The 72,089-nt window shown below is 46.6% G+C and overlaps 1 protein-coding gene and 2 long non-coding RNA genes across 3 annotated transcripts; 1 reads left to right on the forward strand and 2 right to left on the reverse strand.

Annotated features, from left to right (window-relative positions):
* Nucleotides 1-4,917: 4,917 nt before the first annotated feature.
* LOC116984924 lies at nucleotides 4,918-9,762 on the forward strand. The gene is made up of 3 exons (XR_004415168.1): nucleotides 4,918-5,011; nucleotides 6,447-6,548; nucleotides 9,635-9,762. It is a non-coding gene; the product is annotated as an uncharacterized LOC116984924 (long non-coding RNA).
* Nucleotides 9,763-18,846: 9,084 nt separating this feature from the next.
* LOC116985047 lies at nucleotides 18,847-44,993 on the reverse strand. Its single transcript, XR_004415198.1, has 3 exons — nucleotides 44,369-44,993; nucleotides 32,234-32,238; nucleotides 18,847-18,936 (listed from the first exon to the last, which is right to left on the reverse strand). It is a non-coding gene; the product is annotated as an uncharacterized LOC116985047 (long non-coding RNA).
* Nucleotides 44,994-44,995: 2 nt separating this feature from the next.
* LOC116985046 (death domain-containing protein CRADD-like) lies at nucleotides 44,996-60,278 on the reverse strand. The gene is made up of 2 exons (XM_033039414.1): nucleotides 59,735-60,278; nucleotides 44,996-46,222 (listed from the first exon to the last, which is right to left on the reverse strand). The coding sequence occupies exons 1-2, from the start codon at nucleotides 60,036-60,038 to the stop codon at nucleotides 45,921-45,923; spliced, it is 606 nt and encodes a 201-aa protein (XP_032895305.1). The 5' UTR covers nucleotides 60,039-60,278; the 3' UTR covers nucleotides 44,996-45,920.
* Nucleotides 60,279-72,089: the final 11,811 nt, after the last annotated feature.

Raw genomic sequence — 72,089 nt, forward strand, 5'->3', positions numbered from 1 at the left:
AAGTCTCGGAATATGGCTGGAGTTGTCGCTTTAGGCAGGCTCGTTATTATGACAGATGAGGCCTGTTCATTATCAACAAGCTCAACTCGCATGTGTAGTATAGACATTGAAACTTCGTGACTATTAATTCCCATGGGGTCAGCTTCATTCACAGGGCACCGGAAATATCTGAAATTCAACTGGATGGGGCAATGATACAGTTTAAAACATTGCAAAATAGGCTAACCAGCTCCCAGGTTATTTACTAATTTAGTGCTTCGGCTGCTCAGAGCTAAAAAATATTGTTAAGAACTATCTGGATGAGATTTAAACGCTGTATTTCGCAAAGTTAGCTGTATCAGCCACAAAACCCATTTGAGAAATTGGGTTCTCATCTGTCCAGATAAATTTAAGTTGATACCAACTGAAATTATTGATTATTGGGATTACCTTTAACTCTATTAATCATCTGGGACTTCGCCCTGAGGTAAGGGGTTGGAATTAATTGAAGCCCGTAACAAACCTTTTCAAACAGCCTTCCGTTCATCAAGTATAATTGACTATTTATATTGGCTTACAGCTGTGCTATTTGGGCCTTTGCACAATCAGAACTATATAGCATGCAAAAGAAGTAAGCACTCAAGTACCATGTGGTCATTGTTACCAGCTCTATGCTATTCCACTAAATCAGTAAATCTTCAGTTAAATTACAAACTGATGCTATTGTTCACAATGAGAAATTGCTCATGCTCATAGTTACAGATGTGGATGGGAGAGTTACCAATTCTTCAGTTACATGGTATCAACTACCTATAGACACTGGGTGCATTCTGTGGATTAAAGGTTTATGCGAATATGCCTAATCTGCATGCTCTAGTCCAAGTTGATACACTTCGGTGGTGGTAAATGTTATTTACATGGGTGCAAACAAGTCAAAATATCCGGTGATAGTTTACCCAAAGCTCATTACGGTACACAATATGGGTGTTGGATCACAAAGTATTAAAATACATTGTGAACATTAAAGACCAAGATGCTTGCATCCAGGCTCAATCACCAGTGGGAAAAAAAATGTGGCATATCAGTAGCGATGGTTACATTCTAGCTACACTAAGGAGGAATGTTCTTTTATGTCTTCCTCCATTTCTGCCTCATCAGACGGGTTTGCAAAATTCAGCAAGTTCCCGCCTCAGGCATTTTCATAGTGCCTGCCGGGCTTAGCCAGCCATGGTTCCCACTGATGTGGGGAATAATAGAACCTTATATGGTTATTTCTAGGCACAAGTATTGGTCTAGCCGTGACGCGGGAAACCATCCTCAGCATGATATAATCAATTCATTGACTTACAGAGACTGAGAAGACCGTTCCTGCGACTCGGGTTGTTAAACCAACCATGAACGTGCTCGCTGCAGATCGCAGGGATAGCACCAAAAAATAACATTATTTCCTCATAAAGAGATGGGAGGTATTTGTTTTATGATTATATTACATAATTCGGCACGGATGACTGACGTCTTGTAGTTCAGGCTCATATGAGGGCTTGACAATCATTATGTTTAAAGTGCCATCTACTATACCTAAAGTGCTTTCATCATACTGGCTGGGAGGAGAAGAATCCACTCTGGGGGGTCACGCTCTGAGTTCTAGATTATGAAGGATATCTGCAACTCGAAAACTCCCAGGCCTAGGGAGCGCAGAGATATGGGGTGTTAACATTGTGCTACGTCGCTTCGCTGAAGGGCTCCAACTACATCCCTGTCCTTGGGCTAACTCACTTATAAGTGGTTATGCTCATAGTGCTGCATGCAGCACAACGGGTCCAGTCATTACATAAACGTTGACTGGATAGGATGATTATATCTGCAGGCTAAATAACACTTATGTTATGACTTAGTCAAGCAGTATGGACCGGGGGCACCAGATCTCAAACTAGATGTTCACATATCCCATGAACCTTTGATTGTGTATGGTCACACATCTACACCAGAATGTTAGATCACTAGAGCCTAGAGACTCTGAACTAGCAATATTGTTAGTTACATCTAGCCTCAAAAGAAGGTATCACTACAGACCATCTTCAGGTGGTTATGGGTCTGGCTTATACAGGAGTAAATACTGACATTTCAAGTTACTATACCAAGGCTGCAACAACCTCAGTAGCAGGGTTATGGAAGTTAGCGGGACTACATCCTAGCGGTTGCAGGATGGTCAATCTAGCAATTTTCCACACATTTAGTACTAACCCATTACCAGATCGGGGGTATTTACGAACTCTATGATAAGTTCTGTTCATAGTTCCTCCCAGGTGAGGGAGGTTACTATTGTCATTATTCATGTCTGAATACGATAACATACTTCCTCCCCTGGTCAACTAAGGCAGTGAGTGAAGCATGGACTCGTTCCACGGCATGAAATCACAGATCTTTAAAATCTTCACGTAGTCACTCACGTGACTCCGAAGTAAAATAGTAAGATTAAACGAAAACTTACCAGTTTGAAGTTTGATCTTTATTTCATGAGGAGTTAAGTCGAGGGATTACGTGCCCTCCGCGCCCACCCTCAATCATAAAGGTCAACTGGTATTCTAGTTCTTTTTATCTTACTATGTTTATTTCATCTACCGTTGTCTGTGATTTCACACCGCTGCTTTGAAGAAACACGCATGCGTGCTGGCGGGGTCTTCACGTAATCCCTCGACGTAACTCCTCATAAAATAAAGATCAAACTTCAAACTGGTAAGTTCTCGTTTAATCTTACTATTTTATACACCTCTATAAGATCTCCCCTCATCCTCATAAGGTTGAAAGCCCTTGAAGAGGATATTTACTCGAATATAACCATGACTGGCGTTAGAGAACTAAATTTATACGGATGTTCATAATTACATGAAGTTTTACAGAATAGATTTAAATAAACTGCTTCCAATGCCACAAAGTTCAGTATGCAAAGGATACAGAATTAAGGTAACTGCAAACAGAACCAAGGCTTGGGGTGGCATGGTAGTGTAACGGTAGAGTTCCTGCCTTACAGCGCCAGAGATCTGGGTTCGATCCTGACAATGGGCGCTGTCTGTACAGAGTTTATATATTCTCCCCTTGACCTGTGTGAGTTTTCTCTGGGATCTCCAGTTTCTTGCCACTCTCCAAAGAAGTGCGGGTTTGTAGGTTAATTTGCTTGGTAAAATGGTGAAAAGAAATTGTCCCTAGTGTGTGCAGGATAGTGTTAGTATTGGTGGTCGACATGGACTCGGCGGGCCGAAGGGTCTGTTTCTCTAAACTAAACTAAACTTGTCAGGGGTTGAGAATGTTTTAATACAATGAGTTCTGGTTGCAATGGTAGAAGAATGGATGTTAACTTACATAAGGAATTTGAAAAAAAGAGGTTCTCAAGGCATTAAAGAAAGATTACACAGCTCTACAAAGAGGCTACACGATAGAATACAACACAATACACGATAGAATTTGACATGAACATCCCCCCACAGAGGAATCAACGTTCCCCACTGTGAGGGAAGGCAATAAAGTTCAGTCGTCTTCCTCTTTGTTCACCTGTGGTCGGGGCCTTTGAACCCTCCGCAGTCGCCGCTATGGGCAGCCCGATGTACAGGCTCTCGACGGGATGATCGGAGCTCCGGCGTCGGAACGGAAGAACGCTCTCAGCGGCTTGGAGGTTCCGAATCGGCCACTTCCGACCGGAGACCGCGGCTCCCTAAGTCCACTGGCCGAACTGGATTGATATTCATCGCTGGCGACCCTCGGCAAAGTCAGCTAGAAGCTCCGCAAACCACAGATCCGCGGTGTTCAACTCAGCGGGCCCAACACTCCAGAGCTCCAACACGGCGATCCCCGGTAAGGCATCGTCCCGCACTGAAGCTCTGGCAGGAAAGGCCGCGCCAATCCGGATGGTAGGCAACGAGGGAGGGGCGAAGTTGCGCCTCGGCGAAAAGATGTATCTCCAACCAGGAAGTGACTGGGAAACGGATTCCCCCTATTCCCCATATAAAAAATACCTTTAAAAACATACTTTTAGACACTTAAAATAACAAAAAGGGTGAAGGGATGGACAGCTGCTGGCAAGGTTGCCACATTCGATGGCGCCACCCGATGGTTTAGTTTAGTTTAGAGATACAACACAGAAACAGGCTCTTCAGCCCACTGAGTCCACGCTGACCAGCGATCCCCGTACATTAATACTATCATACACACACTAGGAACAATTTACAATTTTTACCGAAGCCAATTAACCTGTAAACTTGTACGTCTTTGGAGTGTGGGAGGAAACCAGAGCACCCGGAGAGAACGCATGCAGGTCACAGGGAGAATGTACAAACTCTGTACAGACAGCAGACCTGGTCAGGATCGAACATGAGTCTCTGGAGCTGTAAGTCTGCAACTTTACCGCTGCGTCACCATGCCATCCTGGAGGACTTTTATGACGTTTGCGTTAGGATTGCTTTTATTAGAGGGAAAACAAGAATTGAGAACTAATGGATGAATACGTTATGTCATTCTAGACCTTGGTAAATATTATGAATTCATACAAGTTCTGGAGTAGAATCTTGCAATTCCCAATCCTGAGAATGCATTATACACCATCAACACTATTTCAACCCTTGGTTTAAGATGTGGGAATGAGTTTTTCAGCATTCACATTTCAGAATAAATCCCTGCAACTCCAAATCCCTTAAAATCCTGCAACATGAAAAACATACTGCACCATTCTGAACTGAGAAGGCCAGAGATCAGGCACCATATCTGGAGAAAAGGAATAGGTGACGTTTCGGGTCGAGACTCTTCTTCAGTCCCTATCATTCAAAGTGGAATATTGAAATTGTTGATTTAAAATCTTGATCATTTACAGTTATTAACTCCTAGTGACTTAGATCTTGTTGCTTTAAAAGTGTTAAAGTTATGTTTTCTACTTAGGTGAGAATTGGTCAATGCATTAGGAATCTAATGGTTCCATCTACCAACAAATCCAATTTAATTCGATTACTTGTGAGCCTTGTTATTCTGGTGATTTTGATTGTCAGTAAGTATTTAATATACAATGTTAAATATTCGTTAAAATATCTGATCTCTGTTCGTGCTCTCCCAGTCTTGTCTTGCCTGCCACTTGCTTTGGCCAGAGTTGGAATAATGGGAATGAGGGAGGGATGTGGGGTGGATCCACATAAAGATGTATGGATAGCAGAAATGGAATGATGGAACAAATCTGAACTGATGGATTCATAGTTTAATAGATGAAGATTGAGTGAACAGGGAGAAATGGATGGATGGATGAATAGAGGATAAGCACTGTTCCTAAACTCACAGTGGTTGTGTAATTAAGGCATCAAGAATTAATTACAGGCTAAATGTGTGTTATTGCAGTTGGTCAAAATTGGATTAAACTTAGAATAACTGTGGGTGACCTAATCATCTGTGCATCTTCAGCAGCTTACAACCCAGCAGTATGAAATATTGATTTCTCTAACTTCAAGTAACCCTTGCTTTCCCTCTCTCCGTCCCTCCCCCACCCACGGCATTTTACTAGTTTCAGTTGTCTTGTAGAGTCTCATTGTCTATAATGTCTTCACCTAGCCCACAGCTAACAATGGCCTGGCTCCTTTATCATTGTTACTTTTTTGCATATCTTTCATTCACTTGTTCTATATCTTTCTATATCATTATGTCTATATTTCTCATTTCTCTTTCCCCTGACTCTCAGTCTGAAGAAAGGTCTCGACACGAAACGTCACCCATTCACTGCTGTCTGACCCGCTAAGTTACTCCAGCTTTTTGTGTCTAGCTGTAGCAAGATTCAGTATATGGGGAAACAGAAAACCTAAATGCTGAAAGAACTCAGCCAGTCAAGCAGTATCTACGGGAAGAAAAACTGTTAATGTTTCTGGTCTGATGAATAATTTTCAACCTGACAACAAGGTTGCCTTCTCTTTCCAGAGGTGCTGCTTGACTGGCTGAATTAATAAGGTCATAAGTGATAGGAGCAGTAGTCAAGTGTACTCCGCCATTCAATCTCTGGCTGGTCTATCTCTCCCTCCTAACCCCATTCTTCTGCATTCTCCCCATAACCCCTGACACCTGTATAAATCAATAATCTATCTATCTCTGCCATAAAGAATTCATCCAGCATTTGGTTTTGTTTGAAAGTTTAACAATCTGCAGTTTTCTTTTTCCATATATGGGAAATCATCAAAAAGTCAGCAGTATTAAAAATATTTAAGGAAATGCTTTTAAAGATATTGGAGCATTTTAATTTGAAGATGCAGTGTGGTTTTCACAAGCTTAATTCTGCATTATTATTTAGTATATATTATTTTTTGGGTCACATTTCACAAACTTTGACTAGAAATCTGTTTGAGACTTCTGGTTTTGGAAATGTTGTCCCTGCAGTGGTTAATGTTATTTACTTGGAACTTAGTTTCCTTTGATTCACAGTTGATCAAATTATTCCCTTTCTCTAGTATGTTGTTGGGAATTGAGTCCGAAAGACAAGCAATTCTCTAAAAAACTGGATCCCCAAATGGAGCTCTTGGAAAGTAAATTCCGGACACAAATTTGATAAGGTAACTAGTAAATGTTTAATGCTGAAAGTTTAACTATTGCATTTAGCAATGCATCATCTATGGTAGTAAAGGGAATCCTAGTGGTTCAGCCACTCTTGCTATGCAAATCCTCGGCAGCCATGGGAAGGAGTCATGGGATATATGGGGGAGTGCCCTAGTATATAAGACTGGATAGACTCGGCTTGTACTCGCTAGAATTTAGAAGATTGAGGGGGGATCTTATAGAAACGTACAAAACTCTTAAGGGGTTGGACAGGCTAGATGCAGGAAGATTGTTCCCGATGTTGGGGAAGTCCAGAACAAGGGGTCACAGTTTAAGGATAAGGGGGAAATCTTTTAGGACCGAGATGAGGAAAACATTTTTCACACAGAGAGTGGTGAATCTCTGGAATTCTCTGCCACAGAAGGTAGTTGAAGCCAGTTCATTGGCTATATTTAAGAGGGAGTTAGATGTGGCCCTTGTGGCTAAAGGGATCAGGGGGTATGGAGAGAAGGCAGGTACAGGATACTGAGTTGAATGATCAGCCATGATCATATTAAATGGCAGTGCAGGCTCGAAGGGCCGAATGGCCTACTCCTGCACCTATTTTCTATGTTTCTATAAGAACTGACCTTCCCTCTCTCGCTCTCTTGCTCTTCCGCTTCCTCTCTCTTCATGACGTTCCAAAACAGATATTTTGGATTCCAAATTGGTGGTGAGCTGATGACTGCAGCCGACAGCCCAGCCCAGCTCTACAGTAATTAATGCTATGTATGCAGCCATCAACTCTGCACGGCAACCGGACGCCATCTTGGGCTCTGTAGTCGGGCCGCCTGATTCCCGCCAATGCCTGGCCTAGCTGATTGCAGGCTGCCAGGGTCGCCCGCCCGCGTACCTGGCCCACCGCAACAGTCAGCGGTGCAGCAGCCTCGGCCCTCGCTTTCCTTCCCACAGCACCTGCCCGGAGCTGCCCTACGGGGCTGAGAGGCTGCGTCTGCCAACACTCACCCACCAGCTGCTGCAGGGGCTATGAGTGTAGCTGCCCAGCATCACCGACACCACCTCCAGCATCACCGACTCCTGCCTGACGGCGGGGAGAGAGAGCAGGCCCATCCATTACCCTGCTGGCCGCTGCTGAAGGCCTAGCCACCCGATAGGGCGGGCCTACCTGGGGCGGCTGCCCGAAGACATCCTCCTTCTCCTCGCGCAGCGCGGATTCCCTGAATCTGGAGGTGTGCGTTTTCACACTTCTATACCTTTTCCCTGATGTGGGGAAGGGAGAAGAAGGAGTGGCCAAGGTGCAACTCATCCTTGATTATGCTGCTGGCCTTGCCGAGGCAACGTGATGTATACTTGGAGTCAATAGAGGGAGGTTGGTTTATGTGATGGTCTGGGCTGCGTTCACAATTCGTCGCAATTTCTTGCGGTCTTGAGAGGTAGTCCCCCTTCCTGACTCAGTCTGATGAAGGGTCTCGACCCGAAATGTCACCTATTCCTTTTCTCCAGAGATGCTGTCTGACCCACTGAGTTACTTCAGCATTTTGTCTCTATCTTCAGCAAACCAGCATCTGCGGTTCCTTTTTATACATATCTTTAATTGGACTTTATCTTGCACTAAATGTTTTATCCTTTACCCTTCATCTTTACACTGTGGACGGCTTGATTGTAATTATGTAATGCCTCTTCGTTGACTGGATACACAACAAAAGCATTTCACTGTAACTCGGTACACATGGGAATAATAACCTTAACTAAACTCCATTGATTTATTGGGAAAATTTTTTATCCATATCCCATTTTAGACATTGCACTGGAATTTGGGGAAATAATCACTGCATTACATTGATAGTGGGTCCACATATTGTCGCTGAACATGGCATAATCCTCAACCCAAATATAGGAGCCATTTAGCTTAAATTCCATGTCTACTGAGCAGGAAGCAATTCAAATGGTAAAACATCTGACTTCCCTCTGCAATAAGGGAGGATTCACGCTTTCCAAGTGGATCAGCAACAGTCATGTTGTATTGGAAAGCATTCCACCAGATGACTGAGCCAAAGAGACCAGAGAGTTGGATTTGGTCAAAGACAATTTGCCAATGTAAAGAGCTTTGGTACGGCATTGGTGCGTTGAAGCAGATGTGTTCAAGTTTAGAATCTCGATCCAAGAGCGACCATGTACTAGAAGGCGTATCCTATCCGTGATTGGTTCCGTTTATGACCCTTTGGGATTCCTTGCACCATTTACACTGTCAGCCAAGTTGATTTTGCAGGTTTTTGTAAGGAAAAACTTGGATGGGATGAGAGTATAACACGAACTTCCACTCACCGATGGACAGAATGGTTAGAAGATCTCAACAAGATCTCAGAATTCAAAGTAGACCAGTGCATGCAGCCTACAAGCTTTGGTAAGATCAGATGTGCACAGCTGCATCATTTCTCAGAAGCCAGTGAAAGTGGCTAATTCCAGAATGGAACTTACTGCCGCAGTCTTAGCTGTTAAAGTTGACATATTGCTGCAAAAAGAACTACAGCTTCAACTGGAAGAATCTATCTTCTGGACTGATAGTACCACGGTACTTAAATACTTCAACAATGAGAACAAAAGTTTTTTGACATTTGTAGCAGACAGAATCTCTTTTGTTTTGGGAGCTACTAATGTTTCACAATGGAAATATGTCAACACAAAAGAAAACCTGCAGATGAAGCTTCTAGAGGACTGACAGCAGATTGCTTCTTAAGCAATAAGAGATGGATCAATGGACCAGAGTTTCTCTGTAAGCCAGACAGAGAATGGCCAAAACTTGAACTGGGATTTGAAATCTCTGCTAATGATCCGGAAATTAAACATAACCTCACAGTGAACGTTATTGCTAAAAATCCTATTATTCTCTTGAAGGACTTTCACATATCAACATTATCGTTACGACATATCCATGAGTTGATCGGACATGGAGGAAGAAGTTTCATGCTGTCAAAACGTTGGACTTTTGTGTTTTGGACTATATACTGGGGATCATGCCTGATGTTAAGGGTTTTGTGTGCACGGTATGACTTCAGACTAAGAATAACATTTTAATAAGACCAATAAGACCAATTGCTTCTAGGAGGCGAAGGTGAAGATGGAAGAATCGCTGAAGAAATCTGAATGCGGATATATAATGCATGCTATTTTTTGATTTTGATATATGTTAAGCCTTTATAGCTACTTTTTTGGTACCCAGACGTGGCGCCGACAGACAAGAAGCCGAAGCAAAGAAATTGAAGCCAAAGAACCGAATGGAAACGAGGCTGAAATGCTAATAAACCGAAAGAGTCCGAAGACAAAACGCCTACTAACCGAAAGGACGGGATGTCTAAATGCAAATTAACCGAAAGGGCGGGACGCCTAAAAGCAAACTTACCGAATGGCCGCTCTGTCGAAACACCACCTACCTGGAAGGCGGTGTCACCTACAGGCCAAAGGACCAACTGCCGCTCAACAGAAACGTCCAATAACGGACATGACGTTGCCGGGGGGCGGGACTTGTCAGCAATTGGTCCGGACCCCCTCGTCCATCACTTCACTGTGAAGGCATGAACATTGTCCCAAACCTCCGCTCCACCCGACCCACAGCCCGCGGAGGGTGGCCATGGGAGAGTGTGGGATGTCCCGAGGGATGCGCACCTTCGGCCACTTTCAACTTGGTGCTTGGGTTCAGATTTCCCAGCCACCTATGGCTTGTGTTGGAAAATGAACCCCACGGTCCCGTCTCCCCCTTCTCTCTCCCCTCTTCTCTCTCTCTCCCCCTCTCCCCCTTCTCTCTCCCCTCTTCTCTCTCCCCTCTTCTCTCTCCCCCCCTCTCTCTCTCCCCCCAGCTCTCTCTCTCCCCCCATCTCTCTCTCTCTCTCTCCACTCTCTCTCTCCCCCCCTCTCTCTCTCTCCCCCCTCTCTCTCTCCCCGTCTCTCTCTCTCCCCTCTCTCTTTCTCCCCCCTCTCTCGCTCCCCCCTTCTCTCTCTCTCCCTTCTCTCTCTCTCCGTTCTCTCTCTTCCCCTTCTCTCTCTCTCCGTTCTCTCTCTTCCCCTTCTCTCTCTCTTCCCCCCCCCCCTCTCTCCCTTCTCTCTCTCCCCTTCTCTCCCCCTTTTCTCTCTCCTCCGTCTCCACCCACGGGAGCGTCCCACAGTCACTGACGCCAGTGATGCACCACCATCAGACCCCAACCCCCACACCAAGGTGATTCACCCCCACGGCGGGGACAGACGTTTATTTATTACCGTCTCGGTGCTTGCGGAACGCACCCTAGCTCCCACGCACAAAACAGGCAGCATCTCTGGCGAGAAGGAATGGGTGGCGTTTCGTGTCGAGACCATTCTTCAGAGTGTGTCTGAAAGGTCGCGACCCGAAACGCTTCTCTCGGTGTGCATCTCTCGGGACATCCCCCACTCTCCCACGGCCACCATCCGCGGGCTGCGGGTCGGGTGGAACGGAGGTTTGGGACAATGTTCATGCCTTCACAGTGATGTATGTGATGGACGCGGGGGTCTGGACCAATTGCTGACAAGTCCCGCCCCCGGGCAACGTCATGTCCGTTATTGGAATTTTCTGTTGAGCGGCAATCGGTTCGTTGGCCTGTAGGCGAAGCCGCCTTTCAGGTAGGTGGCGTTTCGACAGAGCGGCCATTTGGTAAAGGGCCTGTCCCACGAGCATGCGACTCCATGCGGCAAGCGCGACCTAACATGGTCGCTTGAGCCGTACGGCCTCGCGGGGCCAGTCCCACTTCGATCGCCGGAGCCGTATGGAGTTGTGTGGAGCTGGTCCCGACATCGCGAGGGGCTCCGAAAAACTGACCGTTCAAAAATTCCGCGTGGCAACGGCCTGCCGGCTCGCAGCCGCCTCGACGCCGTACGCAGCGCCTCGACGGGCATGCGCAGCGTCTCGATGCTGTACGCAGTGTCTTGACGCCGTACGCAGCGTCTGAACGCCGTACGTCACGCGCGAACTTACCGCGGACTTCGCTCGAACTTCACGTCACTCACTCGACCTCCACGCGGTCCCCGCTTCCGGTTTGGTCGCGCTCGCCGCATGCAGGCGCATGCTGGTGGGACCGGCCCTGTACGGGGATCACTCGTCCTCCGCGCGGCCCCCGCTTCCGGTTTGGTCGCGCTTGCTGCATGCAGGTCACATGCTCGTGGGACAGGCCCTTTAGTTTGCTTTTAGGCCATGCAGCTTTTCAGTTCGTTGGCTTTTAGGCGTCCCGCCCTTTCGGTTAGTTTACATTTAGGCGTCCCATCCTTTTGGTTAGGCGTTTCATCTTCGTAATCTTTCGGTTTATTGGCGTTTCGGGCCTCGTGTCCATTCGGTTCTTAGGCTTCGACTTCTTTGCTTCGGCCTCTCGTCCGTCGGCGCCATGTCCGCACAATACTTTTTTGATGTATTTTTATAATTGCCTCGTTATATATTCAGAACAATTAGGAGCCGGTATGTAATAGCCATTTAGCTTAACTCAGTGTGCTTTAACTATAATCAGTTACCTTTAAATTTTATCTGCCTGTAATTATGTGGGTGGGGTGTATTACGTGGTCGGAGGCGTGTTTGTAGCTGGGATTTTCAGGCAGACGCGCCAGTGATTTTTAGTTTTAGTTTTTAAGAAACATGGGAAAGGCACAGCTTTTGACCATGCACGAGTTTGACTACGAGTAAGATCAAAATGTACTTAAACAAGAAGAAGTTTGGATGAATATCTTACTGTTTTTACTATGACAATAAAGAAACTATTAATTAAGAGACTGTGTTTTGAAGGTTTATCTTTGGACGGCTTTGAATGTCTCGTGGAGAGCTCGCAAGCGTAACAAAACCATCTCCTTATCCCTGTCTTTAATCATAGTGGCTAGAGGAAAAATACCTTGAACGATATAATAAACTGCCACTACACCAAATACGTAGCAGGCATTAAGCCTTTGGTAAATAAAAATGATAAGCTTCATCTGTGGGAATGGTTTATCGTAAGCCAACAACACAATCACATTCAGAGAATGTAGTTCACATGTGTTCCTTGTGCAGGGAAACTGTTCATGAAAACAACTGACAGCAAATATGCAGAAAGCAGATGATGATACCGAAACACAAAATGTGTGAGAAACATTATTTGGAATATTCCATATTGGGAAGACTATTTTCTCTTATATTTGAGGGAGTATGGTGCTGTGGAGATAGTTACACTAACATGGGAGGAAAATAATCATCTCATAATATTGATAGTGGGGCCTATGTATTGTAGATTATAGCAGGTTAGCACGCAACAAAAGCTTTTCACTTTAAGATGAAATACGACAGGCAACTTTTTAGAGCATGATAATTGACAATTTATTTAATTCTTTATTTCAAACAGAATAAAAGAATAAAAAGCAAGTGTTAAACAGCATACAAAAAACAAAACAAGAATATTTATAAAGTGTCATAAACAATATTTATAAATAAATGAAATCGTATGTGTCCGAAAAGGAGCAGGAAGCAGCCAAAGCTTATTAATTCCCACCACTTATTCAACTGTTTATAATCTATATTACTAAAAGTAAGATCTTGACTGCTTTTGACTTACTGTGATGTGATTTCCAAGAGAACGCCGCCACTTACGGCCGTCATTTTTGGCCCTCTCGCTCAGAGCCCCCCTCCGCCGGACTGGACTGGGCTGGAGGATTTTTCCCATCGATGAAAAATCAAAGAGATATTAATGTTTTAAAACATTTCGCCATTCTCTCTGCTGCCCCCGCTGGCGGCAGAGGGAGGGACTATAAAACCCAGAAGTGTCGTGCCTCACTCAGTCTTTGCCAGACGGAGCAAGCGAGAGGGTCATGGCTCTCTGAGCTGCGAATAACACTGAACGCACGTCTACTCCACGGTGAGTCCCCGGGATGTGGTTTTCAGCAAATGTGTTTGTTGTTTGCAAAGTGTTTGCCCAATTGGGTTGGCTTTTTAAAGGGCTTTCAGCAAATGTGTTTTGTTGGCTTGCAAAGTGTTTTTACCCACTTGGGTTGGCTTTTTAAAGGGCTTTCAGCAAATGTGTTTTTTTGGCTTGCAAAGTGTTTTTGCCCAATTGGGTTGGCTTTTTAAAGGGCTTTCAGTAAATGTGTTTTGTTGGCTTGCAAAGTGTTTTTGCCCACTTGGGTTGGCTTTTTAAAGGGCTTTCAGCAAATGTGTTTTGTTAGCTTGCAAAGTGTTCTTGCCCAATTGGGTTGACTTTTTTAAAGGATTTCAGCAAACGTGTGTTGTTGGCTTGCAAAGTGTTTTTGCCCACTTGGGTTGGTTTTTTAAAGGGCTTTCAGCAAATGTGTTTTGTTAGCTTGCAGAGTGTTTATGCCCAATTGGGTTGGCTTTTTAAAGGGCTTTCAGCAAATGTGTTTTGTTGGCTTGCAAAGTGTTCTTGCCCAATTGGGTTGACTTTTTAAAAGGCTTTCAGCAAACGTGTTTTGTTGGCTTGCAAAGTGTTTTTGTCCAATTGGCTTGGCTTTTAAAGGGCTTGCTTGCAACAGTTTTCAGATGGATAAAGCGTGAATAAACATTTTATTAGATCAGGACTGAGTTTAATTTCAAAATTGGCGCTCATTCTGTGATTTTCGCTTAGTTGCAAGATGGTGCCGATGACATTATTTCTGGTTAGCGGCATGCTGGCGCTGAGTGCCTCATTTCCAGTTCGAGGCAAGAAGCGAGAGGGTGACGTCAAAATGGCGCCGAGTGCAGGCGCCGTTGAATAATTCAAGAGCTGACTGCTCTGGCTATGGTGAGTGTGTTTGTTGGATGTTGTTTAAAGCACATTTTTGCTTCAGCACCAGCAGCCTCTACAGGAGGCTTTAAACATTCGTTTTACACAGTGTGTGTGTGTGTGTGTGCGCGTGCGTGCATGAGTCTGCGTGTGTGTGTGAATGAGTCTGTGTGTGTGTGTGTGTGTGTGTGTGTGTGTGTGTGAGAGAGAGAGTCTGTGTGTGAGTATCTGTGTGAGGTGGAGGGTGTGTGTGATCAACAAATAAAAAATAGTACAAACTAGCGCAACAGAAAGCCCCCCCCCCACCCCCCACTGGCCAGCAATATTGGAATTGGTGGAGAGGTGGAATATTGCGTTGGGTAACCAACCCTCCAGTGTGATGCTGGGACCCAACGGGTCCCACTTAGTCTGGTTATCTTATACAAATTTATAAGCTATAAACAGCTATTTCCATATGTACACCAAATTATTTACATTTGTACACTAATCAAATTTTTCAAAGCCATACAAAAAAAGAGAAAAAAAAAACCCTCATATACTATACAGTATCTCTTAGTCATATATACAACCCATCACCCTATAATCACCCTTCCCAACACAATCAGTATAACACATATCCCACTCCAAATCACCTATCCTCATCTCAATGCTGAGCCACCAGCTGATGGACCTGTCATCCCTTGAATGAAGCTTTAGAACCATGGATCTGCAAATGCTGGTTTATACCAAAGATATGCATAGAGTGCTGGAGTAACTCAGTGGGTCAGGCAACATCTCTGAAGAAAAGGAATACCAGTGAACCAGGGAATTACTGAGGGAATGGTCTCTGCGGAAAGGGGTGGAAATGGAAAGATGTGACTTCTAGTGAAATCCCATTGGAGGTGCTGATAATGTTGGAGGATGATGTATTGCACCTCTCCGTACAGTCTGAAGAATGGCTCCGACTCAAAACGTCACCTATTTTTCTCTAGCGATGCTGCCTGACCTGCTGCGTTACTCCAGCATTTTGTGTCTATCCCTTGAAGTTTTGTGCATTTTGCTATTTTTGTCTGTTATGTTTAGGCCTATTCAACCCGAAAAGTCAAGGTAATTATTTCACAGCAGTTGAAGCCTCGTATAAACTTCAAATCGCAATTGAAAACAGAAAATCCTAGGGTATACTCATTAGGTGAGGCAGCAACTGTGGGAAAGAGAAGCAACGTTAATGTTTGCCACACTAAAATCAATGGAACAGGTTTTAATTTAGTCTTGGCGAACTCAGCAGGTCAACTTCTTCCAGTGTCCTGTTTTTGTTCTGGATTATTGCATCTGCAATCTCTTTATGGGCCTGTCCCACTTAGGTTGCCGGCAGTCGCCTGAAAAACCGGCAAATGGAACGACGACTGTCAGAGTGCAACACACACACACGTTTCCTTCACCACCCCGTTATGCAGGCAGGGGACAGGGCAAGCAGGGGAAGCATTGTCTAAAAAATGCACACTGTGCATAGCCAAGGTGATGCAGACACACACCGCGATGAACAGGAAGGTTGGCGCTGTAAAAAGATGGTTAAAGCACAATGTAAAGTAAGTCCGTTAAAAGAGGGGGGGGGGAGAAGGGGGGAGGAGACAACTTTTAAGAAGCCAGAGATACACGACTGTGAAGCTCGGCGGACATCAACATCGGTTATCCTTGGTTCTGAAAAATACTGCTTGCCCTTTTTTACAAAGCAGGTGGTCTAACTTGTCATAGAGTGATACATGGTGGCAGGGTAGTGCCGTTAGTAATTAGTCAGGGTAGGCAGTCACTCGGCTTTAAAAAAATCTTGAAAACCGCGCATGCACAGATTGTTTTCTCCGGTAGGCAGTCAGTCGACTTTTATAAAGTAATTTGTCTTCAAAAGCCTAATCTCTTAATAAAGTATTTAAAAACATATACCGTATTTCCCGGCAATGAAGACACACCTGCGTCGAAGACGCACCCCCTTTTTGAGTAGCTAAATTTTGAAAAAAAGCCTGGCGGGACATAGAATTTCTCACACACAAAATAATAAAAATAAAAAATAAAAATAAAGAAAATAACAATTCAATTTGCCCAAGGCTTCCAGATCTCCATTCTGCATGACTGAATGGGTGGTGGTGGAGGGTGGAGAGATGGTGGGAAAAACGGGAGCACACTGGGACAAGTTGAATCAGTTGTGATATTATTGAATGACAATACTAGTTCAAGGGGCCAATTGAGGTTACTTGCGTTGACACAGGAGTGAGCTCCACCGCCCGCTGTCCTGTTATCCATCGCCCGCTGACCCGCTCTGCTCTATGATCTGTGCTCTTGAGCTGGTCCCCTCACTGTTCGGTCTCCGTGGCAGGTCAAAAATAGGGATAACGAGAATTTCAAAACTAATACCAACTGCTTCTGTTGACAAGGCAGCAGTTCTCTCTGTTATTCTCACTTGACTAACAATTGCCACACACCTCCAAAGCCCGCGTGCCACGGGACTGGCCGTACCGCCCAGGTCGGCTCGCTTGCCCCAGGTCTCGCTCTGACATCCAGGTCGGTTGCGTGCCCTGCGAATGGCTGCAGTTTCAAGGTCGGCTCGCTTGGGTTCGCTTGAGTTTGGGTTACGGGTCGGATCCGGGCCGTAGGTTTCCGCCCCCTGTGTTAGGGCTCATTGTGTCCTCCCCATGTTTTAAAAGCGATTTGGCCCAAGTCTATCTTTGTTGGCTAACAATCTAGCCTTCAGCCTCCAAGACGCAGGTAAATTTCCGGGCCTTATTTTAGGGTAAAAATTAGCATCTTCATTGCCGCGAAATACAGTAGCTCAAAGAAATTTACTTACCACATTATTTGTACACAAACTCCATTCTTCGCTCTTTGTTTCTTAAAATACTCTTAAGATAACGACAATCCATGTGTGAAAAACCCGCCAAGAAACTTGCACTGTGCACGTGTGAACTTGCATGTTCACACGGGATAGCTGGTCCCCCAAAGCAATATTCCACCTCTCCACCAATTCCAATATTGGTGACCAGTGGGGGAGTGGGGGCTTTCTGGAGCACTAGTATAGGTGTTGTGGGCTGAAGGGACTGGTTTCCAGAGGGCTAGTGTGGACATTGTGGGCTGAATGGATTCTTGGGCTGGCAGCTCAGTCACTCAGGCCTGGTGGGCTGGTAGCTCAGTAACTCAGGCCTGGTGGGCTGGCAGCTCAGTCACTCAGGCCTCGTGGGCTGGCAGCTCAGTCACTCAGGCCTGGTGGGCTGGCAGCTCAGTCACTCAGGCCTCGTGGGCTGGCAGGTCAGTCACTCAGGCCTAGTGGGCTGGCAGCTCAGTCACTCAGGTCTGGTGAATGGCAGCTCAGTCACTCAGGCCTGGTGGGCTGGCAGCTCCGTCACTCAGGGCTGGTGGGCTGGCAGCTCAGAATATGCCAGAAATTCTGTCCAAAACAGGTGATAGACTCTGTGAGAGAAGGGGGAGAGTGGAGAATCAATTTTAGACATTTTTCATATTTTTCTGCAGATCACAGCAATGAAGGAGGAAAGCCTATTATGGCCTAGATCTCACTTGGAGCCAATGAAGGGAGGGAGAAAATACTGGGTTGAACTATAATACTTGCAGTGTGAATACTTACTGATGGGCCGAAGGGACTCCTCCTGGGGTAGTACACGACTGATGGGCTGAAGTCTGTTTACATAAAAATCAGAGTGGAATCTCAGTGAAAGGCACGCTTTCTGTACTTTTTCTGGCCTGGCACGGGCCTTTTGGGCCAAAATGCTCTTCCTGGGCTAATACAGGCATTTTCGGCAAAAGGGATTTCTCAGCTAATAGGGGCCATGTGGGCCGAAATGAGTGGTTTCAGGCAGTCCAAACAACTCATTTCATTTCATTTCCATTTCATTTTCAAGCACAGGGCAGGCAAAACAACATCTCATTTTCATTTCATTTCATTTCCATTGCCATTTGAGCTTCAAGCACAGGGCAGGCCAAACAACTCATCTCATTTTCATTTCATTTCATTTCCATTGCCATTTCGAGACCCTTCTTCGGACTTAGTAATTCTTAATAATGTAAATGCACCATTTAGTTTGACTTCAATTTTCATGATGGAAATTTAAGTTGAATTAAATGTATTCACATCACTATTCCATGTTGAAATTGATGTGGTGAAGTTGTTAGGTCAGGAGGACCATTAAAGATGCACTGCACACACTAACAGAGTCGAACAGTAACATGCAATCAAATCAGCACACAAAACATTTTCTAAAAAAAGGTTTTAATTACTGCAAAAACTTACAGTATTTTATTTGCAGTTTTTGCATGCTCCTTTATAACACTTTACAACAGTACAACTTGATTATTAAAACAAGGACAACTTCAATTCTTGATTTAAGATAATGTATACAACAATGACCCCAATCATCCCATTCCACCCACTCATCACTCTTGACTAAACCAAAATTACTTCTTAAATATTGGTCATACATTTGGTGCACAAATGCTCCAAATTAAGGCTCAGAATGCACCAGAAAGCATCTAAAACCCCAGAGCTTCCAGGGCCCTTAAGCGGGCCCTGGGCCCGGCCGCTAGGGACTTCGCGCTTCGCTCTTGTGATATGCGCTGCGTGCACTGATTTCACATAAAATGTTTGTAAACCTGTCATGCCACCTCCCTTTTCGAAAAGCTTCGTATGGGCCTAAGTTGGAAGCAAGATCGCATTTTGTCAAACATCAGTCCCTTATCCCGTTAATGTGACTGACCACATGATGGAGCTAAATGAGCATGTAATTTGTAGAAACAAGGAACTGCAGATGCTGGTTAACAAAGAAAGACACAAAGTGCTGGGGTTAATCAGTGGGTCTTGCAGCATCCTTGGAAAACATGGGGAGGCAATGTTTTGGGTTTGGGTCTGAAGAAAGGTCCCGACCCAAAAAGTTACCTGTCTATGTTCTCCATATCCCTTCAACCCTTTCCTATCCATGTACCTGTCTAACTCTTTCTTAAACATTACGTAAGTCCCAGCCTCAACTATAATAATAATAATAATGGATGGGATTTATATAGCGCCTTTCTAATACTCAAGGCGCTTTACATCGCATTATTCATTCACTCCTCAGTCACACTCGGTGGTGGTAAGCTACTTCTGTAGCCACAGCTGCCCTGGGGCAGACTGACGGAAGCGTGGCTGCCAATCTGCGCCTACGGCCCCTCCGACCACCACCAATCACTCACACACATTCACACACATTCACACACAGGCAAAGGTGGGTGAAGTGTCTTGCCCAAGGACACAACGACAGTATGCACTCCAAGCGGGATTCGAACCGGCTACCTTCCGGTCGCCAGCCGAACACTTAGCCCATTGTGCCATCTGTCGTAATCTAGCTCCTCTGGCAGCTCGTTCCATACACCCACCACCCTTTGTGTGAAAAAGAAACCCCTCAGATTCCTGTTAAATCATTTCCCCCTCACCTTAAACCTCTGTCCTCTGGTCCTCGATTACTCTACTCTGGGCAAAAGACTCTGTGCATCTACCCCATCTATTCCTCGCATGTTTTTATACACCTCTATAATATCACCAATCCTCCTGCACTCCAAGGAATAGAGTCCCAGCCTACTCAACCTCTCCCTATAGCTCAGACCCTCAAGTCCTGGCAACACCTTCATAAATCATCTTTGTGCCCTTTCCAGCTTGACAACACCTTTCCTATAACATGATGCCCAGAACTGAACACAATACTCTAAATGCGGCCTTACCAACTTCTTATACAACTGCAACCACCTCCCAACTTCTATACTCAATACTCTGACTGATGGCGAATGTGCCATAAGCCTTTTTGACCACCCTATCTATCTGCGACTGCACCTTCAAGCAACCATGCATCTGCACTCCTGGATCTCTCTGCTCTACAACACTCCCCAGAGCCCCAAGACACTGTGTAGGTCCTGCCTAGGTTAGACTTCCTAAAATGCAACACCTCACATTTCACTGTATTAAATTCCATTTACCATTCCTCCGCACACCAGGCCAAGCGACCCAGATCCTGCTGCAATCTTTCACAACCATCTTCACTATCTGCAAAACAACCCACTTTTGTATCATTTGCAAACTTGCTAATCTTGCCCAGTATGTTCTCTTCCAAACCATTGATGTAGATGACAAACAGTAACGGGCCCAGCACCGAACCCTGAGGCACACCACTAGTCACAGGCCTCCAGTCCAAGATGCAACCTTCCACCATCACCCTCTGCTTCCTTTCAGGAAGCCAATGTTCTATCCATTCAGCTATCTCTCCTTGGATCCCATGCAATCTAACCTTTCAGAGCAGCCTGTCATGCAGAACCTTATCAAATACAGCTCAGTCCTCATCGACCTTTTGGTCACAACTTCAAAAAACTCTATGAGATTTGTGAGACACGACTTCCCACGTACAAAACCATGCTGACTATCCCTAATCAACCCTTATTCGTCTCAATGCCTGTATATCTTACCCCTCAGAATACCCTCTAGTAACTTTCCAACTAAGGATGTTAAGCTCACCGGCCTATGGTTCTCAACATTTTTCCTGCAGCCCTTCTTGAATAAAGGCACAACATCTGCCACCCTCCAGTCTTCCGGCACCTCTCCTGTATTTAAAGACGACTCGTAAATATCAACTAGGGCTCCCGCAATTTCCTCTCTCTGCAATGTCCTTGGATATATCTGACCAGGCCCTGGAGATTTGTCTACCTCCATAAACGACAGTACCTTCAGCACCTCTTTGACCATAACACTGACTGTTCTCAAGACACTTCCATTGACTGCCCCAAGTTCCTCCGTCCTACTGTCTTTCCCCTCGGTAAATACTGATGAGAAATACTCATTGAAGACCTTGTCCATCTCCTGTGGCTCCACACAAAGTGTTGAGGGGTCCCACTCTCTCTAGTTACCCTTTTCCCCTTATCTATATTACTAAAAGTAAGATCTTGACCGCTTCTGACTCACTGCGATGTGATTTCTGAAAGAACGCCACAACTTACGGCCGTCATTTTTGGCCACCTCGTTCAGAGCCCCCCTCCACCAGACTGGACCAGAGGATTTTTCCCATCGATGAAAAATCAGAGATATTAATGTTTTTTAAAAATTCGCCATTCGCTCTGCTGCACCCACTGGCGGCAGGGGGAGGGACTATAAAACCTGGAAGTGTCGTAGATCACTCAGTCTCTGCCAGACAGAGGAAGCGAGAGGGTCACGGCTCTCTGAGCTGCGAATAACACTGAACGCACGTCTACTCCACGGTGAGTCCCCAGGATGTGGTTTTTAGCAAATGTATTTGTTGTTTGCAAAGTGTTTGCCCAATTAGGTTGGCTTTTTAAAGGGCTTTCAGCAACTGTGTTTTGTTGGCTTGCAAAGTGTTTTGTCCAATTGGCTTGGCTTTTAAAGGGCTTGCTTGAAACAGTTTTCGGATGGACAAAGCGTGAATAAACATTTTATTAGATCAGGACTTTGTTTAATTTCAAAATTGGCGCTCATTCTGTGATTTTCACTTAATTGCAAGATGGCACCGATGACGTAATTTCCGGTTAGCGGCATGTGTGTGTGTGTGTGTGTGTGTGTGTGTGTGTGTGTGTGTGTGTGTGTGTGTGTGTGTGTGTGTGTGTGTGTGTGTGTGTGTGTGTGTGTGTGTGTGTGTGTGTGTGTGTGTGTGTGTGTGTGTGTGTGATCAACAAATAACTAGCACAACAGAAAGCCCCCCCCCCCCACCCATTGGCTCGCAATATTGGAATTGGTGGAGAGGTGGAATATTGCGTTGGGTGACCAGCCCACCCGTGTGATGCTGGGACCTAACGGGTCCCACTTAGTCTAGTGTATTTATAAAATCTCTTGGGGTTGTCCTTAATGCTGTCTGACAGAGCTATCTCCTGGCCCCTTTTTGCCCTCGTGATCTCCTTTTTTACTTTGCTCCTTAGTTCCCAAATCTCATCCAAGGATGCACTTGATCCCAGCTGCCTGTACATATCCCATGTGCCCTTATTCTTGACCAATACCACAATTTCGCTCATCAACCAAGCTTCCTTACATTTGCCTTCCTTACCCTTCAACTCTCAATATTCATGATTTTATACACCTCTATAAAAGTACTTTAAGCATTTTCTTCTTCAGCTTTCCAGCATATGTTGTTTAGTTTTGCTTTTGACTATGCTGGAGGATTGTGGCCCATTGTCTATGATGTGTCATTCCTTAATCTAGACTATATCTGGCTATCACTTGATTTAAGATAGACACAAAATACTGGAGTGACTCAGCGGGACAGGCAGCGTCTCTGGAGAGAAGGAATGGGTGACATTTCAGGTCGAGACCTTTCTTCAGACTGAGAGTCAGCGGAGAGGGAAACTAGAGATATGGAAAGGTAGAGCATATAAGATGTGAAAAGGACAGATCAAAGCAGCCGATTTTCAAGGAAATGTACAATGGTTCATTGATGGCTCAGGAGAAGGGGACAAGGCTTACATTCAGTAAAATTAATCAGGACAGTGAAACTAGTCGGAGAACTAGGATGGGGAGCGACGGACAGAGAGGAAGAGAGCAAGGGTTACTTGGAGAAATCAATACTCATACCGCTGGGCTGTAAGCTGCCCAAGCAAAATATGAGGTGCTGTTCCTCCAATTTGCATTGGGCCTCACTCTGACAATGGAGGAGGCCCAGGACAGAAAGGTCAATGTGGGAATGGGAAGGGGAGTTAAAGTGTTTGGCAACCGGGAGATCGCATAGAACCAGGTGAACTGAGAGGTGTTCAGTGTAACAATGCTGTGCTTGGTCTTGCCGACATATAGGCAACCGCTTTGTAGGTTTAAACATCAGTCCGACATATTCACAAGGGAAACTTTGCAAGATTGCCTGAACTATGATTAACCTTGGCATATCCGAATTTGTTATCAATCAATCAATCAATCAATCAGTTTTATTCGTCACATTGCACATAAAGTGCAAGTGAAATGAATTTGTCAGCAGCGGTACAATAATAAAGAACACACAAACACAATAAAAATTTAACACAAACATCCACCACAGTATTCATCACTGTGGGGGAAGGCACAGATTGGCCAGTCCTCCTCCATTTTCCCCCGTGGTCGGGACCTCAACCCTCCGCAGCCGCCGCTGCGGGCGTCCAGATGGTAAAGGACAAAGTAAAGTCAAGGTAAGTCCAGGATCGTCTCTTCCCCACCGGAGACCGTGGCTTCAGCTGGTGTAGGCCGCAGGCCTGCGGTCGAAGGTTTAAAATTTGCGCCGCAGCCAGAAGCACCGCAGACTGCTGGGCCGGCTGTCGAAGCTCCCCTCCAGGGGTGATGGTAAGTTCACGCCGGGCCCGCGGTAGAAGTTGGCCGCGGGCCGGCATTCGGAGCTTCTTCTTCCCCCCGGGTCCCCCACAAGGGATCGCGGGCTGCAGACGCCGCGCCAGCTGGAGCTCTGCAGACCGCGGCTTCAGGATGCCGGCTGCCGCGGGCTAGCGAAACGGAGCGCTCCCCTCCAGCGAGCCCCAGCGAGGGCTCGCCCGCTCCATGCCAAGAGTCCACGCTGCGCCCGCCGCTGAAGCCCCGGGCGCGTCTCTGGGAAAGGCCACACCGATCCTTGCTGTTAGGCCACGGGGGAGGCGACCTGGAAAAAGTTGCCTCTCCATGGAGGAGGCGACCAAAGCGGTTTCCCCCTTACCCCCACACCACCCCCCACACAAAACGCACCGAGAAACATCAAAAACATACTGTAAAACACACTAAAAAAACAAAAAAAGTAGAAAAAAACGGACACGCTGCTGACAGGGCGCCGGCTTGCAGCGCCCCCACTGACCTGAAAATCTGTTATCTGTTTGATGTTGAGTGTTTCATCGTTTTTTTAAATTCTTAGTCTATTTCATGTAGCGGATAAGATACAGCTTCAGAGGGTCACGTCAGAGGGCAACGAGGAGTCAACCATCTACAGCATGAACGGTGAATACAGGGACACGAAAGTCTGTGGATGCTGGAAACTGGAACAAAGAACAAACTGCTCATTGAGTGATACAGTGTGGAAAATTTACCCCTCAGATTCCAATTAAATATTTCTACGCCCCCCCCCCCCTTACCATAAACCTACGTCCTCTGGTTCTCATGTTGGAGTAAACCACAAAGTGCTGGAGTAACCCAGCAGGTCAGGCAGCATCTGTGGGAGGAATGAACTCTTCCAAACGTTACAACTGACTATTTAACAGCTCTCAGTTTAAAGGTCTCAGTTTAATATCTCCTGCAAAGGATGGCATTTCCAACAGTGTAATACTGTAAAGGAATGAACTTCAGTTGCTGGTTCACACCAAAGATAGACCCAAAAGGATGGAGATATCAATGGGTCAGGCAGCATCTCTGGAGAAAATGGCGCCCATGGTGGCGCAGCGGCAGAGTTGCTGCCTTACAGCAAATGCAGCGCCGGAGACCCGGGTTCGATCCCGACTACGGATGCTGTCTGTACGGTTTGTACGTTCTCCCCGTGACCGCGTGTGTTTTCTCAGAAATCTTCAATTTCCTCCCACACTCCATAGGTTTGTATGTTAATTGGCTTGATAAATGTAAAAATTGTCTCTAGTGTGTGTGGGATAGTGTTAATGTAGGTATGTTACAACACTTACCTTCAGCGGCGCATATGAGGGGGAGCGGGGTTAAAACGCGTTTTTTTCCTACCTTGTCCTGGAATATATTTGGTTGGAGTGCAAGCTTTTGCTAAAGAATCGTTCCGACGTGCGTTCTGTGTATTTTTTTTTTTTAATCGCCCGAAATTTTCAGCGCTGGAGTCATTTAAAAATCAGCTTCTAAAGCCATCAACGCCGACAACGGGGACGGATTTCAGGTACGGGACAGGTAAAAGAAAGCCGTTTATTTTATGTATCCTTAAGATGCCTTTAATTCACATTTTAAGTTGCGAAACGGTGATTAAGTCCCCATCCGAACCAGCAGTATTTTTCCTGCCAATATGGGTCTAAATTCACCGCAAACCGCAACGTTCCAATTGATCGCGTTCCAGAAAACCCACTCACAAGATGAGTTAAATGGCCATTAATTTACAGGTATTAAACATTAAATTCCTTCTATTTGGCCTATAAATCCATGACAATGAGATTTAAAATTTTTGTTATATTGTGAATTCTTGTGTGAATGTTATTTGAACACTTAGGCTATTTAAAAATGTTAATCTATTCTTAAGAAATTGATAGGTGTTTAGACCTAGTAATTCAATTTTGTAATTAGCTACAATTAGGTAACTAATTATATGCTTTAATTTCAAGTAATCTAAGTAAGATTGTTTCATATTTGTTTCAGAATGCTTCAATCTATAATAACTGAAAATTTCATTGTGTGTGTGTGCGTGCATGCGTGCGGGCGTGCGTGCGTGCGGGCGTGCGTGCGTGCGTGCGTGCGTGCGTGCGTGCGTGCGTGCGTGCGTGCGTGCGCGTGCCCGCCCGCCCGCCCGCCCGCCAGCGGTATGAATCCTGACTTCTCTAACTTCAAGTCACCTATAAAATCTTCCCCCTTTACTTTAAACCCACAGCCTCTGGTTCTCCATTCCCCTACTGGTCAAGAGACACTGTGCAACTACCCGATCTATTCCTCTCATGATTTTACACACCTCTATAAGATCAGCCCTCATCCTCCTGCGCTCCAGGGAATAGAGCCCCAGAGAGGCCAGGGGAGCCGTTGGAGAGAGGAGGACTTACCTGCAGCTGTAAGTATAAATACAGCGCGGGGTTTGCTTCTACAGAGGCCAGGGGAGCCGTTGGAGAGAGGAGGACTTACCTGCAGCTGTAAGTATAAATACAGCGCGGGGTTTGCTTCTACAGAGGCCAGGGGAGCCGTTGGAGAGAGGAGGACTTACCTGCAGCTGTAAGTATAAATACAGCGCGGGGTTTGCTTCTACAGAGGCCAGGGGAGCCGTTGGAGAGAGGAGGACTTACCTGCAGCTGTAAGTATAAATACAGCGCGGGGTTTGCTTCTACAGAGGCCAGGGGAGCCGTTGGAGAGAGGAGGACTTACCTGCAGCTGTAAGTATAAATACAGCGCGGGGTTTGCTTCTACAGAGGCCAGGGGAGCCGTTGGAGAGAGGAGGACTTACCTGCAGCTGTAAGTATAAATACAGCGCGGGGTTTGCTTCTACAGAGGCCAGGGGAGCCGTTGGAGAGAGGAGGACTTACCTGCAGCTGTAAGTATAAATACAGCGCGGGGTTTGCTTCTACAGAGGCCAGGGGAGCCGTTGGAGAGAGGAGGACTTACCTGCAGCTGTAAGTATAAATACAGCGCGGGGTTTGCTTCTACAGAGGCCAGGGGAGCCGTTGGAGAGAGGAGGACTTACCTGCAGCTGTAAGTATAAATACAGCGCGGGGTTTGCTTCTACAGAGGCCAGGGGAGCCGTTGGAGAGAGGAGGACTTACCTGCAGCTGTAAGTATAAATACAGCGCGGGGTTTGCTTCTACAGAGGCCAGGGGAGCCGTTGGAGAGAGGAGGACTTACCTGCAGCTGTAAGTATAAATACAGCGCGGGGTTTGCTTCTACAGAGGCCAGGGGAGCCGTTGGAGAGAGGAGGACTTACCTGCAGCTGTAAGTATAAATACAGCGCGGGGTTTGCTTCTACAGAGGCCAGGGGAGCCGTTGGAGAGAGGAGGACTTACCTGCAGCTGTAAGTATAAATACAGCGCGGGGTTTGCTTCTACAGAGGCCAGGGGAGCCGTTGGAGAGAGGAGGACTTACCTGCAGCTGTAAGTATAAATACAGCACGGGGTTTGCTTCTACAGAGGCCAGGGGAGCCGTTGGAGAGAGGAGGACTTACCTGCAGCTGTAAGTATAAATACAGCGCGGGGTTTGCTTCTACAGAGGCCAGGGGAGCCGTTGGAGAGAGGAGGACTTACCTGCAGCTGTAAGTTACCCAAATCTGTAACGTTCCATCTCACTTCCAGAGAAGGATTCTGGTGGAAACCTCTGATTGGTGGAAGTGGACCAGCGGAAGCAGCTGATTGGCTTGTATTGTATTTGTATTGTAATTGTAAGGCTTTATTGTATTTGGATAAGGGGGAGAATGAAGGCCAGGGCAGTTTACTGTTCTGGATGTCAGATGTGGGAGGTCATGGAGTCTGAGTGCTCTCCAGACGTCCACATCTGCGCCAGGTGCGTCGAGATGGGGCTCCTAAGGGACCGCGTTAGGAACCTGGAGCAGCAACTCGATGACCTCTGTCTGCTCAGGGAGAGCGAGGAGGTCATAGAAAGGAGTTACAGGGAGGTGGTCACTCCAAGACCACGGGAGACAGAAAACTGGGTCACAGTTAGGAAGGGCAATGGGCAGAGGCAGGGACTGGTGAGTACCCCGGTGGCTGTACACCTTGAAAATAAGTACTCATGTTTGAGTAAGGGTGGGGGAGACAGCCTACCTGGGGGCAGCGACGGCGGCCGGGCCTCTGGCACAAAGACCGGTCCGGTTGCTCAGAAGGGTAAGGAAAAGAAGGGGAGGGCAATTGTAATAGGGGACTCTATAGTCAGGGGGTCGGATAGGCGATTCTGTGGACGCAGACAGGAGTCCCGGATGGTAGTTTGCCTCCCTGGTGCCAGGGTCAGGGATGTGTCTGAACGTGTCCAAGAAATCCTGAAATGGGAGGGAGAGGAGCCTGAGGTTGTGGTGCATATAGGTACCAACGACATAGGTAAAAAAAGAGAAGAGGTCCTGAAAGAAGAATTTAGGGAGTTAGGTAGAGAGTTAAGGAGAAGGACTGGAAAGGTAACAATCTCAGGATTACTGCCTGTGCCACGCGACAGTGAGAGTAGGAATGGAGCGAGGTGGAGGATAAATGCGTGGATGAGGGACTGGTGCAGTGGGTATGGATTCAAGTTTCTGGATCATTGGGACCTCTTTTGGGGAAGGTGCGACCTGTACAGAAAGGACGGGTTGCACTTGAACTCAAGGGGGACCAATATCCTGGCGGGGAGATTTGCAAAGGCTACTGGGGAGACTTTAAACTAGTATGGTTGGGGGGAGGGACTCAAATTGGGAAAGCTAGCAGTCAGTGTGTGAAGCAGGGGGCAGAGAATGGTAGCACTCTGACCCAAAATGTAGGGGAGAGAGAAGAAAAAGAAAATAATCAGAGAATAAGAGAGGGTGGGTTTCTTAAATGTGTATATTTTAATGCTAGGAGCATTGTAAGAAAAGTGGATGAACTTAGAGCCTGGATTGACACCTGGAAGTATGATGTTGTGGCGATCAGTGAAACATGGTTGCAGGAGGGCTGTGATTGGAAACTAAATATTCCAGGATTTCGTTGCTTCAGGTGTGATAGAATTGGAGGGGCAAGAGGTGGAGGTGTTGCATTGCTTATCAGGGAAGATATTACAGCAGTGCTTTGGCAGGATAGATTAGAGGGCTCGTCTAGGGAGGCTATTTGGGTGGAACTAAGAAATGGGAAAGGGGTAGCAACACTTATAGGGGTGTATTATAGACCGCCAAATGGGGAGCGAGAATTGGAAGAGCAAATATGTAAGGAGATTGCAGATATTAGTAGTAAGCACAAGGTAGTGATTGTGGGAGATTTCAATTTTCCACACATAGACTGGGAAACACATTCTGTAAATGGGCTGGATGGGTTGGAGTTTGTAAAATGTGTGCAGGATAGTTTTTTGCAACAATACATAGAAGTACCTACTAGAGAGGGGGCGGTACTGGACCTCCTGTTAGGAAATGAGATGGGTCAGGTGGCAGAGGTATGCGTTGGGGAACAGTTCGGGTCCAGTGATCACAATACCATTAGTTTCAATATAATTATGGAGAGGGACAAAACTGGACCTAGGGTTGAGATTTTTGATTGGAGAAAGGCTAACTTTGAGGAGATGCGAAAGGATTTAAAAGGAGTAAATTGGGACAGTTTGTTTTATGGGAAAGATGTGGAAGAGAAATGGAGTACATTCAAAGGTGAAATTTTAAGAGTACAGAATCTTTATGTCCCTGTTCGGTTGAAAGGAAATCGTAAAAATTGTAAAGAGCCATGGTTTTCAAGGGAAATTGGACACTTGGTTCGGAAAAAGAGGGATATCTACAATAGTTATAGGCAGCATGGAGTAAATGAGGTGCTTGAGGAGTATAAAGAATGTAAAAAGAATCTTAAGAAAGAAATTAGAAAAGCTAAAAGAAGATATGAGGTTGCTTTGGCAAGTAAGGTAAAAGTAAATCCGAAGGGTTTCTACCGCTATATTAATAGCAAAAGGATAACTAGGGATAAAATTGGTCCATTAGAGAGTCAGAGTGGCCAACTATCTGCAGAGCCAAAAGAGATGGGGAGATATTAAACAGTTTCTTTTCTTCGGTATTCACCAAGGAAAAGGATATTGAATTATGTGAGGTAAGGGAAACAAGTAGAGTAGCTATGGAAACTATGAGGATCAAAGAAGAGGAAGTACTGACACTTTTGAGAAATATAAAAGTGGATAAGTCTCCAGGTCCGGACAGGATATTCCCTAGGACATTGAGGGAAGTTAGTGTAGAAATAGCAGGGGCTATGGCAGAAATATTTCAAATGTCATTAGAAACGGGAATAGTGCCGGAGGATTGGCGTACTGCGCATGTTGTTCCATTGTTTAAAAAGGGGTCTAAGAGTAAACCTAGCAATTATAGACCTATTAGTTTGACGTCAGTGGTGGGCAAATTAATGGAAAGAATACTTAGAGATAATATATATAAGCATCTGGATAAACAGGGTCTGATTAGGAACAGTCAACATGGATTTGTGCCTGGAAGGTCATGTTTAACTAATCTTCTTGAATTTTTTGAAGATGTTACTCGGGAAATTGATGAGGGTAAAGCAGTGGATGTTGTGTATATGGACTTCAGTAAGGCCTTTGACAAGGTTCCTCATGGAAGGTTGGTTAAGAAGGTTCAATGGTTGGGTATTAATGGTGGAGTAGCAAGATGGATTCAACAGTGGCTGAATGGGAGATGCCAGAGAGTAATGGTGGATGGTTGTTTGTCAGGTTGGAGGCCAGTGACGAGTGGGGTGCCACAGGGATCTGTGTTGGGTCCACTGTTGTTTGTCATGTACATCAATGATCTGGACGATGGTGTGGTAAATTGGATTAGTAAGTATGCAGATGATACTAAGATAGGTGGGGTTGCGGGTAATGAAGAAGAGTTTCAAAGTCTACAGAGAGATTTATGCCAGTTGGAAGAGTGGGCTGAAAGATGGCAGATGGAGTTTAATGCTGATAAGTGTGAGGTGCTACATCTTGGCAGGACAAATCAAAATAGGACGTACATGGTAAATGGTAGGGAATTGAAGAATGTAGGTGAACAGAGGGATCTGGGAATAACTGTGCACAGTTCCATGAAAGTGGAATCTCATGTAGATAGGGTGGTAAAGAAAGCTTTTGGTGTGCTGGCCTTTATAAATCAGAGCATTGAGTATAGAAGTTGGGATGTAATGTTAAAATTGTACAAGGCATTGGTGAGGCCAATTCTGGAGTATGGTGTACAATTTTGGTCGCCTAATTATAGGAAGGATGTCAACAAAATAGAGAGAGTACAGAGGAGATTTACTAGAATGTTGCCTGGGTTTCAGCAACTAAGTTACAGAGAAAGGTTGAACAAGTTAGGGCTTTATTCTTTGGAGCGCAGAAGGTTAAGGGGGGACTTGATAGAGGTTTTTAAAATGATGAGAGGGATAGACAGAGTTGACGTGGAAAAGCTTTTCCCACTGAGAGTAGGGAAGATTCAAACAAGGGGACATGACTTGAGAATTAAGGGACTGAAGTTTAGGGGTAACATGAGGGGGAACTTCTTTACGCAGAGAGTGGTAGCTGTGTGGAATGAGCTTCCAGTGAAGGTGGTGGAGGCAGGTTCGTTTTTATCATTTAAAAATAAATTGGATAGTTATATGGATGGGAAAGGAATGGAGGGTTATGGTCTGAGCGCAGGTATATGGGACTAGGGGAGGCTATGTGTTCGGCACGGACTAGAGGGGTCGAGATGGCCTGTTTCCGTGCTGTAATTGTTATATGGTTATATGGTTATTATTATAGCCAACGTGTTCTTGGTTCCAAAACCTTTAGAGCTGTTACCCCTGCCAATGTTTCATTTATATAAATAATGATTCACTCCACATCTATTTTTACACCTCGAGTAGCACACAATAATGTTGACGTTTGGTTGCTAGGGTACAGTTCTCTCAAATGATCACTCAGTAAATAAGAAGGAGTTTCTGAAAGTTTTCATCGGGACTTGTCGACGAGATTGTTTTTCAGTTATTGAGGTGCTTCTGAAAATCAAGTTTTAGCCAAACAACCCGTTTTTTTGTTTTAATTTAGAGATACAGCACGGAAACAGGACTTTCGGCCTACTGAGTCCGCACCGAACTGTTATCATCACACATTAACGCCATCCTACACACAATAGGGACAATTTACACTTATACCAAGCCAATTAACCTAAAAATCTGTACGTCTGGAGTGTGGGAGGAAACCGAAGATCTCGGAGAAAACCCACACGGTGAATATACAACCTCCGTACGTAAAGACAGCACCCATAGTCAGGACCGAACCCAGTTCTCTGGCGCTGTAACTGCTGTAAGGCAGCAACTCTACTGCGGCGTCACCATACAATAATTAGTTTAAATTTATATTGTTGTACACAGTTATGACATCCCAAAGCATGTAACAAATATTTCTTAAATACCGATGTATTAATATTATGAAACATCCAGTTAGTGTGTCCTGCACCATTGCTACTGTTAGGACGTGGCAATATTTGAGATTGAGACTCGGAACCATGCAAGGTGCACGTAACACGACTGGTGAATCTGGGGACACTGCGGATGTTGGAATCTGGAGCAAAGAACAAACTGCTCAGAGTCATAGAGTGATACAGCGTGGAAACAGGCCCTTCGGCCCAACTTGCCCACATCGACCAACATGTCCCATCTACACTATTCCAACCTGCCTGTGTTTGGCCCATATCCTTCTAAACCTGTCCTATCCATGTACCTGTCTAAATGTTTCTTAAATGCTGAGATAGTCCCAGCCTCAACTGCCTCCTCTGGCAGTTTGTTCCATACACCTACCCCGCTTTGTGTGAAAAAGTTACCCCTCAGATTCCTATTAAATCTTTCCCCTTCACCTTAAACCTATGCCCTCTGGTTCTCGTTTCCACTACTTTGGGCAAGAGACTCTGTGCATCTACCCGATCTATTATTCCTCTCGTGATTTCATACACCTCAATAAGATCATACCTGATCCCCCATCCCGGTGCTCCGGTTTTCTCCCATACTCCAAAAACGTACAGGTTAGTATGTTTATTGGCCTTGGTAAAAAATTGTATATTGTCTCTAGTGTGTAGGATAGTGCTAGTGTACAGAGTGATCGCTGGTCGGCGCAGACTCGTTGGACCGAAGGGCCTGTTTCCAGCTGTATCTCTAAAGTCTAAAGTAAAGTGAGAATAATATACCAATACCATATTCAATGACTGTGAGGAAGTTGGCAGAAAGCAGGACTTCACAATCAACCTAAATTTCAGCTTAATGTTCAAGTCCTAAGTTCCGAAATATTGATATATTTTTTAACAGGGGTAGCACAGTAGTGCAGCGCCAGAGACCCGGGATCGATCCTGACTACGGGTGCTGTCGGTATGGAGTTTGCATGTTCTTCCCGTGACCTGCGTGGTTTTTTCCAGGTGCTCCAATTTCATCCCCCACTCCAAATATGCACAGGTTTGCAGGTTAATTGGCTTGGTATGAATGTAAAATTGTCCCTAGTACGTGTAGGGTAGTGTCAATGTGTGGGTCGGCACTGACTCGTTGGGCCGAAGGGCCGGTTTCCGGGCTGTATCTCTGAACTAAACTAAACTAAACAATGTGTAATATAATGTGTTAGTCGTTTCATACGGTGGAACATGGTAGGTAAATCTACTCCAGTGTTTTGAAGGGTGTATGAATAGACAATAGACAATAGGTGCAGGAGTAGGCCATTCGGCCCTTCGAGCCAACACCGCCATTCAATATGATCATGGCTGATCATCCACAATCAGTACCCCGTTCCAGCCATCTCCCCATATCTCCTGACACCGTTATCTTTAAGAGATGGCAATATACGAAATGGCAAACAAGTTGGCCTTGTCTGGGACCATATTGACTAATTTTCTCATTTTGTCTCCATTTCTCACCTTTTCTGTAAGCCTGCGTCTGTAGAAGGGCTTGAAGACGTCCAAATCATCTTCTATCCATGTCTTCCAGGGATGCCTGGCCCGCTGAGATACTTCATCAGTTTGTGTTTTTTTTGTTGTAAATCCAGCATCTGCGGTTCCTTGTTTTGGTTTTGGTTAGAGATACAGCGTGGAAAAAACCCACGCGGTCACTGGGAGAACGTGCTGGAGGGACACAGCAGGTCAGGCAGCATCTGTGGAGGGAATGTACAGGTGCTGTTTCGAATCGGGCCCTTCGTCCAATCAGTGGATAAATGTTCAACTAAGCCACCGGGGACCTAAAGATATGGAAATGTGGTCGCTTCCCTTGTTTAGATCTCAGTTGCACTTAGCAACATAAACCTTGATAAACAGCAGCTGGTCTGTAATCCCCATTGCCGACGTTCTGTGCCAGATATCAGTCAAACAGCATGCGTGGGAAGGAACTGCAGATGCTGGTTTACACCGAAGATAGGCACAAAATGCTGGAGTAACTCTAGCTTCCCACTTGTTCCATACACCCACCACCCTTTGTGTGAAAATGTTACCCCTCATATTCCCGTTAAATCTTCTCTCCCTCACCTTAAACCTGTGTCCTCTGGTTCTCGATTCCCCTACTCTGGGCAAGAGACTGTGTGTGTCTACCTCATTTATTCCTCTCATGATTTTGTACACATTTTTTATTTATTCCACCTCCTCCCCTGCATTAGCAGTGAAACTGGGGTGAAACCGATCATCCCGAGACCCTGACTCCCAGTACTGAAGAAGGGTCTCCACCCAAAACGCCACCAATTCCTTTTTCTCCAGAGATGCTGCCTGACCCGCTGAGTAACTCCAGCATTTCGTGCCTATCGTCAGCTAAACAGCCCTTTGTCCACGATTTTCTAACAATTCTCTAACAATTTTGCATGTAAGCCGTTCATGAAAAAGTGGATTTTAGAAGAGGTTCTGGCTGCCATTATCACAGGTTGGCCCTGCAAGCGGTGCAGAGCGGAGCCAGAACTGTGACTGGTCGGGTTATCGCACCCCAAATTATTCCAGGTATAACACGATATTCAAGTCCCATGGTCTTTCAGTTTAGTTTAGAGATACAGCACGGAAACAGGCCCTTCGGCCCACCGTGTCTGCGCCATCCAGCGGTACCCGTACACTACACACTAGGGACGATTTACATTTGTACCAATCCAATTAACCTACAAACCTGTACGTCTTTGGAGTGTTAGAGGAAACGGTAGCACCCGGGGAAAACCCACACAGGTCACGGGGAGAACGTACAAACGCCATACAGACAGCACCCGTAGTCAGGATTGAACCCAGGCCGCTGGGCCTGTAAGGCAGCAACTCTTCCGCTGCGCCACCGTGCCGGCCTTTATGTTATTAACCATCTCAGCCACCAGGCGGTCCAGCATTTCACATCTCCCATCACTGTCTTTCGACTGTTGTCCATGTGTTAAATATTTCTATATTGACATTCTACTGTTTCTCAATCGTTCTCATACACTACGAGATTCATCAATCAAAAAACAAACCGCTGGAAGGATTCAACAAACCTGGGCAGCATCTGCGGGTGAAAGGAAATGCGGATGTTTCCGGTCAAGACCCTGCATCAGTTCTTGCCCCCCACACAGATAGTGCTCGACCCACCGAGTTCCTCCAGCAGTTGAATGTGAATGTGACACCATGGTGAATGGTAGGGCTCTGGAGAATGTTGTAGAGCAGAATGATCTAGGAGTGCAGGGACATACAGTAGTTTCTTGAAGGTGGAGCAACATGTAGATCGGATAGTCAAATAGGCATTTGGCACATTGGCCTACATCAGTCAGTATAGAAGTTGGGAGGTCATGTTGCAGTTATACAATATGTTGGTGAGGCCGCTTTTAGAGTGCTGTGTTCAGTTCTGATCACCATGTTATAGGAAAGATGTTGTTAAGTTGGAAAGAGTGCTGAGAAGATTTTACGAGAATGTTGCCGGGACTCGATAGTCTGAGCTATAGGGAGAGGTTGAGCAGGCTGGGTCTCTATTCCTTGGAGCACAGGAGGATGAGGGGTGATCTTATAGAGGTGTATAAAATCATCAGAGGAATAGTTTGGGTAGACACACAGAGTCTCTTCCGAGAGTTGGGGAATCGAGAACCAGAGAGTATAGGTTTAAGGTGAAGGGGGAAAGATTTAATAGGAATCTAAGGGGTAATTTTTTCACACAAAGGGTGGTGGGGGTATGGCACAAGCTGCTGGAGGAGGTAGTTGAGGCTGGTGCTATCGCAACATTCAAGAAGCAATTAGACAGGTACATGGATAATAATAATAATAATAAATTTTAGTTAATGGGCGCCTTTCAGACATCTCAAGGACACCTTACATAGATTAATAGGAATAAAAACATATAATCAGAATAAAATAAGTAATAAAGACATCACAGAGACACAAATTAAAAACAGAATTCAATCCAAAAAGAGAAACTCAAAAACACAATGTGAAGAGAGAGCAGCGGCAGCCAATGCGCGCCAGCGTCCACTTTCTCTTCACGGCAGCCATCTTGGACATAGACTTACAGGATTACAATAGACAAAAAAAATCATCCCCCCACAATGGATACCACTGTGGGGGAAGGCACAATGTCCAGTCCCCACCCCAAGTTCACCCCAAAGTCAGGCCTATTGAGGCCACCGCAATTGCCTCTACGGAGACCCGATGTTCCTGGCCGTTCTCACTGGGTGGTCTTGCCCCGGCGTTGGGAGAGTCCTCTCGGCGGCTGGGCCACCTGGAACGGCCGCTTCCTGGTTGGAGACCGCGGCTGCCGAAGCCGACAAGGCCGTGCCGGTTTGGAGCTCCCAGGCTCCCGATGTTAAAGTCGGCGCCGCCTCTCCGCACTGCCGCCTCTCTGCACTGCCACCTCTCCGCTCCGCAGATCCGCAGCCCGGAGATGTTGCTCTCGGTGGTCCAGCTCACCAGAGCTCCAGTGCGTCGCTCCAGCGCGGCGACCCAGGCAAGGCATCGCCGCTCCGCGATAGCGCTCCAGGGCTGTGCCGCCACCGAGGCCGAGGTGCTGGGCGGTCCCCGCCAGGAAACGGCGCTCCAAGCCCGCTGGTAGGCCACGAGGACGGGTCGACGGGCAGCCCGGAGAAAAAGCTGCCACACCGACCAGGTAAGGACCTAGAAATAAAGTTTACACCTACCCCCCACATTAAAAAGTCCATATCCCCTACAAACAAAAAACAGGACTCACTAAAAACTATTAAAAAAATAATTAAAACGGACGGCTGCTGGCTAGCAGCCGTTCACCAAGATGGCTCCTCCTCCTCTGGGATAGGACAGGGTTTGATAGGACAGGTTTAGTGGGATATGGGCCAAACACAGGCAAGTGGGACGAGTGTAGATGGGACATGTTGGTCGGTGCGGGCAAGTTGGGCCAAGTCTGTTTCCACACTATATGACTCGAAAACATTATTTGAATTACCTAATAATAGAAAAATGGTTTCTTTATACTTCACTTGCCAAACTTGTCACTTGTTGGGGGCGCCGTCCTGTATGGTATGGCTGCCCAGCCTGCAGCTGTTAGTTTTTCACTCTTGTTTTTTATTTTTAGTGAGTTTTAGTGTTTTGTTTTTGGAGCTCTGGTCTTTTTTATGTCGGGGGGAGGAAGGGGGAAACTACTTTCCAGGGTCCCTACCTGGTCGGAGAGGCAGCTTTTCTCCGGGCTGCACTTTCGACCCGTCCTCCACGCCTACCAGCGGGCCTGGAGCGGCGTTTCCTGTGAGGACCGCCCAGTACCTCGGCTTCGGCGGCGAAGGCACAGCGCTGGAGCGCTATTGCGGAGCGGGTGATGCCTTGCCTGGGTCGCCACGCTGGAACTCCGGTGAGCTGAAGACCGCCGTTGAAACATCGCGGAGCTGCGGGACTGTAGAGCGGCCGGCTGTGGGCGGCGGCGCTGACATTTCATCGGGAGCCTGGGATCTCTTGACGAGATCGCCAGTGGTGGAGCTCCATCCGGCGCAGCCTTGTTGGCTTCGGAAGCCGCGGTCTCCGGTAAGGGAAGCGGCCGTTCCAGGGTTCCCATGCTGCTGAGAGGATTCTCCCAACGCCGGAGCAACATCACCCGGCGAGAACGGCCTGGAACATCGGGCCTCCGTAAAGGCAACTGTGGAGGCCTCAATAGGCCTGACTATGGGTGGACATGGAATGGGGACTGGACATTGTGCCTTCCCTCATAATGGGAACCATTGTGGGGGATGTTTTTATGTTTACATTTCTTTATTACTGTTATGTCTGTATTCTTTCTTTATGTGCTGCATTGGCAACAAGCATTTCACTACACCTAGGTGTATGTGACCAATAAAATAACCTTTGAACCTTTGAATCCCTTTTTAATTGTGCACATCTCATTCGATCCTCTCACTGGCATTTATTACACCCCCAGTTCTCCAGTGTTTCTTCCTCGATGGGGTGCCTTATTCCTCCCAACATGCTGAGGAATGTTTTGTGACCTCTGCAGGTCCGTCAACCCCTGATGCCTACACCAGCATGCAGAGATCTATCCTGATCTGTATCTTGGCTATATAACTTCTTCCACAGCCAACAATGGACCATTGTGGGCTCCACCTTTCCTTGGCCATTGGTGCTGACGCTGATTTGTTCTGAACCATACCTCTAGTTTCCCTCTCCCTTGCCTCTTAATCTGAAGAAGGGTCTCGACTCGAAACATCACCTATTCCTTTTCTGCAGAGATGCTGCCTGTGACCCGCAGAGTTACGCCAGCTTATTTGTCTATCTTCTGCATCTTGACTGTTCATCTGCCTTGCCTCCTGATCCCTTAATACAGCTAACGAACAAATAGCTAATCAACACAGTCTCAAACAAATTGGACTTTCTTCTACAGAGTCATGAAGAGGTCATGGCAGGAAACTCATCAACTTTTTTCCCACAATTTTCAAGCTTTTATCATTTACTGATATTTCGAGTTTAAGTGTTTAAGAAAGAACTGCAGATGCTGTAAAAATTGAAGGTAGACGAAAAATGCTGGAGAAACTCAGTGGGTGAGGCAGCATCTATGGAGAGAAGGAATAGACGACGCTTTGGGTCGAGACCCTTCTTCAGTTCGAGACCCTTCATAAACTCTTCTTTCGAGTTTTTGTTCCTGATCATTTGGAGATTGGTTCTTTTACAGTTGCTCGTGTTTTAGTGTAGTTTAGTTTAGAGATACAATGTGGAAACCGGCCCTACAGCGCCCTGAGACCACGCCAATCAGTGATCCCCGCACATTAACACTACCCTACACACACTAGCCTTGGCGGTGGCGATGAAGCTTCATGACGATGGGGCCTCGGTGGCGGTGAAGCCTCGCGGGTTGACTCATGGTCGAGGGTCGATGAGAGCGTGGGGAAGAACAATGGAGGTCCCGGTGTGGAGGATACATTGGGTACGCAAGCAAAGATTTTCACTCTGCCTAGTCACATGTGACAATAAAGTATTCCATTCTCTGTAATATGAACTGCACAAACGCCTCTTGTTATTTGCACCTCATTAAATTGAGTGCATTCCATGCTATTAACGAAGCAGGAGGGTGATGAAGTGATCGCTGCACCCACATTAACAAGTTTCTCCCTGTCAGACCCAGCGTCGGGCAGTAGTCCAGTGCATGCCTGGAGGTCTTTGGAGGGAAGCCAGCCTCGCACTGACTTCCGAGAAAGCAACCGATGAGGTTGTCAGCACACTTCCTAGAAACATTCAATAGGTCATCTGCTGCAGAAACTATTTATTTTGTTTTATTCCGCACTGCCACTCTGAGGGGGAGGTTGGAGAGCCTGCAATTGGCTCTCTGTAATGTTGATCACAATCCTGCCTCGTCTGCGGCTTTAGTGGGGCCAATAGCAAACCTGCCAGGCCACACACACGCTATCTTCCTATAGATGGTTGAGTCCCAACTCCTGACAGTGTTCGCAGCTACTCAATTAAGACAGATGCCATACTTCCAGTTACAAGAAAAATATTTTTCCCTTCTGTAAAATAAGATTGTGTGCAACAGTTCAAGGGCTCTGTGGCTGTAGGAGGAGGAGATCATAGCATCAGAGTGAGAGGGACTGGCTGAACAGTGAAAAGTAGTATCTTTGGAGAAAAGACCCAGATTCCAACTGGGAAGCAACCTTTGCTAGACCTCTGGCAAAGATTCAAAACCACATATCTATCCGGCCTGGCTGGTTTACTTCAATGCCTTCTTTGCCTCTCTTTGTGTTCCTGAAGTGCTTGAATCCACACCAAGTGCTCTGTCTGTTTTATTGCTGCAGAATTATTCAAATACGCAGACAACTCTCCTCATGCTTCTCCAGGCCATCTGTTTCCAGTCGGCACACAGCATTTCTCTCCCTCCCACCTCTCGGCTGGTTAGGAAATTCCACTCGGAGCAGGTGGCCATTAGGGCAGGTCATATTTTCACCACGAAAGTCAATGGTTTGCTTGCCTACACTCTGGTTACCGTCATGAATCAAGAGTATTTCATTGTTATATGTACTGACAATGTAAACAATTAAATTCTTACCTGCATCAGCACAACAATCACTAAAAACAATACACATAGGTAATATATAATTAACCCCCCAAAAAAATCAATGAATTAATAACCCTGACTGCAAAATCTCACCCCCAAGATACGTAGAAGAACCAAAGAGTAGAGGTTGGTGTTGTGTAGTGTTCAAAAGGCTGATGGTTATGGGGAAGAAGCTATTCTTGAACCTAGTGGACACCATTTTAACGACAGCCTGTTCTAGATGTCCACTCTGGTTGCCGCCATGAGTCAAATATATTTAATTGTCATATGTACTGACAATGTAACAACAAGATTCTTACTTGTATCAGCACAACTAGCACTGAAAACAATACGCATAGGTTATATATATAATTAACAAACAGAAAATCAATGAATTAATAACCCCAATACTAGTGCAAACCCTACCTCCTCCAAAGTCCTTAGATCAACCAGAGACAGCCCATGGGTCATAGTAGAGGTTAGAGTTGTGTCGTGTTCAAAGGGACGATGGTTATTGGGAATAAGCAATTCTTAAACCAGGTGGACACCATTTTAATGTAGGAACAATCCCTATACCTATTCGATGAATGAAAATCTGAAAATTATAAGGAAGATGTAACATCTTACATACTGGGGGAACATGATGGGCATAGTGAAGGGAAGTTATCATGGTATTTAGATTACATAGCATAACTAAATTAAAATAAACATTAGGAGTTGTAAACTAAGCTGAGGGCAATAAAACTGATCATGGAGTAGTACATTTTATTGCTGCCCATTTGTTAGATAAATGGGAGAGTAGTTTTCTTAATAGCGGGGAACATTAAGCATAAATAATTCTGGGGAAAGATGAAAATGAACGCATGTGGAGACATTGATCAATGATTAATTATTTCAAACATGTAGAATCCACATGTAATTATTGTGTTGTGAGAATATAAAAATGCAGTGGGTGCTCTGAATTTTTGAAACACTTTGGGTTCTCTCAGAGTGTTTCCTCATGCGTACTGTTAGGGCTTTGAATAAATCAACTTGTTTGAGACATGAAACGATATGGTACGACAGAACTTTATTTATCCCAGGAGGGAAATTGATTTGCCAACAGTCATAAAACCACAATATACATGAAACGTGAAATTAAAGTGACGAGTGGAAAGGCTTGGGGGATGTGCAGACATTGGGGAGGGGAAGTCAGTCTCAGTCTATTCCACGACAGAAGGGGGAGGAGTTGTAAAGTTTGATAGTCACAGGGAAGAAGAATCTCCCGTGGCGTTCTGTGCTGCATCTTGGTGGAACCAGTCTGTTGCTGAAGGTGCTCCTCAGGTTGACCAGTGTGTCATGGAGGGAGTAAGCTGTATGGTCCACGATGCTCCGCAGTTTGAGGAGCATCCTCCCCTCCAAGACAACTCCACCCCCAGGACAGAGCCAGCCAGCACTGGCTACCCCCGATTGGTAGAACATCTGCAGCATCTTATTGCAGATGTTGAAGGAGTGGAGCCTTCTCAAAAAGTACAGCCGGCTCTGTCCCTTCATGTACAGGGCCTCAGCCTTCCTGGACCAGTCCAGTTTACTCACCACTGATCTACAAGATATCCTTTGCATCTGTTTCTATCTGAGCCACACTTAATAGGGCAAATGGGTCCCACGTGAAGGGCAGATTCAGGGTACAGGTTAAACACAAAATTCCGTCCTACACTCCGATACCTTTTTCTCGATGACAGGAATCAAAGGAGAGCATGACCAGGGTAGTGTGGGTCATCACAGGGACGCTTAAGTCAACAGCTTTGCAGTGGCTCCCTGTCCTCTCTCATATTGCCGCCCCCAGCATACGCAGAAGGGAGAGGATGTTGAAAGATTGGTGCACCATCAAGGGTAACCCTGACCTTCCCATCCATGCTGACTTGAACAACCTGCCCAACATGCGCCTGAAGTCCCGCAAACCCTTCTGGTCTTCCGTTAAATCCCTGGAAGACTTTGGCTCCAAGACTGAGTGGCGAAGAGCCTGGAAATATGCCAACACCAACAACGGAGAGGTCAGAACAGACCTCCCAGTGAAACCACCGGGTTTTGACCTCCATCGCATGCAATAGCTAACCCTGAACAGAATCCGCACCCTCCATGCAAGAACTGCCCATTACCTGCATAATTGGGGGGGGGGGGGGGGGGGGGGGGGGGGGGGGTGACAGACAGCCCTGCTGGCAACTGCGGACATTCAGACCAGACCATCCTACACATCGTGAATGACTGCCCATTGAGGATTTTCCCTGGGGGCATCATAGCCGTCCACCCAGTAACTGATGCTGTCCTGGCCTGGATGTCTACCCTTGACCTACAACTTTAGGCTGTGCACGCCATACGCAAGAAGAAGAATTCAATAGTATGAATGAAAGACATTCACAATTCAGTTACAACATGCACTATTGATATTGTGCAAGCATAATGCTTAGTTTAGAGATACAGCGTGGAAACAGGCCCTTCATCCACCGAGTCCACGCCGACCAGCAATCCCCGCATATTAACACTATCCTACACATATTAGGGACAATTTACATTTATACCAAGCCAAATAGTCTACAAACCTGTGCATCTTTAGAGTGTGGGAGGAAACTGTATCTCTATACATTTGATAATAATAATAACCCAACACCAAATTGCTAATTGGGGCAAGACGGCACCAGAGCACAGCAACTCTTTGTCTGCTCTTCCCAGAGAAGAATCTACTGCCATCCAAACAATTGCTCAACTCTTAAATCTTGAGTATGATTTGATTATATTTATGTATGTTATATCTACTACAAACCAACTGATTCCCATAGCTTTCAAGAAGGAACTGCAGATGCTGGAAAATCGAAGGTACACAAAAATGCTGGCAAACTCAGCGGGTGCAGCAGCATCTATGGAGCGAAGGAAATAGGTGACGTTTCGGGCTGAAACCCTTCTTCAGACTGATAGGGGGTGGCGGGGAGAAGGAAGGAAAAAGGAGGAGGAGGAGGAGGAGCCCGAGGGCTGGGGGATGGGAGGAGACAGCCCGAGGGCTGAGGAAGGGGAGGAGACAGCAAGGGCTAACAAAATTGGGAGAATTCGATGTTCATGCCCACAGGATGCAGACTCCACAAGCAAAATATGAGGTGCTGTTCCTCCAATTTCCGGTGTTGCTCACTCTGGCAATGGAGGACACCCAGGACAGAGAGGTCGGATTGGGAATGGGAGGGGGAGTTGAAGTGCTGTGCCACCGGGATGTCAGGTAGGTTCTTGCGGACCGAACAGGAGGTGTTCGGCGAAGCGATCGCCCAACCTCCGCTTAGTCTCACCGATGTAGACTAGCTATCTGGACTACACTTCTTCCCACCCTGCTTCCTGTAAAGACTCTAACCCCTACTCCCAATTCCTCCGTCTATGCCGCATCTGCGCCCAGGATGAGGTTTTCCATACCAGGGCATCGGAAATGTCCTCATTCTTTAGGGAACGGGGGTTCCCCTCTTGCATTATAGATGAGGCTCTCACTCGATATCCCGCAGCTCCGCTCTTGGACCCCCTCCCCCCACTCATAACAAGGACAGAGTCCCCCTTGTCCTCACTTCCACCCCATCAGTCGTCGCATACAGCATATAATCCTCCAACATTCTCGCCACCTCCAAAGGGATTCCGCTACTGGCCACACCTTCCCATTTCCACCCCTTTCTGCTTTCCCCAGAAACCGTTCCCTCCGCAACTTCCTGGTCAACTTGTCCCTTCCCACCCAAACCACCCCCCCCCCAGGTACTTTCCCCTGCAACCACAGGAGATGCAACACCTGTCCGTTTACCTCCCCCCTTGATGCCATCCAAGGATCCAAACAGTCTTTCCAGGTGGGGCAGTGGTTCACTTGCACCTCCTCCAACCTCATCTACTGCATCCGCTGCTCCAGGTGTCAATTTCTCTACATCGGTGAGACCAAGCGCAGGCTCGGCGACCGTTTCGCTGAACACCTCCGCTCAGTCCGCATTAACCTACCTGATCTCCAGGTTGCTCAGCACTTCACTCACCCCTCCCATTCCCAATCTGATCTTTCTGCCCTGGGCCTCCTCCATTGTCAGAGTGAGGCCCAGCGCAAATTGGAGGAACAGCACCTCATATTTTCGCTTGGGTAGTTTACACCCCAACGGTATCAACGTTGATTTCTCTAATTTCAGGTCGCCCTTGCTTTCTCTCTCCATCCCCTTTCCAGTTCTACCACCAGTCTTACTGTCTCCGTCTACATTCTATCTCTGTTCCGCCCCCTCCCCTGATGTCAGTCTGAAGAAGGGTTTCGACCCGAAAAGTCACCAATTCCTTCTCTCCATAGATCCTACCTCACCCGCTGAGTTACTCCAGCATTTTGTGTCTACCTTATATCTGATCTGTTAGGATAGCAAGCAAAACAAAACTTTTCAATGTACACATGACAATAATAAATCTAAACCCAAAATTATGCTTCGAGCTCTGGCTAAACATTGCTCATGAATACATGCCACACTTCCAAACTTGAATAATATATCTTTGTTTATTTGTACTTTTATACAATTACAAGTCACCAAAATGCTTAAAACAGAATTTAAATCTAAAGACTTCACCGATATTCTGTACCATTTACTATCTCAAAGTAACTCCCTTGTTTCTTCGATTATCCGTAGAGTTGCAGTTTACTGCAGAGTTACAAGGAGGACATTTCCTGGCAGTTCTCACATATTGCATACATTTTACAGGTTGAGGAAGGTGCCCAGGGTTTGATGACATTGAAGGTTTATAATGTCAGTGGGCAGGCAGGCAATTTGACAATTTGCCATTCCCATGTAGATATGTACTGGAGTTATGGAATTCAATGGGAGTCCAAAGGCAGAGTTTGATAAAGCCAAGCATTAAACTGGGGACTTTACCTTTCTCATTATAGTATTTTAATAATTTTAATATTCATGAGTGATAGGAACAGAATTAGGCCATTCGGCCCATCAAGTCTACTCCGCCATTCAATCATGACTGATCTATCTTCTCCACTCAACCCCATTCTCCTGTCTTCTCCCCATAACCCCCGACACCCACACTAATCACACATCTATCTCTGCCTTACAAATAACGATTGTCTTGGCCTCCACAGTCGTCTGTGGCAATTAATTCCCGAGTAACCACTCTCTGACTAAATATTCATTATATACTTTTACTTTTTACTGTTTTAAAAGTTTCTGAATATCAGAGAGGAGACCAAAGCAAAGCACCAGCCAACACTGCTCACTGTCCTCTGCTTCTTGCCTCGAATTCATCCAGGGACCCCGACAGTCCTTTCAGGTGAAGCAGAGATTTACCTGCACCTCCTCCAACCTCATCTACAGTATCTGGTGTTCCCAGTATGGACTGTTCTATATCAGCGAGACCAAGCGCGGACTTGGCCATCGTTTCGCTGAACACATGCTCATTCCGCCTTGGCCTACGCGATCTCTTGGTTGCCAAATATATTAACTCCCGTTCCTGTTCCCATCCTCACCTTTCTGCCCTGGGCGTCCTCCACTGTCAGAGTCAGGCCACACGCAAATTACAGGAACATATTTTGCTTGGGCAGCTTACAACCCAGCTCTATGAATGTTGATTTCTCTAATGTCAAGTAACTCCTGCATTCTCTCCCCCCCCCCCCCCCCAGTCGTTCCACTAGTTCTACTGTTCGCGTCCTTGTATCCTTCCCCAACCAGCAATGGGCCATTGTGGGCTCCACCCTTCCTGAGGTCATCTGTTGCCGGCCCTATTTCGTTCTGGCCTTCTCTATCTTTCAGTCTGAGGAAGGGTTCCGACCCGAAACGTCACCAATCCATTTTCTGCAGAGATGGCCCGCTGAGTTACAGCAGCATTTTATGTCTCCTTTGCTGCACCCTATTCACTGCTCCTTTGTTGCACCCTGTCAAATACGACTGGCCCTTCACTTTTAGCAGTGGGTAACCCAGCCCCGACTGTTTACTGAAATGCATCCTTTATTACTGTGGGGTCCACATCTGCTGAAGTAAGACTGGTACACAGGTTCCGCAATGTAGCTTGTTTTCCCAGCCGTTGCTTCCACACGATAAATGATGCCAAGATCTGTGCCTGCACGTTGTACTGGTGGTTCATTTTACATCGGTAGACGTCTGAACTCCTCAGTCCCAGGTCCATCACAACCTGCTCCCATTCTGTTCCCATTTGGCCAGAGAGATGATTTAACTGCTTGTCGGTGGGCACGCCATTCAAGACATGGTCCGAGATGGTTGACAGCACATCATCTGGAAGAAAGAGACAGAGGTACTGAGTGACACTGTAGCTTTCCTGTGCAGCTCAATATAGTTCAATAGTTAATTATTGTCTCGTGTGCACAGGTCGCCATATTTTGGCGCCGTTTACAAAGAAAAACAAGTCTAAAGTGGGGCCCAGGTGCTGGAAGTACTGGAGCATCCCCGATCCAGGTCAACTGCAGGGAACCTCCTGCAGCCGACCTCGAAGGCGCTGGAGGCAACACCCCAGTCCCTCTCCTACCGGCCCACTCATCGCATCTGTCACTACCAGCGGCTCTCTCCTCCTCCACTCTCCAGTCTTCAGAGCCAATCCGCTATATAGAGAGTGTAGGAAGAGTCTGACTGTCCCCGATTACATTTTATCTGTTTGCTTTGTTGTTACCTTCTCCTACCTAACAATGATCTATTCTACATTTTCCTTGATCACCACCCCCTTTGATGTCTCGTTATCACACCTGACTCCTTATCTCTATATCCAACCCTCACCCCTCCCACTCCCGACTCTGTCTGAAGAAGGGTCTCGACCTGAAACGTCACCCATTCCTTCCCTCCATGGATGCTGCCTGTCCTGCTGAGTTACTCCAGCACTCTGTGTCTATCTTCGCTATATGGCGAGGAGGGATTCTCAGTACGAGAGGTAAACTCAGCATTAATCTGACCTCAGTTGATGCTCTGCAGATTGATGAGAGGAAGACCACAGAGAGAGTTGCTGAAGTCACATTATCTTACCACCACCAGGCAGCTCAATCATTCAATTCAACAACAACAACACCTGCCTTAAAACCTTCCCATTCAGTACTGATATTGTAAACCGACCCCCAGCCTCAGCAGCTTGAGGGAGGAGATTCCCAGTAACAGAGCACGGGGAACTGCTTACTGGTTATCTCCCCACAATAGCTTGGCTCCAATTCTAAGCTTATTCATGCCTTGTTCTTGACTTTCCTACCAGAGTATATAGTTCCCCTATTTCCTACCAAGTTCTTAAACACTTCAATTGCACTCAATTGCCAACAGGCTTGAGAATGTAACTGATCTCGTCACCTTTAGACTTTAGAGATGCAGCGCGGAAACAGGCACTTCGGCCCACTGAGTCCGCGCCGACCAGCGATCACCCCATTCACCAGCACTATCCTAAATTGGGACAATTTACCATTTTATTGAAAACTAGATGTCTTTGGAGTGTGGGAGGAAACCGGAGCACCCGAAGAAAACCCAGGCGGTCACGGGGAGAACAGACAAACATAGTCAGGATCGAACCCAGGTCCCTGGCACTGTAAGACAGCAACTCTACCGCTGCGCCACCGTGCCACGCCTAATACTTTTAATCATGGGGAATATTTACTGTATCCTTCCGAGATTTACAGATACTTTCTGAGGATGAAGCACAGATCTGCGCACTGTCCAGCTAGAGCTTGATGTGACTGCTGGCATTCTCTCTCTCTACTGTGCTGCCTCACGTTCGTTCATTTCTCCACCACTACGGAAAATGAGAAAATAAGGCCCAAAATGTACTTATTGGAGTGGAAACTTTCACTGCTCCCCAGAGCACATAAAATGTCCAGGAATGTGCAGCAACAATTAACGATGTGTTTTATGTTTACCGTTCCACTTGCCAAGAGAGAGTTTTCACAACCGCGCAATGAATCAGTGGTAGTGTTAGATGACCCAGATGAAGTTCATTTTGATATGAGGGAGATGTGTTTTTATGTTAAACTGGAAGGAGATGAATGTGCTTCTCCAATTAGGCTTTTATTTGCAAGTCTAGACAGTGTAGATTGTTTTGCATCTTGTATCAGAGATTAATTGTAACTGGACAGCAGAGCAGAGCGGTGCTGGCTCGAAGGGCCGAATGGCCTACTCCTGCACCTATTGTCTATTGTCAGACCCTTAACTCAGAGGCTGCAAGATGACTGTGGTGCTGAGCCCACTCACTTGCTTAACCCGTTGGGCAGCACGGTGGCGCTGCGGTAGAGTTGCTGCCTTACAGCGCCAGAGACCCAGGTTCAATACTGACTATGGGGGCTTGTCTGTACAGTTTGTATGTTCTCCCTGTGACCTGCGTGGGATTTCTCCAAGATCTTCGTTTTCCTCGCACGCTCTAAAGGCGTACAGGTTTGTAGGTTAATTGGCTTGGTATAAATGTAAAACTGTTCCTTGTGTGTGTAAGGTAGTGTTAATATGCAGGGATTGCTGGTCAGTGCAGACACGGTTGGCTGAAGGGCCTGTTTCCATGCTGTAACTATTAACCAAACTAATCTCCGAAGTCATTTTGTGCCGTGCCCATCATAACCCTTCACAAATATTCTTCCATTCTTTTCCTTCCATATTCTCTCAAGAATTAGCTCATGTGTGAGGCATCCTGTAATTCCTTGGAAACCACAATCCAATATATGTCACAAATCTGCAAACACCATCTAACCATTGAGTGTTGACCCGCAGCTACTCTTTGCTCAGAGTTGGCCTTGGCTTGTTTACCTTGCCAGTTGAATTGGAAGATTTGGTGGATAGAACTATAGTGGCACCACTCTTCAGAATAGAGACACAGGAATGCAGGGAACACATAGTTTCATGAAAGCAGCAACACAGGGTGACATGGTGGTGAAGAAGGTGTCTGACACACATCATTGATCAGAATATAGGATACGGTATATTAACAAGACCTTTGGCATGGTACACATGGTAGACTGATATTGAAGGTTAGATCACATGGAATCCAAGACAAACTGGCCAATTGAAAACAAAATTAGCTTGATGACAGAAACAGAGAGTTATGGTAGAGGGTTGTTTTTCCCCAGACTAGAGACCTGTCATAGGTTTTTATGTCAGGTCACATTCTTCCAGTAATTGTATTCATGATTTGGATGTGAATGAAGGCAGCACTTAGTAAATTGACAGGTAACACTAAAGTTGGTTGAAAAATGGATACTGAAGATCTCTACAACTCCAGAGGAAGTTGTAGAGGCAAGAATAAATAAGGCATTTTAAAGACACACAGACAGAAACATAGATAGAAACAGTTTATAGAGATTTGGGCCAGTGCAGCCAAATGAAACCAGCTTAATTGGGCAGGTTGGCTAGCAGGGATGAAGGGGCTGAAGGGCCTGTTTTCCGTGCTGTATAGCTCTTTAACCATGAACCCCCCCCTGTTTTTTTTTAAGGCATCTGCTGATGGGAGTCCCACGACAGGAGCAGAATGGAGAGTAGGAATCACAGCTACCCAGTAGACCATGAGCTTTGTGCCAGGTTTTGGATCCTGATCTTCAAACCTATTCCTTCCTACTGTTGCAGAAGGCTATCCAACGACACTGATGACGATGGTAAATGTTCTCATAAATGTCCATCTTTGTGGAGAGGCAGCTCCTGAGATATAGGAATGAGGTGCATTTTCCAAGAGGCATTTTGTCAAAGGGCCCTGGTGTACACTGGGAGCCAACAATCCAGTTTGCATTGACGGCGCCAATGTAGAGATGGTTAAAATCATCAAATTCTCAGGAGTCAATATCACCAACAACTTCTCCTGGACCACCCATATTGAAGCAACGGCCAAGAAAGCACACCAACACCTCTATTTCTTTAGAAGGCTTCGCAAGTTCGGCATGTCCCCAACAACTCTCACCAACTTCTACAGATGCACCATAGAAAGCATTTTATCGGGATGCTTCACAGCTTGGTTTGGGAACAGTTCCATCCAAGAAATTGCAGCAAATTTTGGACAAAGCCCAGACCATCACACAAACCAACCTCCCTTCCATTGACTCCATTTACACCTTACGCTGCCTCAGAAAGGCCAACAGCATAATCAAGGACGAGTCGTACCTTGATCACTCCCTCTTCTCCCCTCTCGCTTCGGGCAAAAGGTATATAGAAGTGTGAAAATGCACAACACCAGATACAGGGACAGTTTCCTCCTATCTGTTATCAGGCAACTGAATCATCCTACCACGATTACTGGTTAGTACGCAACAAAAGCTTCTCGCTGTACCTCGGTACACATGACAATAAACTAAACTGAACTGACCCAACTAACTGTTCGAGGGCCTGTGATTTATGGGTGTTTGGTGTAAGCCAATTTCCCATATGCTTCAGAGAATAATTCCACAATAAATCACAGCCTAGCCTTTGAATGTGCATTTGCCAGTGTCATCTGTGTACTGCAGTTTGATGACTGAGGTTAGAGTGACCTTGGTTTAGGAGTGATGGCAGTACAAATTGAACAGTTTCTCAGACGCAAGAAACTGCAGATGCTGGAATCTTGCGTAATGCACAAAATGCTGGAGGAACTCAGTGGGACAGGGAGCATCTGGGGAGGGAATGGAAAAGTTGCGTTAGGTCTAGATCCTTCTTCAAACTCAAGAAAGGTCCTGACCCGAAATGTGGCCTGTCCATTCCCTCCCCAGATGCTGCCTGACCTGCTGAGCTCATCCAGCATAGTTTTTCATTAGGCCTATACATTAGCTACACTTCAGTGGAGAGTTTTTTGGAGTGAGGTTACATATTGCAGCACGAAAGATTGAGAAAAGCATTGGGATGATCAAGCAACCTTGCTGTACATGGGACTGCACTGAGATGGTGGAGTCTCTTGGTTGAGACCATGAACCATGTGCTACCCCATGGCATATGTAGGAAGGAGATGAAGTCCCGACAGCAACTAAATATGAGCATAATCCAAAATCCCTCAAGTGACAGAGTCAAAGGCTTTTAATCGGGTTGTGTACATTAGCTGGTGCTGTTCCCTATATTCTTCTCAGAGTTGTGGCACAGTCAAGATTATGATCACCGTGCGAAAAAGTGGACTGAATTCAGGCTGTTATTTGATGAACGAATTTAAGCTTTTCATAGTCATACAGTGTAGAGACAGACCCTTTGGCTCAAGTAGCCCACACCGACAAACATGTCCCATCTGCACTAGTCCCACTTGCCGGCATTTGGCCTATATCCCTCTCAATCTGTCCTATGCATGTTCCTGTCTAAATGTTTTTTAAACATTGCAATAGTACCTGCCTCAACTACCTACTTCACCCCTTTGGGTGAAGGAGGTTTGGCAGGACATAGTTGAGGAGGATCCTGGTGATGGCTTTCCCAGTGGTAGGCAACAGGGCGACTCTTCTGTCGGTTGCAGAGTGTTGAAGATGCTCATGATTGCACCATCTCCCCAAGATCCCTGGCATGTCCTCTTCCCAGATCGAAGAAATGAGATTGCAGATTTGCAACTGAAGTTCTTCTCCATCAGCTATCAAATCATCAGCAAGTTTCAGAACGTAGGCCTTGCTGTCTCCCCGTTAACATTTTGCCTTACCTTGTCATCTGCGACAGCAGTGAGAAAGCACAGTATAACCCGCCGTGGAGAGGAGTCAATGTTGAGGTCTTCAAAGTGTTTCTTCCAGCAGATACTGCTTCCTTCTGTTCCTGGCTCCCAGGAAGATGGGCTCTGCTATTTGGACTTTGACAGCACTGAAGTATCCATGTACACATCTTGGTTACCAGCGAGCAGCCATACCCTCTGCACTCTTTCCACCCACCATCTGTTTCGTTCTCCGGGATCTCCGGTTTCTTAATACACACCAGAGACACACAGGTTTGTAGGCTAATTGGTTTGGTATAATTATAAATTGTCCCTAGTGTGTGTAGGATAGTGTTAGTGTGCGGGGATTGCTGGTCGGTGCGGACAAAGGGCCTGATTCCGTGCTGCATCTCTAAACTAAACAAAACATTGTTTTTTGCATGAAGTCAATGTTGATGACAGAACAGATTCGATGGTGGTTGGTCCAGCAGTCATTGGTGCCATTTACGGTGCAGGTGAGGTGATCATCTTTGTGGTCACCCAGTCAAATGATGATGCGTTCTAATGGGTACCTGACCATGGATTGAGGATGTCAGCATGCGGTCTTTGACTTTGGCTCTCTGAGAGTTGTTATGACAAGACTATCCTCCGAACACACTGAAAATAGGAGGACATCACCTACTCCCTCCTTGCCAGTCATGCCTTCCAGAGTATTGTGTTTGTTGCAACCCTGGTACGGAGGCTGGGCTCAGGTGGGTCTGTCTTTCTCCCAGAGAAATGAGCATTCCTGGGCTCAACCTCATTACCGGCGCTGGGCTCAAGTGGAAGATCAGAGTAGAAGTCTTCCTTGGCCATCTCCTTGGCTTCGAGGCTTAGGATGCAAGCATTGATAAGTGTTGTGGGCTGGTTTTGCCTGAGAGAGTTGCTGAGATGCTGGACTAGATCATTCTTGATGTCAGAGGTTGCACCATAAAGATTTCATTCTGTTTTGTCTTTACTCTTTCCAAAAGAAGGCGTATTCGCCGCCTTGGTCTTCGGCCGTCACCTGCCTGACCTGAATACTCAGGGAGGTGGTGTGTCAGTGTGGAAGCGTACAAGCTCCCAGGCTGAGATAGCAGAGCAGTGTTCACATTGGTCGATGATGGAATGCGACAACCCTGAACATCACGTTTTCAAACTGGGATTGGGCAGTGTACACCAGTTACCACATGAATGGAAAACACCCACACCCTTGGTCCAATGGTAAGAAGGTCCAAGATGACCAGAGACCATGTGCTGGTGATCCTGAAGTGGTCCTGAACCTGGTGCTTGAATTATTTGTTCATGCAGATGGAGAGTCTCTTGCCCAGAGTGAGGGAATCGAGGACCAGAGGACACAGTTTTCAGGTGAAGGGGGAAAAGATTTAATAGGAATCTGCGTGGTAACTATTTCACACAAAGGGTGGTGGGTGTAGGGAAAGAGCTGCCAGAGCAGGTAGTTGAGGCAGAGACTATCGCAACATTTAAGAAACAGTTACTGAGGTACATGGATAGGACATGTTTGGAGGGATATGGGCCAATTCAGGCAGGTGGGACTAGTGTAGCTGGGTCATGCTGGTCAGTGTGGGCAAGTTGGGCCTTAGGGCCCGTTTCCACATTGTATCACTCTATGACCCCATGAGAAAGATAAGCCAAATTTAATATGGATTACTTAAAGAAATGCAAAATGTGTGGTAGAGATTTGCTTGATCGGGGGTTTCAAAAACATTTGTTATATCTTCATTGCACACTGTATAAATACTTCAAAATTAATTCCATAAGTTATCGCTATCATCCAGATCCAACAAACTATCGAGTTATTGTTGATACCGAACAACGGTGAGGTCACCAGATCGTCACAAACAAGGCTAATATCTAGAATGAAATATTCACACTGCCGTGTGAAATCAGCCAACATAATCAGAGATCATTTACACTCCGGTCATTTCTTCTTCTCCCCTCTCCCGTCAGGCAGAAGATACAAGAGCTTGAAAGCAGTAACCCTAGATTCAGGAACAGTCGCTTCCCCGCTGTTATCGCACCACTCGGTCGTCTCATAAGCTAAGGGTATAGTCTCGATCTCCAGACCTCATTGTGGGCCTTGCATTTTTTTTAAATCTGCACTTTCTAGCTGTAACACTATATTCTGCACTCTGGTATTTTTCTCTTTGCACATCTTGTTGTACTTGTATATGGCTTGATTGTACTTGTGTATGGTAATATTGATTAGATAGCATGCAAACAGTGGCGCAGCGGTAGAGTTGCTGCATTTCAGCAGCAGTGACCCGGGTTCGATCCTGACTACGGTGCTGTCCGTATGGAGTTTGTACGTTCTCCCTGTGACCGCATAGGTTTCCTGCGGGTGCTCCGGTTTCCTTCCACATTCCAAAGACGTGCAGGTTTGTAGGTTAACTGACGTTGGTAAAAATTGTCCCTACTGTGCAGAGGATAGTGCTAGTGTATAGTCTGGTCGGCGCGGGCTAGGTGGGCCAGGGGGGCCAATTCCTCGCTGTATCTCTAAAGTTCAAAGTAAATGTTTTTCACGGTATCTCAGTACACATAACCATAATGGTATATAGTGTATAGTGTAATGCCTGTTCTAGAGACCTTATGGAGATGCCTAAAGAATAGCAGCAGCCAAAGCACACAGAGGAGCCCATAATCTTCAATGTGATTCATAACCAAATAATCTAATTTACTGATGCTTGTTCAGAGATAAATATTGTCTTTGGACACCGGGGAAAAGGAAATGTTTTACTTCTATTTCAGATGGCAGAAGGGGACCACTGTTTAACTTCGGCCCACCAGGTCCACGCCGACCACCCATTCGTTCGCAGACACTAGCACTATCCTACACACACGGGACAATTTAAAAATGTACCACGCCGATTATCCTACAAACCTCTAAGTTTTTGGAGTGTGGGAGGAAATTGGAGCACCCGGAGAAAACCCATGCTGGTCACAGGGATAACGTACAAACTCTGTACAAACAGTACCCGCAGTCAGGATCGAACCTGGGTCTTTGGCGCTGCAAGGCAGCAACTCTACCTCTGCGTCACCGTGCCGCTCTATATCATAATATCATATTGATATCATAATGTACACCAATTATCATATGAAACAATCCCTTGTTCTCTGAAGCATCATCTGGCCATGTGTCTTTTCCCTTCCCACCATCCGAGCACCAAGCACTCAGTCCAGGTCAAACTGCTGTTACTGCATTTGAGGTTCACAATGTTTGTGTCTAGTTTGTCACATGTACCGAGATACAGTGAAAAGCTTTTGTTGGGTACTAACCAGTCAGCGGAAAGACAATGGGTCTCGAATAAGGCAGATAGTAGTTCAGGACTGCTCGGTAGTTGTTGGTAGGATGTTGCAGTTGCCTGATATCAGCTGGGAAGAAACTGTCCCTGAATCTGGAGGTGTGCGTGTTCATATTCTATACCTCTTGCTCGATGGGAGGGGGGGAGAAGAGGGAGTGGTCCGGGTGCAACTCATCCTTGATAATGCTGGTGGCATGAGGTGTAAATGGAGCCAATGGAAGGGAGGGTGCTCTGCGTGGTCTCCCCTACATTAGCAAAACAAATGGTGTGAAAGCTTTCCAAAACATTCAGTCTGCTGGGTTAACCATGAGCTTCCAATGTTTGTCACTTGAATTTTCCATCCTAATTTCATTCTGATACCTTAATTTTGATGTCGTAAGCTGTTCCATTGAGACCCAACATAAGCTTGAGGAGCAGAATTCCATCTTCCATCTTAGGCCAGTAGCTGTGCACAGGCCACAGGGCATCATCTGGTGCATTGATAGTGGTGCTGGTGTGAAATCACCAAATACACAGACATCTTAAACTGCTTACTCTGCATAAATCCAACAGGTGTGCACTGTGCATATGTTAGGGACTACACTAATATTAAAAAGGGCGGCACAGTGGTGCAGCACTCGAGTTGCTGCCTTACAGTGCCCGGGTTTGATCCTGACTATGGATGCTGTCTGTATGGAGTTTGTACGTTCTCCCTCTGGCCATGTGGCTTTTCTCCAGGTGCTCCAGCTTCCTCCCACTCTCTAAAGATTGGAGGTTAATTGGCTCTGGTAAAATTGTAAATTATCCCTAATGTGTAGGATAGTGCTGGCATACAGGGACTGCCGGTCAACGCAGACTTGGTGGGCCGAAGGGCCTGTTTCCGCACTGTATCTCTGAAGTCTAAAGACAATATTGAATTTACTAATTTTAGATAACCAGCCTTTCATGCAAATCAGAAATGGACAATTTTGCTGAACCTCTGCCATTTTTCACTCTCCATAGATGCTGCCTGCCACCACAAGAATTTTCCATATTCTTTTATTTCAGATTTCCAGCAACTGCATTGTTTTATACTTAAAATACCAGCATTTCTTTCCTCTCAGCTTTGTCTTCATACATCTCCTTCTACGTATATCTACTCAGATTAAGAAGCCTTGATCACCCTCACCAAACTAGTACAATTATCTATCATTCAGTCTCCAGCGCAATAAAGACTTTACTCTGCCCTCTCCACATTTCCTGAAATTAAAAACATTTACAATTTACAACTTTGCTAAATTGATTAAAGATCATTGACCTGACGCATTAACGCATTTCTCCACAGAGGCTGTCTGACCAGCTCTGTACTTCCAGCCAAAGATCCTATAGCGGAGCTTGCTATAGGATCTTTGCTTCCAACACTGTTCATAAATGTTGGTCGGCGGGGGCGCTGCAAGCCGGCGCCCTGCCAGCAGCATGTCAGTTTTTTTCACCGTTTAAATTTTTTTTAGTGTGTTTAAATGTATGTTTTTAATGTTTCTTTGTGTGTTTTGTGTGGGGGTGGTGTGGGGGGGTAAGGGGGAAACCGTTTCAGTCGCCTCCTCCACGGAGAGGTGACTTTTTCCAGGTCGCCTCCCCCGTGGCCTAACAGCAAGGATCGGTGCTGCCTTTCCTGGAGACGCGCCCGGGGCTTCAGCGGCGGGCGCAGCGTAGATTCTCGGCGTGGGGCGGGTGAGCCCTCGCTGGGTGTCGCCGGAGGGGAGCGCTCCGTTTTGCTGGAGCGGGGCAGCCGGAAGCCTGAAGCCGCGGTCTGCAGAGCTCTGGCCAGCGCGACGTCTGCAGCCTTGGATCCCTCGCTGGGGACCCGGTAGAGGAAGAAGCTTCCACTCCGACTGCTGGCCCGCGGCCAACTTCTACCGCGGGCGCAGCATGGACTTACCATCGGGAGCGGGGGCCCTCGCTGGGGATCCCTGGAGGGGAGCTTCGACTTCAACTGCCGGCCCTGCAGTCTGCGGTGCTTCTGGCTGCGGCACGAACCCTAAATCACCGACCGCTGGCCTGCGGCCTACACCAATCTGAAGCTGCGGTCTCCGGTGGGGGAGGCACCGATTCAGGACTTACCTTGACTTTCATTCATCTGGACGCCCGCAGCAGCAACTGCGGAGGGTTGAGTTCCCGACCAAGGGGGAAAATGGAGGAGGACTGGCTAATTTTTGTGCCTTCCACCACAGCGATGAATGCTGTGGTGGATGTTTTTGTTACATTTTTATTGTGTTTCTGTGTGTTCTTTCTCATTGTACCGCTGCTGACAAATTCATTTCACTTGCACTTTATGTGCAATGTGACGAATAAAACTGATTGATTGATTGATTGATTGATTATTGTTCAAAGGCAGTATTCACACGCACTTCCCCAAGCTTCCAGTAGATGGAACTATCTGACATTGATGGGCATGATCTATGCCAAATCAAGGCGGGTGTTCTAGGACCTCAAGTTCTTATATCTTTGGTTCAGTCTGGGATATTTCTTCAGCAAAATCAGATAGATTTGGTTATGATCAAGGTAAAGAGTTGCATCCTAATTTATCCGGATGGCACCTTGGTACACATGTCTATAATAAAACTACACCAAAACCATCCACTTGAAAATGCAATTACATTGAAATCGGTAGCATTCATATTTTGATGCTCATTTATAATTCATATTTACCATCATCTGCTGAGTCATCAGGTTAACATTAATGACCAAAAAATGGTCAGTTGCCAGACTGAACATTCACAAAGCTACGTGGCATTCTCAGAAGTTTTTAACTCGATATAAATGCATTTGCTTTCCTTACTACTGATTCGACTTGCAAGTTAACTTTTTGGGAATCCTGCACCAGCGCTCCCAAGTCTCTTGGCACCTCTGATTTCTGGATTCCCTTCCCATTTAGAAAATAGTCTACTCCTTTATTCCTCCTACCAAAATGCATGACTCCACACTTTGCTATTCTGTATTCCATCTGCTACTTCTTTGTCCACTCTCCCAAGGATTGAGCTTATGTGGAATTGTGGACAAAGTCTTAGGACTGCCGCACATTTAGTCAGACTACGACTTCGCTCAATCACTAGATTTCAGGTGACATTGAACCCACCCTTCAGAAACACAGTAGAGGGAAGGGGTGGATGCAGAGCTGATGGCCATGTACATGTGGAAACTGCCATGCTTTCCAATAATGCCACTTCTCTACTCCCAGAGAACTGTATCACCCACCATCATCTTTCAAAGCAGTGATGCTTATGAAGGATATTGGGAAGGCAAAGAGATCACAAAAAGGACTCAATGGATCACACTAACAATGGACCATTGTGTGCTTCACTTTTATTTAGTCATCGGTGCCAGCTGTGATTTAGTTTAGTTTAGAGATACAACACGGAAACAGGTCCTTCTGCCCACCGAGTCCACGCCGATAAGCGATCCCCGCACATTAAGACTATCCTACACACACTAGGGACAATTTACATTTATACTAAGCCAATTAACCTACAAACCTGCCGTCTTTGGTGGAAACCAAAGATCTCGGAGAAAACCCATGCAGGTCACAGGGAGAACGTACAAACTGCGTACAGACAGCACCCGTAGTCAGGAACAAACTTGGAGCTCTGGCGCTGCAAGGCAACAACGCTATTGCTGCGCCACCATGCTACCCCTGTACATTTCCTTTGTTCTGTACCTTTTCATACCTCTACTACCCCTCTCCCCTGACTCAATCGGACTTTATTTACACTATGCTTTATACACTTAATCCTGTGTCTGTGCACGGCATGATAATAATCATACATAATCTTTTTGCTGACTGGCACTGGGGTGGGGTCATTGTGAGGATGGGGTCATTGTGAGGGTGGGGGTCATTGTGAGGGTTGGGGGGCTGACATGGGTCGGATACCGGGGGCGAGGGCCATTGTGGGGGTGGGAGGTTGTTGTGAGGGGAGTGGGGCTGACAGCAGGGTCGGATACCGGGTCATTGTGGGGGTGGGTGGAACATTGTGTAAAGGTGAGGGACATTGTATGGGTCGTGGTGGGGTCACTGTGAGGGAGTGGGGACTATGTGGGAGTCTTTGCGAGGGGGTGGAGGCTGACACCAGCCTGTATACTATGGGTGGGGGGGCATTGTGATGGGGTGGGGGTCGTGGTGAGAGGGTGGGGGTTGTGGTGAGGGGGTGGGAGACTAAGTTGGGATGGGGGAGGCATTATGTGTGTGTGGGGTCATTGTGAGGGGGGGGGGGTCGTTATGAGAGGGCGGTGGTCACTATGTGAGTGTGGGGTCGTCGTGAGGGTGGTGTGGAACATTATGTGGGAGTGGGGTCGTTGTGAGGGGGTGGGGGACATTATGTGGGAGTGGGAGGTAGACAAAAATGCTGGAGAAACTCAGCGGGTGAGGCAGCATCTATGGAGTGAAGGAAATAGGCAACGTTTCGGGTCGAGACCCTTCTTCAGATGTGGGAGTGGGGTCGTTGTGAAGGGTGGGGGTCACTATAGGAGTGTGTGGGTCGTGGTGAGAGGAGTGGGGTACATTATATTGTAGTGGGGTCGTTGTGAGGGGAGTGGGGTCACTGTGGGTCGTTGTGAGGGGAGTGGGGGTCACTGTGGGAGTGTGTGGGTCGTGGTGAGGGGAGTGGGGGTCACTGTGGGTCGTTGTGAGGGGAGTGGGGGTCACTGTGGGAGTGTGTGGGTCGTGGTGAGGGGAGTGGGGGTCACTGTGGGAGTGTGAGGGTCGTTGTGAGGGGAGTGGGGTCACTGTGGGTCGTTGTGAGGGGAGTGGGGGTCACTGTGGGAGTGTGAGGGTCGTTGTGAGGGGAGTGGGGGTGGGGACACCAGCCCGGATACCGGGTCGAGGGGCCGCGATGGCGACGCCGGGCCTGCGGCGATGGAGCGTCTCACCTGCCGGCGGCTCGTCGTCCTCGTCCTCCCGCGCCTCCTCCTCCTCCAGCCGGCGGCTGAGCCACGGGGCCTCGTCCCTGAGGGAGTGGACGAAGGCGGCGAAGGCCCGCGGCCCGCGGCCCGGCAGGTAGTCGAGCAGCTTGAGGTTGCGGCGGGCGGCCACGGGCTCGGCCTCCAGCTCCTCCAGCAGACTGCGGTTCACCACCCCCTCCTGGTACAGGTACTGTAGCGGCACCTCCAGCCGCAGCTGCTCCGCCAGCTCACCCCGCAGCCGTCGCAGGGCCCGCCGCTGCCGCGCCTCCATCGGCCCGGACCCCGGTTACGATGCGGCGCTCAGGTTTAGGCCGCTCCCCGCTTCACACGGGAAATACCAGAGCACTCGCTTTACACTGAAGGTCTCGGGTTTACGCCGCTGCTCTGCTGCAGACGGGTTTGCAGGGAGTTTGTACATTCCCACTGACAGCGCCTTGGAGGAATATAAAGAAAGGAGTAAAGAAAAGTGGTCGAGTAGAAAGGCCAAAAAGGGGCCACCAATGCAAGTTGGATTAAAGAAAGAAAAAAATAATATCGATTTAAAAAAAACAAGAGGGTATCGAGGGACAAGAAAGGACCACAAAAAATAAAGGAGGAAATTTGTGCTTGTGCTAAATGAGTGTGGAGAATAAAATTAACAATTAGTTCTAAGGTAGACAAAAATGCTGGAGAAACTCAGCGGGTGAGGCAGCATCTATGGAGCGAACGAAATGGGCAATGTTTCGGGTCGAAATCCTTTTGTCTCTTCGATTTTCCAGCATCAGCAGTTCCTTCTTAAACAATTATTTCTAAGGGTCAAATTTCCAGCGCAAGAGACCCGGGTTTGATCCTGCCTACGGGCGCTGTCTGTACGGAGTTTGTATGTTCTCCCTGTGACAGCGTGGGTTTTCCCCGGGTGCTTTGGTTTCCTCCCACACTCCAAAGACATACAGGTTTGTAGGCTTATTGGCTTAGATAAAGATTGTAAGTTGTCCCTAGTTTGCGTAAGATAGTGCTGTTAGGCGCAGACTAGGTGGTGTTGAAGGGCATGTTTCCGCGCTGTATCTCTAAACTTAACTCTGACCTGCTGGACAGCACACGAGGTCAGGATTGAATCCAGGTCTCTGGCGCTGTGAGGCAGCAGCTCTCTACCATCTGCCATCTTTTATTTTGCTCACAGGCGTGGGATTTTAATTTTAGAACATGCAATACACAACCTATTTTAAAAAATCTTTGTAAACTACAGTGCTGGCAATCAGACGGAGAGTGTTTGAGAGTAGCAGCACTGATATTGTGGTGTCACATACGGAGCAAGTCTTTTTTTATTTTATTTTATTTTTTTATTTCAAAATAGACTTTATTCAATTGATAGATATATACAATTCCTGAACCATTCAAACAAACAAAATTTTCGTAGACTATACAAATTTTTTTCCCAGTACAATATTTTTACATTTGTCAAATTTCGCCAAACAGTCCCCCACCCGTGCCACACTGTGGCCCTTGTCCAAGTAATAAATATCTACAATGTGTACACAGTGCGGAAATTTCATCTTCCAAATACATTTTCGTCGGCTATAGATTGTTCAATTCAATACCGTTTATGTCTTTTAAGTTCCACAAAAAAGTCCCCCACCCGTGCCACTCATGTGGCCCCCTGGCGTGGGATACCTTCCCTTAATTTAATTTAATTTGAGGGGCGTCTCCACCATACCGTGCCCCCCATGTCCAGCAGCGGAAGGACCCTAGACTGTGGCCCTCCCCCACCGAGCCTTGGCGTTGGCTGCACCAAGCTTCAGCGAGTCCCTTAGCACGTACTCCTGCAGTCTGCAGTGGGCCAGTCGGCAACATTCCCTGACGGACATCTCGCTCTGCTGGGTGGTGAGCAACGCTCGGGCAGACCAAAGAGCGTCTTTCACCGAGTTGATGACCCTCCAGCAGCACTCGATGTCAGTCTCTGAATGTGTCCCTGGGAACAGTCCGTAAATCACAGAGTCCTCTGTGACGGAGCTGTTCAGGATAAATCGTTCCAGGGACCCTTTCATACCTCTCCAGACTCGTTTTGCAAATCCACACTCTGCCAAGAGGTGGGCAACCGTCTCCTCTCCATAGCAACCGTCCCGGGGGCAGCGTGCGCTGGTAGTGAGGTTCCGACGATGCAGGAAGGATCTAACTGAGAGGGCTCCCCTCACCGCCAGCCAAGCCAGGTCTTGGTGCTTGTTGGTCAGTTCTGGCGATGAGGCATTTTGCCAGACAAGCTGGGCAGTCTGCTCTGGGAACCACGCCACCGGATCCATCGAGTCCTTTCCCTGCAGTGCCTGCAGGACATTCCGTGCTGACCACTGCCCGATGGACTTGTGGTCAAAGGTGTTGGTCCGGAAGAACCTTTCAACAGACGACAGATGGGGCGGCAATGTCCAGCTGACTGGCACATTGCGTGGCATCTGCGCCAGGCCCATCCTTCGCAACACCGGGAACAGGTAGAACCTCAGCAGGTAGTGGCACTTAGTGCCCACGTGCCTTGGCTCTACACTCCGCCTGATGCAGCCACACACAAAGGTGGCCATCAGGATGAGGGCGACGTTGGGCACGCTTTTACCCCCGTTGTCTGCCGACTTGTACATTGTGACCCGTCGCACCCGGTCCATCCTCGACCCCCAGATGAACTGGAAGACGGCCCGGGTGATCCCCGTGGCGTAGGAGGGGGGGACAGGCCACACTTGTGCCAAGTACAGCAGACCCAAGAGCACCTCACACCTGATGACCAAATTGTTCCCGGTTATGGAGAGGGAGCGTTGCCTCCACAGCTCCAGCTTCCTCCCCACCTTGGCTATCCGCTCCAGCCAATTCTTGTTACTCGACTCAGCCCCCCCGAACCAGATCCCCCACACCACCCTGGCCACACTCTCATGTCACCACTGCCATCGGGAAGAAGGTACAGGAGCCTGAAAACTGTAACGTCCAGGTTCAGGAACAGCTTCTTCCCTACAACCATCAAGCTATTAAACGCCACAACCTCAAATAAGCTCTGAACTGCAACAGACTATTATTATTATTATTATTATTATTGCACTATTATTGTTTGTTTTTTGAATATGTGTGTATGTGTGTGTATTTATATATGTGTGTGTGTGTGTGTGTGTGTGTGTGTATGTGTGTGTGTGTGTGTGTGTGTGTGTGTGTGTGTGAGTATGTGTGTATATATGCAGAGAACGTTGATTTTTTCTCTCGTTTATCATATTGTTTACAGTGTAGTATGTTTACATATTCTGTTGTGCTGCAGCAAGTAAGGATTTCATTGTTCTATCTGGGACACACATTGGCTGGATTTAAGAGGGAGTTAGATGTGGTCCTTGTGTCTAAAGGGATCAGGGGGTATGGAGAGAAGGCAGGTATGGGATATTGATTTGGATGATCAGCCATGATCATATTGAATGGCGGTGCAGGCTCGAAGGGCCGAATGGCCTACTCCTGCACCTATTTTCTATGTCTCTATGTTTCTAGTGGGAAAGTCTAGGACCAGAGGCCATAGTCTCAGAATAAAAGGACGTACTATTAGTCTGAAGAAACGTCACCCATTCCTTCTTTCCAAAGATGCTGCCTGTGCCGCTGAGCAACTGCATTGTGTATCTGCCAGCAGTATACAGTTGGACTGGACACATTTATCCAATTACTTTTAAAGATTGTGTCTATTTCAATACCATATTTTTCTTATGTTTCGAGTTCGAGTTTAGTTTTTGTCACGTGTGCCGAGGTACAGTGAAAATCTGTTTGTTGCGTGCTGACGAGTCAGCAGAAAGACAAGACATGATTACTATCGAACCATCCACAGTGTGCAGATACATGATACAGGGAAATAACATGAATAATGCTGAGTGCAAGATAAAGTCCAATCAGAGATAGTCAAACAGCAGCATGATATTTTTGCAAATAAACTCACTGCCGGAGACCCGGGTTCACAAATTCACAAGTTATAGAAGTTGAATTAGACCATTCAGCCCATCGAGTCTACTCCGTCATTCAATCATGGCTGATCTCTGACTCCTAATCCCATTTTCCTGCCTCCTCCCCATAACCCTTGACACCCGTTCTAATCAAGAATTTGTCTATCTCTTAAAATATCCACTGACTTGGCCTCCACAGCCCTCTGTGGCAATGCTCCACAGATTAACTACCCTCTGACTAAAAACATTCCCCCTCACCCCCTTTCTAAAAGAGTGCCCTTTATTTCTGAGGCCATGACCTCAGTCCTAGACTCTTCCACCAGTGGAAACATCCTTTCCACATCCACTCTATCTCTGCCATTCATTATTCTGTCTTCTTGCGTACAGCGTGCACAGCCTAAAGTTGATTATTCTGCCATTTTCAATGAGGTCCCCCCCTCATTCTTCTAAACTCCAGCGAATAGAGGCCCAGTGCTGTCAAACGCTCATCATATGCTAACCCACTAATTGCTGGGATCATTCTTGTAAACCTCCTCTGGACCCTCTCCAGAGCCAGCACATCCTTCCTCAGATACAGGGCCCAAAATGACTCGTAGTACTCCAAATGTGGCCTGACCAGTGCCTTATAGAGTCTCAGCATTCCATCCCTGTTGCTCTATAGGGGTTCAATCCTGCCGGTGTGGAGTTTGCATGTTCTCCCTGTGGCTGCATGGGCTTCCCCCAGGTGCTCCATCTTCCCAACTGGAACAAGGGCTGCTGATAAAAACGGGACTGGTGCTTTCTTCAATTATTTAAATGTCTGCGATGGTTTTTGAGTGTGATGTGCATTTAACTTTTTTTATTGCTTTTAATTCCTTTAACAATATTTGTTACTTTATTGATATTTCCTTAACATTACGGTTGACATGTTAAAAGCATTCTCATTCAATCACAAAGACAGCCCGGAGAGTCTGTGATTAGTTTAGAGACACAGTGCAGAAACAGGCCCTTCAGCCCATCGAGTCCGTGCTGAGCACACTGGGTTTTTTTTACCATCCTCGCACACTGTGGTGGGGCCTCAGTGGCTGATAGCCATTATAGAGCCACAGGGAACAGAAACAGGCCCTTTGGCCCAACTCATCCGTGCCGACCCAGATCACCCATCTAAGCTAGTTGCATTTGCCTGTGTTTTGCCCAAATCCCTGCAAATCTTTCCCAACCTTTCCTATCCATGTAGCTGTCCAAGTGCCTTATGAATGTTGTTGTTGTACCTACCTCAACTACTGCCTCTGGCTAACCCAACTAGTGGGAGTTTTGCTCTAATGTCTCAGCATCAACCCTCGGTTATGTGAAGGCAGCAGGCTGCCTGCATTGAGAGGGCCCCTGTGCATTGGGCTACATTGGCACTTAGCCCAATGTAGAGGGAGCAAGTACTTCATACACAGCTAGGCAGCTGGCCTCCTGCCCAAGGCAACATGGACCCTGGCTCCTGGACTCCCCATATAGATGCATTGGTCAAGGAAATACACCAACTAGCACTAGTTCCACCAGCAACCTGTCCAGGGCCACCCATATTGAAGCAATGGCTAAGAAAGCACACCAATGCTTCTACTTCCACCAATGGGTACTGATTATGGATGATCAGCCATGATCACGTTGAATGGCGGTGCTGGCTCGAAGGGCCGAATGGCCTACTCCTGCACCTATTGTCTATTGTCTATAGCAACCTGTCCAGGGCTGCCCATCTCAAAGTAATGGCCAAGAAAGCACACCAACAACACCTCTACTTCCTTGGAAGGTTTAGGAAGTTCGACATGTCCCGAACAACTCTCACCAACTTCTACAGATGCGCCGTGGAAAGCATTTTATCGGGATGCACACTGCATGGTCTGGGAACAGCTCCAGCCAAGACTGCAAGAAATTGCAGAGAATTGTGGACGCAGCCCAGACCATCACACAAACCAACCTCCGTTGATTCCATTTACACCTCACGCTGCCTCGGCAAGGCCAGTAGCATAATCAAGGATGAGTCTCGCCCTCTTCTCCCTCTTCTCCCCTCTCCCATCAGGCAAGAGGTACAGAAATGTGAAATGCACACATCCAGATTCAGGGACAGTCTCTTCCCAGCTGTTATTAAACAATTGAACACCCTGTCAACAACTAGATGGTCCTGAGCTACTATCTACCTCATTGGAGACTCTTGGACTATCAGTAATTGGACTTTACTGGACTTGGACCAAACGTTATTCCCTTATCATGTATCTGTACACTGTGGATGGCTCGATTGTAATCATGTATTGTCTTTCCGCTGACTGGATAGCACACTACAAATAGATTTTCATTGTACCTCGGTACACCTGACAATAAACTAAACTAAAATACATTCTAGGTGCCGCAGCCCCAACATCAACAAGATGCACATAGCTCTATTACGCAACACCAGCATGGTGACACAGCGGTAGAGTCGCTGCCTCACAGCGCCAGAGACCCAGGTTCAATCCTGACTACAGGTGCTGTCTGTACGGAGTTTGTACGTTCTCCCCGTGACCTCGTGGGTTTTCTCCAGGAGCTCCATTTTCTTCCCACGCTCCAAAGATGTACAGGTTTGTCGGCTAATTGGCTTGGCATAATTGTAAATTGTCCCTGGTGTGTAGGATAGTGCTAGTGTACGTGGATCGCTGGTCCGCGTGGACCGAAGGGCCTGTTTCCGCACTGTATCTCCAAACTAAACTAAAGCAAACATCCAATACTAAACGTGTAGGAGGGAATTCTCTGCCTCAGAGGGCGGTGGAGGCCGGTTCCCTGGATGCTTTCAAGAGATAGCTAGATAGGGCTCTTAAACATAGCGGAGTCAGGGGATATGGGGAGAAGGCAGGAACGGAGTACTGATTGGGGATGATCAGCCATGATCACATTAAATGGTGGTGCTGGCTCGAAGGGCCAAATGGCCTACTCCTGCACATATTGTCTATTGTCCTTTGAACTGCAGATGCTGGTTTGCTCAGTGGGACAGGTAGCATTTCTGGAGAGGAATGCTGAGGAAGGGTCTCAGCCCGAAACGTCACCCATTCTGTCTCTCCAGAAATGCTGCCTGTCCTGCTGAGTTACTCCAGCTCTTTGTGTCTATCCAATACTAAACGTTACATTAAAGTAAATTCAATCAAGTGGCTGTTACTATTTTCAGATTTATACACATGAATGCAGTCCATTGCTGGGCTTTGAGCCATCGCTGAGACACAGGGTGCATGCAGTCATTGAGGCTGTGCTAACATTGTGTACTATCAACACCAGTTACTCGGAGCTGAAATACCCCCATAGGAACAACTTCATCCCGTATGCTGGAAACTAACCCTGGAGTCTGGGTTCGTGTTGGGTTATTGTATATTGGTGAGGCTCCAATACATTTGGAGTATTGTGCTCAGTTTTAGTCACCCTGGTATACGAAAGATGTTGTTAAGCTTGAATGAGCGCAGAGAGGATTTGCGAGGATGTTGCCGGAACTCGAGTGCCTGAGCTATAGGGAGAGGTTGAGCAGGCAAGGACTCTATTCCTTGTAGTGCAGAAGGATGCGGGGTGATCTTATAGAGGTGTATAAGACCAAGAGGGGAATAGATCAAGTAAATCCATAGTCTTTTATCTGTATTTCGACCCAAAACGTTGCCCATTTCAAGTCTGAGGAAGGGTTTCGACTCGAAACGTTGCTATTTCCTTCGCTCCATAGATGCTGCCTCACCTGCTGAGTTTCTCCAGCATTTTTGTCTACCTTCGATTTTCCAGCATCTGCAGTTCCTTCTCAAACATAAATACATAACCAGTATAGGTTTTCAAGAGAGTTAGACATAGCTCTTCGAGCTTACGGAATCAAGGGATATGGGGGAAAAGCAGGAACGGGATACTGATTTTGGATGATTAGCCATGAATAGTGGTGCTGGCTCAAAGGGCCAAATAGCCTACTCCTGCACCTATTTTCTATGTTTCTATGTTAATTGATGTACTCTAGCCTAGGAAAGTAAAAACATGCCTTACCATTGAAGGCCTGGATCATTTGGTTGAGGGTCTCCAAGGAGATTCCACTGTAACCCTTGGCGAGGACATTGATCCTGAGAGCCAGCAGCATCCGGCATCTCTGCGGTGAGAGGGGTTTGCCCACACCTGGGGGACAGAGAGCAGCAAATAACTGAGGCAATGTGACAGCATACTAAACGGTGGGAGAGTCCGCAGAACGTTGACGGAGTGGACATACCAGCTGAATGGGAACGGACTAGATTTTCTTGGAGCTCCCTGAATGGGGAAAAGAGAAAAATAATTACTTGTTGGAGAACGTTGCAATTTAATGCACCGGTAAGTTTTTTGTACACTTTGATCAATGTTCTTAAGTGAAAGCAGCAGAATTAGGCCATTCGGCCCATCAAGTCTACCCCGCCATTCAAGGGACATCTATAGGGAGAGGTTGAGGTGGCTGGGACTCTATTCCTTGGAGCGCAGGAGACTGAGGGGTGATCTTAAAGATGTGTGGAAAATCAAGAGAGGAATAGATTGGGTAGATGCACAGAGTCTTTTAGCCAGAGTAAGGAAATCGAGGACCAGTGGACATGGGTTTAAGGAGAGGGGCAAAAGATTTATTGGGAATCTGAGCGGTAACATTTACACACAAAGGGTGGTGGGTGTATGGAACGAGCTGCCAGAGGAGGTAGTTGAGGCTGGGACTATCACAACATTTAAGAAACATTTATACTGGTACATGGATAGGGTAGGTTTAGAGGGATGTGGACAACAGCAGGCAGATGGGACTAGTGTGGGTGGGGCATGTTGATCGACGTGAGCAAGTTGGGCTGAAGGGTCTGTTTCCATGCTGTATGACTCTATGATACCAGGGAGAATAAATAGATTGAGCAGCAGTGGAGTAACTGCAGCGCCAGAGACCCAGGTTCGATCCTGACCACGGGTGCTGTCTGTACGGAGTTTGTACATTCTCCCTATGACCTGCGTGGGTTTTATCCAGGTGCTCCAGTTTCCTCCCACATTCCAAAGACTTACAGGTTTGTAGGTTAATTGGCTTTGTTAAAGATTGTAAATTGTCCCTAGTGTGCTAGTGTATGGTGGATCGCTGGGCGGAAAGGGCCTGTTTCCGTGTTGTATCTTTAAAGTCTAAAGGCTGTGGATTCTGGAGTTGCCGGAATGGGTTCATGGTCTGAGGTGAGAACTGCCAACAAAGGAATAGGCAGAGTGGTGGAGGGAGAAACGTTCCACACGAGGTCGGGCTTGGAACGTTAGGTTATGGAAGTGCGTAATGAGGCTGAGAACCCAAATGTAAAGGTGTTTAATCTTGTGGATAGCTGTCTCCAACGTCAGTGGTGAGCCCTGCCAACTTGCTACCAAACCCTCATCACAGCAGAGATTGGGGGTAAAATTCACACTGCACCAACCCCAATAGTCTGTTGACAGATACACGTTACACTGGCTGCAGTGGGGAATGGCCGATGTGGGGAGGGGGCGCAGAAAACAACGAGGGACCATTGGGGACCATAATCAACACTTTGTAACTGTGTCGGTGCCCTATAGGTGGCGACTCTTTGCATACCTTGTGTATGTTATCTAAAACAAAGGAATAAACGGCGATATGTCACATGCGATAATAAAGTATCAATCAATCAATCAATCAATCAATCAATCAATCAAAAGAATGTTCAGAAAGTTAGCTTTTCTAATCCCTGTAATTAGCATATCCAGAATTATAATTTCCCTTTTCATGGTGTAAGAAAGAACTGCAGATGCTGGTTTAAATCGAAGGGAGACACAAAATGCTGGAGTAACTCAGCGGATCAGGCAGCATCTCTGGAGAGTAAGGAATGAGTGTCGTTTCAGGTCGAGAGTCTTCTTCAGACTCAAAGAAGTCTTCAGTAACTCAGCGGGTCAGGCAGAATCTCTGGAGAGAAGGAATGGGTGACGTTTCGGGTCGAGACCCTTCTTCAGACTTGAAGAAGTATTCAGTCTAAAGAAGTCTCGACCTGAAACGTCACCCATTCCTTTTCTCCAGAGATGCTGCCTGACCCGCTGAGTTATTCCAGCTTTTTGTGTCGACCTGTTTCCCTTTACTTTGTTGAGCTTCCATCAACATCTGGCAAAGACTTTTAGACTTTACACTTTACAGGTGCAGCACAGAAACAGGCCATTCGGCCCACGAAGTCCACGCCAAACACTGATCCCCTTACACTAACACTTGCCTACACACAATAGGGACAATTTACAATTTTTCTGAAGCCAATTAACCTACAAACCTGTACGTCTTTGATGTGTGGGAGGAAACCAGAGCACTCGGGGAAAACATACGAACTCCATACAGGCAATCAGGATTGAGCCCGGGTGTCTGGCGCTGTAAGGTGGCAACCCTCCCGTTGCGCCACTGTGCCGCCTCCTTTTGTACCTCAGCCGCGTCCTCTGCCTCCATCAGTAGGCTCCCTTTTAGATCTCTCGTTAACCCTGGTCCTTTTCCTGCAACCATACTCATGTCCACATGCCTACAGAACATGTTTAGTTTCTGCCGGTCTTATCTCACACTCTTGCTTTGCCTCACTTATTTCCTTTTCCCACTCTGAAAGTTATGTAATCAGTCAGGTTTTCATTTATGTAAACAACTTGTCATCTGCCACACACTTTTATTCTGCTCTGTAGTTTTAGTTTCCATTTTTCAATCATGCTTTGTGCATTGACTTTAATTTTCCTGTCCTTCTCCCTAATAAGAAACTTCGTCAAACTCACTAGCTTTGGGGGAGGCAGCGGTAGAGTTGCTGCCTCACAGCTCCAGAGACCCGGGTTTGCTCCTTACCACTGGGAGCTCCGGTTTCCTCCCATACTCCAAAGGCGTACAGGTAAAAATTGTACATTGTTCCTAGTGTGTAGGATATGTTCGTGTGCGGGGATCGCTGGTCAGCACGGACTCGGCGGGCCGAAGAGCCTGTTTCTGCGCTGTGTCTCTATACACTAAACTAAACTAAACTAAATTAATCTCTGCCACCTAGAACTGGTCATTTATAAAACTCTTCTTGTGCTAGGATTCGATCGTTACGTCTATAAATCCAGACCGTGTGGCCTCATCAGAGAGGAACACATTGAGCATTGTTTGGAAAAGGCTAAATGTTGGATCGAGAGCTTCACTGCAGATCCATGGGATGGCTGACCACAGTGCAGACATGTAAGTGAAAACAGTCACAGACTGTGACGTTTTACTGATAGTCAACCCTTTTTGAATCTTATGGACTTATCAAAAGAATTTTAACACGGTATGCAGCATTCTCTATCAAAGTTGAGATAACCAGATATGCTTGTTTAAACAAATGTGTACAAATGGTGCAGCTGGTAGAGCTGCTGCCTCGCAGCACCAGAGACCCAGGTTTAATCCTGACCTCGGGTGCAGTCAGTGTGGAGTTTGCAGGTTCTCCCTATAACCACGTGGATTTCCTCCGGGTGCTCCGGTTTCCTCCCACATCCCAAAGACGTGCAGGTTTGCAGGTTAATTGACCCTCTGTAAATTGCCCCCCTAGTGTGTTGGGAGTGGATACAAAAGTGGGATAACATAGAACTTCTTTGTCATGTTCTTACAAAGAGTCTGCACCTAAATGCAAACGTGTCTATTCTTCAGTGTTCCTGGCAACGTCTATGGTTTGTTTTCAATGCTGGGGAACAGATACCCAAATGTTCCCTGAATTGCAAGCAGATAATGAAGGACAAATAAAGTGTTTCCCCCAGCATCAGTTGTTCCCCCTGTCAAACACTGAGGTCATGGAACTTGGCATTGCAATAAAATGTTGTTTCTTTTTTGGACATTTCTACTTCCAGATCAAACGATTGCACGATTGAGAACAGCACTTTGGTGAAATGTGTATTACCAAAGGCAATCCATGGCAAGAAAACTATGTGCTTGTTATATGATTCTGAAGAGGACTGTGCGGCTAACAGAACTGCTTTCCTGGAGTATGTCACCAACATCCGTGTGACTGAGATTCACCCAACAGTTTCCTGGCTTGAGTAAGTATGGCAGCAGTGGAGCAAGGGATGGAATGGTAATGCTATTTTCTGAGTTTCAAATGGTATTCTGGCTGATTGTACCTTGCAGGAGATAGAATAATTGAAAATAGGAGTAGGCCATTCTGCCCTTTGGGCCAGCACCACCTTTCAATATGATCATGGCTGATCATCCAACCCGTTCCTGCTTTCTCCCAAATCCCTTGATTTCATTAGCCCTAAGGGCTCTATATAAGGAGATTATTCATGTTGAAGGCCGAAATTAGGTAGCAAGCTGTTCGGAGGAATCGATCACTATACTCATAATCACAAGCATGGCATTAATGATGGGTCACCGAGAATGAAGGGGGACCACGGTGGTGCAGCGGTCACTGTGGTGCAGCGGTAGAGTTTTAGGG

The sequence above is a fragment of the Amblyraja radiata genome, chromosome 21 (assembly GCF_010909765.2).
Source record: "Amblyraja radiata isolate CabotCenter1 chromosome 21, sAmbRad1.1.pri, whole genome shotgun sequence".
Taxonomy (NCBI): domain Eukaryota; kingdom Metazoa; phylum Chordata; class Chondrichthyes; order Rajiformes; family Rajidae; genus Amblyraja; species Amblyraja radiata.

Bases quoted from the DNA above. Each gene is read 5' to 3' on its own strand.
- LOC116985046 (XM_033039414.1), bottom strand. From the start codon at position 60,038: ATGGAGGCGCGGCAGCGGCGGGCCCTGCGACGGCTGCGGGGTGAGCTG. The intron at 46,223-59,734 runs GTGAGACGCTCC...TCTTTCTTCCAG, and splicing joins GGACGACGAGCCGCCGGCAG to ATGATGTGCTGTCAACCATC.